The sequence below is a fragment of the Lathyrus oleraceus genome, chromosome 3, assembly GCF_024323335.1.
Source record: "Lathyrus oleraceus cultivar Zhongwan6 chromosome 3, CAAS_Psat_ZW6_1.0, whole genome shotgun sequence".
In the NCBI taxonomy this organism is placed as follows: Eukaryota; Viridiplantae; Streptophyta; class Magnoliopsida; order Fabales; family Fabaceae; genus Lathyrus; species Lathyrus oleraceus.
Genome location: NC_066581.1, coordinates 325,700,484 through 325,772,572, shown reverse-complemented (window position 1 = coordinate 325,772,572; position 72,089 = coordinate 325,700,484). Strand labels below are relative to the sequence as shown.

At 37.2% G+C, this 72,089-nt stretch overlaps 3 protein-coding genes across 4 annotated transcripts; 1 reads left to right on the top strand and 2 right to left on the bottom strand.

Moving 5' to 3' along the window:
* Positions 1-21,340: 21,340 nt before the first annotated feature.
* Positions 21,341-28,345, bottom strand: LOC127127448 (uncharacterized). Of its 2 annotated transcripts, none has more exons than XM_051056635.1 (24): positions 28,178-28,345; positions 27,926-28,062; positions 27,200-27,284; positions 27,001-27,054; positions 26,759-26,850; positions 26,532-26,635; positions 26,258-26,333; positions 25,587-26,040; positions 25,155-25,493; positions 24,853-25,059; positions 24,598-24,696; positions 24,439-24,511; positions 24,229-24,356; positions 23,824-24,112; positions 23,321-23,556; positions 23,094-23,218; positions 22,858-22,975; positions 22,711-22,766; positions 22,509-22,602; positions 22,230-22,419; positions 22,072-22,143; positions 21,879-21,988; positions 21,737-21,799; positions 21,341-21,636 (listed from the first exon to the last, which is right to left on the bottom strand). In XM_051056635.1, exons 1-24 carry the CDS (start codon positions 28,223-28,225, stop codon positions 21,529-21,531), a joined length of 3,357 nt encoding a protein of 1,118 aa, XP_050912592.1. In that variant the 5' UTR covers positions 28,226-28,345; the 3' UTR covers positions 21,341-21,528. The 2 variants fall into 2 exon arrangements, with proteins under 2 accessions (XP_050912592.1, XP_050912593.1); XM_051056636.1 differs by having other exon boundaries at positions 27,926-28,059; positions 28,178-28,343.
* A 6,962-nt stretch (positions 28,346-35,307) lies between these two features.
* LOC127127446 (acyl-coenzyme A oxidase 4, peroxisomal) lies at positions 35,308-40,160 on the top strand. The gene is made up of 13 exons (XM_051056633.1): positions 35,308-35,505; positions 35,608-35,709; positions 36,452-36,558; positions 36,870-36,947; positions 37,038-37,161; positions 37,263-37,336; positions 37,632-37,691; positions 37,855-37,964; positions 38,315-38,474; positions 38,702-38,778; positions 38,950-39,121; positions 39,267-39,359; positions 39,765-40,160. The coding sequence occupies exons 1-13, from the start codon at positions 35,487-35,489 to the stop codon at positions 39,888-39,890; spliced, it is 1,302 nt and encodes a 433-aa protein (XP_050912590.1). The 5' UTR covers positions 35,308-35,486; the 3' UTR covers positions 39,891-40,160.
* Positions 40,161-40,388: 228 nt separating this feature from the next.
* LOC127127447 (protein RESPONSE TO ABA AND SALT 1) lies at positions 40,389-42,058 on the bottom strand. Its single transcript, XM_051056634.1, has one exon. The coding sequence runs from the start codon at positions 41,369-41,371 to the stop codon at positions 40,676-40,678; it is 696 nt and encodes a 231-aa protein (XP_050912591.1). The 5' UTR covers positions 41,372-42,058; the 3' UTR covers positions 40,389-40,675.
* Between the last annotated feature and the right edge of the window lie 30,031 nt (positions 42,059-72,089).

Below are 72,089 nucleotides of genomic sequence, written 5' to 3'. Positions count from 1 at the left end.
TGGTGGAAGGTAGGGATAAGCAATCTATTCCCCACTATTCAGTGTGTCCTCTCTTTGCTCCCATTATATGGTTGAAGCATTGAGATAAAAACCCAAGATCTAATCGAGTCAATAAAGGGGAAAGAGTTCCATCTTTCTGAACTCCCCCACTTTCTATTATTTGATGCTCTCCCTGATTAGGGATAGAAGCAATGAGGCACACCCCTCATCTCCTTTTCATCTGCTTCACCTTAGCCTCTCAATGGCAAGGTTAAGAGCAACATTTACCTATTACAGTGGACTTTTATAGTCAAACCCTCTTGTGTGAGCCCCCTTGTTTGGCTATAGAGTGTGCTGTTTGATATTCATTGATTGATTGATTGCTTCATATGCACACGTTTGCTTGTATGCTTCATGCATTTATCATCATCAATTGCCATTAATGCACAATCATCTCATTTGTCTTTGTGATATTGTCATTGTTGTTTGCCCATTGAGGACAATTGTAAGACCATCCATTGGCCATTTGCTCCTATGATATGGAAGGATAGAGTGTAAGACCTCATTGGTCACCCATAGCTTTTGTTTTGTTTGTTTGATTGTGAGGAAGCAATTGTAAGTCCCTGCAAGTTGGCATTTGCTCTCCTGTGATCATGTTGCATTGTTTGATTGTATGTGAGGATACAACTGTAAGTCCCTGCAAGTTGGCATTTGTTTCCTAGGATCATACTGTGTATGTGAGAGTAAGCCCAGACAGATTGGCATCTAACATCCATGTTTTGCTTTCGTTTGTTTATGTGAGGATGCAATTGTAAGTCCCTGCAAGTTGGCATTTGCTTTCCTATGATCATATGTTGGATATTGGTATAAGTCCAGACAGATTGGCATCCGGTATCCAAGTTTCATTTTGTTTTAGGAGATTAGTATAAGTCCATTGAGTGGCCTCTGATATCCAGTTTTGTTTTAGGAGATTGGTGTAAATCCATCTAGTGGTATCCGGTATCCGCTTTTGTTTGTGAGATTGGAGTAAGACCATTGAATGGCATCCGGTATCATTTGTTTGCTTACATTATTATTATTCATTGCCTATTCCAAAGGACACACTTGAATCATCTTCTATATGATTTCAAGAGGTGAACCTTCTAAGAAGTTTTACGATCTATCTTCATCCATTCATCCCCATTATGTCCTAAACCTTTTCATACTTTGATTTCAAACTTAACATAGATATTGTGCAAACATCTTCATGTTTTCCAAACTAAAAACCTGGACCCAAGTCCTTGACTTTTTCAAACTCCATTTTCATAATACTTCTTTCAAATCAATCTTAATCATACTTTGACTTCACTTTCATAATCACAATCAATTAACTTCACTCATTCACTTGTTTTGGCTTTGTCCATTGTTAATCTTTTCATGCATTAGCCATAGGTTTCAATTATCTTTGTGGTTGATGTAAATCTTGCCTATCCTTAGTGAGTCGACAGTAAGACTTCCGTACTGAAAACAGGGTTAACCCCTCTAGTGCGTCGAAGCTATCCTCACATGGTGGATGTTGGTCTTGGTCGAGTTTTCTCCCATTGATAATGAAAAGCCTCAGTGCTATTGTTTAAAATTGAATCCACCAACCTTTTGGAAATCTTTTAGCCGAACTACGGCGTTTTGATCCTTACCTTTGATGGAAGGTACGTAGGCAGCGGGTTCATCCGTTCAAACCCAATAATAAAATTGTATATTCTTTTCTCACCATCCCAATCATGTTTGCACAATGCTTATGTCATAACAAATAACAATTTAGTACAACAAGTGTGAAAAGGGCTCCCTAGGAGTACCTAGGACGTAGTGGGTGTCTAACACCTTCCCATTGCGTAATTTACCCCTTACCCAGACTCTCTGATCTTTTATTAGTTTTCTACGTGTAAAACTTCTTAGGCTTTTGTTCGCTTTTTAGCCAGTCCTTTGGATAAATAAAAGTGCGGTGGCGACTCGAAAATCATTGTATGCTTTGCTTATGGTTTAATCAATAAATCATATAGCGACGAATACACCGCTACAGAAAAGTGATCAAAAATACACTTATGTGGTAAAGGATCAAGTTAGCAAAAGCTACTCTCATCCGAACTTAAATTGTCTATATTGTTGCAAAAAGGGACATACTATTGCTAGATGTCGATTTAGGAGATTTTTAGTTCCTAAAGGCATTTTTCAATGGTTGCACAAATGCAACCAAAGTTTCACTCACACACTAGGACCCAATGAAAATTGGGTACCTCCTTCCCTTGTTTAAATTTGTAGGTGGGATGTCTTGAGGATACGGAGAGAACATGGGTTCTCGATTGTGGATGCTCAAGACATATGACGGGTGACACTTCCTTGTTCTTTGACTTTGTGGATAAGAAGAAAGGGTTTGTAACCTACGGTGATAATAACCAGGGAGATATACTCGGAAATGGTAGTGTAGGTAATCCCTCCTCTACTACTATCTCAGACGTCCTTTTAGTTAAAGGCCTTAAGCACAATCTCATTAGTATTACCCGATTATGTGACAAAGGATATAAAGTATCATTATCAAAAGATTGTTCCATGATTGAACATAATGATAATAAGAATGATGTGCTTAAGGGCGGGGAAAATAATGTATACATGTTTAACTTAAATGAAGTATCTTTGACTAGCGCTAAATACCTCGTCTCCATGAGTGAAGACTCGTGGCTTTGGCATAAGCGATTAGCGTACGTAAACTTTGACTTGCTAAATAAAGTTGTCGCAAAAGATCTAGTAGTTGGTCTTCCCAAAATCAAAATTTCAAAAGATCACTTATGTGATGCATGCCAAATGGGAAAGCAAACCAGGATCTCATTTAAATCTAAAAATATTGTTTCCACAACGAGACCCCTTGAACTTCTCCATATGGACCTCTTTGGGCCATCTAGAATTAAAAGTCTAGGTGGAAACTACTATGGTTTTGTTATAGTAGATGACTACTCTAGATTTTGCTGGACTATCTTCTTAGCAAGTAAAAGTGACACTTTTTCTGCTTTTGAAAAGTTTGCCAACATGTCTCAAAACAAATTCAACACTAGCATAGTTACTATTCGAAGTGATCACGGAGGTGAATTTGAAAACCACCTCTTTGAGGAATTTTGTGAAACAAACGGCATTAATCATAATTTTTCTTCTCCAAGAACTCCATAACAAAATGGAGTAGTGGAACGTAAAAACAGAATTTTAGAAGAGCTTGGAAGGACTATGATCAATGAAAACGATCTTCCTAAATACTTTTGGGCCGATGCCACAAATACGGTTTGTTATGTATTGAATAGGATACTCATTCTACCTATTCTAAATAAAAACCCTTACGAATTTCTAAAGGGAAGGAAGCCTAATGTTTCACATCTTCATATCTTCGGATGTAAATGCTTTGTATTAAACAATGGTAAAGAAAATCTTGGTAAATTTGACTCAAAATCCGATGAAGGTATCTTTCTCGGGTGCTCTCATTCTAGTAAAGCATATAGAGTATACAACAAAAGGTTACTTATTCTTGAAGAATCCGTGCATATTTCCTTTGATGAATCTTATCCGAAAACTGTCGGAGAAGGTATTATTATTGATGGCGCAGGTGTTCCTTCGGAAGACATAATAAAAGATCAAGAATAAAAGTGTGTTGAACCCCATCCGAAAAAAGCTAAGGAGGAGCCGGATCAAATTTCCAAAAAGAAAGAGGAGAATCATTCCATTAATAACAATGATCTTCCTTTGGAATGGAAATCTTCTAAGGATCATCCCATCGACAATATTCTAGGAGATATCTCAAAGGGAGTTACCACACGGTCAAAGATAAGTAACTTTTATTATCATTTCGCTTTCGTCTCTCAAAATGAGCCTAAAAACTCCAAAGACGCATTACTCGATGAACATTGGTTTTTAGCGATGCAAGAGGAACTTAATCAATTCAAAAGAAATAAGGTGTGGGATCTTGTTCCCCCTATGCGGGAGCATCGAGTAACCAGCACTAAATGGGTGTTTAGGAATAAGTTAGACGAAAACAAAGTTATAACTCACAACAAGGCTCACATTGTTGCTCAAGGGTATAACCAAGAGGAAGGCATCGACTATGAGGAAACTTATGCTCCGGTTTCCCGACTCGAGGCTATACGCCTTTTGCTTGCCTATGCTTGTTCTCAAAATCTCAACTTATTTCAAATGTACGTTAAGAGCGCTTTCCTAAACAGTCACATTAATGAAGAGGTCTATGTATCTCAACCTCTCAGTTTTGAAAACAATGAGCATCCTAACTATGTTTATAAGCTTAAACGTGTTTTGTACGGTCTCAAACAAGCCCCTAGGGCATGGTATGAGTGTCTTAGCAAATTTCTACTAGAACAAGGATTCTCAAGAGGGGAGGTTGATACAATCATTTTTATTAAGCGTCAAGGAAAATACTCTATCTTAGTTCAAGTCTATGTAGATGACATTATTTTTGGATCTACTAACATAAATCTGGTCAAGGAATTTTCTAAGTTGATGCAGGGAGAATTTGAAATGAGCATGATGGGGGAGCTAAATTACTTCCTCGGGCTTCAAATCAAGCAACTTGAAGAAGGAACTTTTGTGAGCCAAACGAAGTATTGTAATGAGCTACTCAAGCGCTTCGATATGGCAAACTCCAAAGTAATCGACACTTCAATGCCTACTACTGTAAATATGGATCGGGATGAAAATGGTAAGGTCGTAGATATAAAAAGGTATAGAGGTATGATCGGATCTCTCCTCTATCTTACTGCATCTCGACCAGACATTATGTTTAGTGTATGTATGTGTGCTAGGTATCAATCATGTCCCAAAGAATCACATCTAAAGGTAACCAATCGCATACTTAGATACCTTTGTGATACTTCAAAGTATGGGATTTGATTTTCTAAGGGAAGTGATTGCTCTTTGGTTGGCTACTCTGATTCCGACTATGCCGATTGCAAATCGGATAGGAAAAGCACTAGTGGCACCTGTCATTTTTATTCAAATTCCTTAGTCAGTTGGCACAACAAAAAGCAAGTTTCAGTTGCTTTGTCAATAGCCGAGGCAGAATACGTTGTTGCGGGTAATTGTTGCACTCAAATTTTATATCTCAAACAACAATTACTTGACTTCAATGTTCAACTTGAACGTATTCCCATTTTTTGTGACAACACGAGCGCCATCAATTTAACCAAAAATCCTATACTACATTCGCGCACTAAACATATTGAAATTCGACATCACTTCCTTAGGGATCATGTTGAGAAAGGTGACGTTGTCTTCGAGCATGTTGATAGCAAAAATCAACTTGCCACATTTTCACAAAACCACTTACGACAAAGCCTTTCTTCCACGTCCGTAGGGAACTTGGTGTTCTCGATATCCCTGATCGCGTTTAAATAAATATATTATGCATGTCTATTCCTTTATTTATAAGTGTGGCTATGTGAGGGCACTCGTCGTCCATCACCATTGGAGGTAATATCACTCCTATCTATTTGACCTATGTTGATCAATTATGTATGTATATACTTGATATATGTAATTCTTGATGTTCATTTGATGGCTTGATCTAAGTTTGATCAATTTCTATGTTTGAATTATACTTGAACTTGCTTAGGTATCATATTTAACATGCATGTTACTGTATTTAGTTATTTGTCTTAAAGTTAATGCTAAATAAATGTGGCAATGTTATTTACTTATTTTCTTTTACTCCGTGTAATATTTATGCCTATACTTCTTCCATTGACTTCATGTTATGGGTATGGTTGTTGATGTCTATATGTTGCAAAGTCGTTGACTAAGTGCTTATGAATATCTTTATATTATGTTAATCGTTTCACTATTTCTTTTTGATGTTGTCAAAGGGGGAGAAGCAATGGAAACACAATAGTTGATTTAGTAGATTTATAATAGCAGAATATAATAGCAGAATGTTTGAAGTCATGCATAAAATCAGGGGAAGGATGTCTATTAAAGTATGCATTTGTGCCACGGTTTTCCATCATCAAAAAGGGGGAGTATGTAAGGGCAATGATTCCTTGTCCTTATTTTAATGATGTCAAACCTTTTTAGTTACTCATAATGTGTGCTTTGGACGGTGTCATCATATCATAGAATGCATTCATCCTCAAACATGCTCAAAGTATAAGTGAAATGAGTCTGTGTATATAAGAGCATTTCATAGATGTGAATCATGCACTTGATCATCATTGGTACCTTAGGTTCATAAGAAAATGGTTTGAATTGACCAAAATATCAACAAAAAAACTCATTTTTGAAAGTTTAAGAATTTTGAGTTGACTCATGACTTGGAGCATAATTGTCTGGTGTGAACAGGTCGAGTCATGAGTCGACTCATGACTTGGAGTAGTAGAACTGTGAGTCGACTCATGACTTGGAGCGTAACTCTCGAATCTGAACAGGTTGAGTCATGAGTCAACTCAACTCTGAAAAAACCTTGTTTGAGTTGACTCATCCCCATTTTGAGTCGACTCATAAGTTGTTTGAGTCGACTCATTGGCTGTTTCATTTGAACCATGTTGCTACGGGTCTGAAACGGTCAAGTCATCAGTCAACTCAACTCTGAAAAAACCTTGTTTGAGTCGACTCAACTGTGTGAACAGGTCGGCTGGTCGCTGTTGGCACTCAATTTTCTGCTGTGCATTTTTGCAAAATTATTTTGTTATGTCTGTTACTTTGTTTGTGCATCATATAAATATTATAGAGTCTCTTCTTCAACATTTAACAATAAAAGTGAAATATATACACCAAAGTGCTCATCATCTTCATTCTTCATTGCATTTCTCAATAATCACACATAATAATCTTTGTTGAGCATTGTGCATTGCTATTGTGATAACGTTCAGATAAGATTGGATTATCTTAGTTTGGGTTGAGACTTTGTGTGGGTTTTTCTTGAATAAAACCATTGAGGTTTTGTCCTCCAAGAATTGGGGGGTTTTGCATTAACCTTTGCTTCGCATATTCAGTCGAGTGAAAAGTTTGAAGAACAGAAGGTTCGGTCAAACAAGTAGCGGTAACCGGAGGATTCTGGATAAAGCTTAGGGTTCAAGTGACTTACATTCGAAATCAGCCGAGCTGAAGTTTTGGAGAACGTGGCGTTCTTGCAATAAGGTATAAGTAATTGAAGGTTTGTTCGAAGCGCTTGAAGGACTTGGTTCAACTCGAATCAAGGGGGGAGAATAGAATAGGATCTGCAACAACTCTAGGGATTGATTGGTGGTGATCATTTGTTCTCTTGTATTGACTTTGCAACATATTAATAAAAACATCTCAATTCTAGATTTAGAATTGAGGGCAGACGTACCCTAAGCAAGGACGATAGGGGAACTGCCTCAATAAATCCGGTCTTGTTCTCTCTATCTCTTAACTCTTTAAATTCTGCATTAATTATGGTTTGTGTGAAATTAATAATAAAATCAATATCGCTTGATTGTTGTGCATAGTAACTGTTCGATAAATTGTTGCAATCACTTTGATTGCAACTGAGTAAAATTTTGCACATTCAATTTAAGTGAAATTGAAACTTGGTGTGGAGTGCACACCATGTGTTCGAGAAAAATAATCTCACACAAACTTAGTAATATTGTACTTGATCTCTTATTGTGTTTAAGCATTATTAGAGGTAACGATATCAAGGATTATAGTGGTTAATCGATTGGTTTAGATAGTGGTTGATAATCTCTATCTTAAGTAATTTCATTCGGCTTCACGCATATCCGATCTTTCCATTAACCCCACTTCTAGATTGGTACTATCGTCTAACAAGGAAGCCAAAGAAGAACAATAAAAAATTGAGGAGGAAGAAGAAGGAAAGAATGCCAAAGAGGACTTTCTTCTTTGATTCTGATGAAGGAAGTGACGAACGAGTAGCTTACTAGGAAGATTCCATTAGAGCTAGGGGATCTTATTCTGACCTTAATAAGATAATGTAGTCCAAGAACTTTTGTAATCTTTCCAACAATCAATGAACAAATTTCCCCTTTCTTTTTAATTTATATTGGCTCAGAATGATTTAATCCCTTTTTAAATGTGTTTAAACAACTAGAGATTCCCAAAAAAAAATAGTCCATCCACAAGATAACTAAGCAAAGACTATATCAACCATTTATCATAAAATTTATATATATTCCCAAATAAATATACCTTAATGTAAAAACATAAGCAAAACAGATAGAAAAATATAAGATTTTATAAAAGGAATTAATTCAAGAAGACAATAAAAATGGTTCAGATCCTAAGGCTATGGTCTCTTCAAAAGATCCACGACCATCCTTAGATCTTCACTCATGATGTATTTCTTGGCATCCATAGACTTCGTCCACTTATCCATTTCAACTTGTTTGATAGCCATGGCTTGTTGAGCAATGGTGACAGAAGCCAGCCTATCCTCCAAAAGATCTTCCTAGAACAAGATGAAGCAATAAACTCTAAAGTGACTTCCTTCAAATTCTGAGTCACTAATGCAATAGATGTCTTGAGAGAACCCACCTAGAAGCATATGCTATTGGATCAGATTCAAAAGGTCTCTCATCGATTAGAAACTGTATTTTATCTAAGAGAATGTTTTTAATTTCACCCATGTTTGTTTGGACAGTTTGAGAGATGAATGAGGTGTTTGAATTGGAGGGTCCAGGTTCAGATGGAAGGGTTGAAAGATAAGATGGATTCAGTGAGATTTTAGGGTGAAGAAGGTCAAACAGAATTTGTTCAGACTCAACTGTAGATTCATTAGCAATTTGAACTAGAGATTGATCTTGAACAACTTGTTTAATTTTAATCTGAAGTTCAAATAAAACTTGATCTAGTGGTTGATTCTAAAAAGGGCTAGGTTCTCTAAGAGGGGCTGTTATGGGTGAAAATTGATATGGTTCTTAGGTTTCAGATGGAAGGTTGTTTTCTGGTTGGACAGGGACTACATGTTCTGCTTCAGAAGTAGAACATGTTTGGTTATAGGGTTGGACTAAAGGAGATAAGTCTTGAATGGGAATAACAAGGGTATGATTTATGATATCAGGTGAAGGTTTTGATATTTTAGGTTAAGTTGAGCTTTAAACCCTTCAACATCATACTCTGACTCAAAGCTAGATGATATATCTTTCCCACTAGAAACATTTATAGGAGGTTCGAGCATTGTGTTTAAGGGTGTTGGTTGTTCAGAAGAAGGAAATATAATTAATTGATTCTGAACATCAGTGGGTTCATTGATAGGTAGAGATGTATGTTTTGGAGATAAATTTGGTGAGGGAACATGTGAGGGGGTTGGATAAATATGGTTATGGGTGGTGCAATCAAAATTATCCTCAGATATTAAACTCATATTTATACTTGTTTCACCAGAATTCAGAGCATCTGAAGTAGCAGTTTCTGGGATAACTTCTTCAGAAATGAAAGAGGCTTCCATAGCCTTTAAACCAACCATAACTTTGGTAAGTTCCAAAACACCAATAACAACTTCTTGATCCTTAGAATAGATTCTTCTTGATGCTTTTAAGTTCGATCCAAGATGACATATGTTAAACGTTGAGTAACCTTGAGAGTTGGGTCAATTGCTTCCTTTAGAGCAGAGTCATCTGTATCTTTATTCTTCCTGATCAATGACACACTTTCTTACTCTTCTTCTTCCTAAATCTCAGCCAACCTCCACAATCTTTTCTTCCTTAAAGGTGCTTCTGAAATAACAAAAATAGAAGCAACCTTATTAGGAGACTTTCCATTCCTAGTCCTTGTGGGCATTATTTCAGTGGTAACAACCACTTTTTCAACTTCCTTCTCAATAAATCTCTCCTTAGAAGATTTATTTCCTCCTTCAGAACAACTGAAGCTTCTTGGTTCCTCTTCTTAGATGAATAAACATTAGTAGTATTTTTTTAAATATGTTTGAGTCTGATGTTTTTACCTTCCTTGAAGGACTGTAAGATGAAATTCTTGATTACTTCAGGTTATCCATCTTTGTGATGACAGGATAATCCTCAAGATAATTAGAATTGGTGCATCTAACAAAAAGAGGGATATTTGAAGCAATTATCTCACTCTTCTTCTTCATCTTCATGCTAACCAAAACAAAAGCAGATAGGATATTTCCATAAACCTCCTATAGATCTTCATTATCAGGTAAGTTTTTAAGGGCATCAATTAGACGATCCTGAAAGAATAATTTTGACAAAAATCTAGCATAAGGCACATTCTTCTTGCGAAACTTTGTGCTATCCTTTATAGCTTCACAAAGATGGTTGAAAATGTAAGCTGATATATTTATCTTGTCCTCATATTTCAAGTAGAAAATGAAATGTTTGTGATCCCAAGAAATCTGACCAGTACTTCCTTCCCTTGGAATCAGGCAATTAATTAAAATTTTGAATAGAAGCCTGAATTCTTCCTTTATGTTCTTGACCTTTCCAAAGTCATAAGAACATAGATTATCACTATCTTCAAACAAACACCACTTGATAGCATCTACTTCACGACTATTGTCTTTCGAGCCCACAACTAATCTACCAGAGTTTGGAGTAGTCAAGAGTTTAGCAATAGTTTTCTAAGTAATGACCACACCAGTACCCATTAGAGTAGGTCTAGTTTCAACCTCTTCAAACTTACTTCTTTCCTTGTCTTCCCCTTCAAAAAGTTGTCATTTTCAATCAAAAGTTCGAGTTCTTCAAATACAATAAGTTCATCAAAAACTTCTGCCCTAACCCAAAAATATTTCATAAGATAAGGATATGTTGGACATTCAACATATTAAAGAATGAAGATCGCTCTTGATTTCTAAATAATCTTTAAAGGTTATACCCATTTTGACTTAAGGAGTCAAAGTCAACAATATGATCTACCAGAAGCTTTAGATCATCTTGATTCTGTAAGAACAAAAATTGTTCTACAACAGATTCCTTGATTTTGATGATAACAAAGGATGAAACCAAAAATGGCACCCTAACGAAAAGTTTCTAAGTGTGCAGGATTCTAAAGAAAGAAGGAAGAAATCTGATGATGTCATCAGATACAAAACAAGATCAGATACAAAATATCAAATGATCAGAAGCATCTGAAGTGGAAACAATGTCAAGAAGTTCTAACTCTGAGCAAAACATCAAAGTATCAGAAGCATCTGGACAAGTAGTAAGCTCTAGAAGTTTTGACTCTGAACAAAGTTTTGTCTAACCTCATAAGCTCTTGGCACTATCTGAAGAATCCATCAGAACTCACAAGAGATTAAACATCAGAAGCAAGATTCCAAGATTCTCCAGATACACAAATACTCTGAGCATGGAATTGCTAATCATGAAAGAGTAACGTTTAAGTCAAGAAAAGATTTGCAAATGGATTTCCTAATTGAGAAAGAGACGTTAATCTCCAATCTCAATAAAGAAAATACTACTTGTGGTAAGTAGTCATTTCAAGAAGAAAAAGTCATCCTGCAGAAGCTATTTATGTGATGGCGTAACTTCATCTCAATATCCACCAGTTTCAACTACTACCTCACTGATCTATATAAAGGATTGAGAATCAACTTTCAAAACATACTAGCTAAGAAATTAGCAAGCCAACAAGCCAAAATTATACTGAAACACCAAGTCAAGAAAAACACTCCTTCTCTCTAAGATCTTCACGAAGCTTTTGCTTATAACGTGAAAAACTCTTGTTCTTAATACTGTAATATTTGCTTTCTTAGAAGCACTCTAGATTACATAAATCTTTCATTTATTGTTTGTTGATTTCCTCAAGTGACTTAGTGTAGTCTGTAAACTTGAGAGGACTAAGAGATTTTTCTCTTAGGCGTTGTTTGTAATCTTTCAAGATTAGTGGATTAAGTCCTTGTTGAAGGCGAAATCACCTTGGCCGGGTGGACTGGAGTAGCTTTGTGTTATAAGCGAACCAGTATAAAATCCTTGTGTGATTTTCATTTTGAAAAGCGCTTATTTTTCCAAACAATTCAAACCCCCCCTTTCTTGTTTTTCTCACCTTCAGATTCAAATTCATGGTCTTGGGCTTGATAATCATGCTTTTCCAGTTTTGAAGACCATGTGTGCATTTGAAGAGGACGCCATTGATGAACCTAGTTTTAGAGATTTTAGGGTTACTTTTGAAAAAGGGGGTTTTCAGAGAAGGTTAGAGAAAGGAAAAGTGTAGGTAGTGAAGTAGTGAGGTGTGTGATTCTGATATAAGTGAAGTGTTTCTGAGTGCAAAAGAAATTTTAAACACAAACACACATAAATGCAGTGAGTGACAAAAAGAATAAGCCAAAAAGAAAGGAAATATTTACCCAACATATTCACTCCACGTGTCAGGAGGTGTTCCATATTAATGACACATAGTTGGACAAGTGTCAGAGGTAGTTACTTTGGAGCGACCATTTATAAACCAAATAGAGGAAGTTACTCGTATTCATAGTACCAGAGACTGTGATGCTTCAAAGTTTATTTGTTAATCAGAACCTGTTAAGGAGCTACTGATCAAGGTAGCTTCTAAGCATCATCAGATTCAAACATAGAAAAAGATTATTTGCCAAGCTTTCTTTTGTAGTAACAACTATTAATATTTTTCAAGAGGAATAATATAGATCCAATAATGCTCTTCTGCAAACCACCAAAAGTCTCTTCAGACTTCTCAGTACAACTGGATGAACTTCAGAGACATGACTCAGGACCCAAAGCATCAGTTCACTAGTGGAAAAGATTTGGTCTTCTCAGTACCAGTAATCTTGTCTTACTGGTTTCTTCCAAATTCCACATCTCATTCCTCCTTCAGAGTTAGGATTTAGGATGTAAGCATTCTTCTTGTTGAAGGTTGTAAGCAACCACTATCCTGGAGCAAATGTTGTTTTGTTCTTTCCTTTGACCATATGTGCAACAAAAAAAATCTCATTCTTTGGTACCCATACTTTTATGGGTCCTCTGAGGTTAGTTTTATATGGCTTCTTCTTGCTTTGTGCCTTATCCTTATAGTAAGGTTTAGACTTCTTCCAGACTGTTTATCTAGAATAAGTCTTAACCTTGGCTTCTGAACCTTTAGGAACTTTAGATATAATAACGTTAGGTTCTGAGTCTTTCAAGATCTTTGAATTGAGAGTTTTAGGTTCTAATTTTCTTAAAACTTTTGACCCTTGAGTCTGAGATTTTGAATCCTTCAGAATTTGTAAGTTATTTATCACAGGTTCTGATTGGTTCAGAATTCTACCATTTTCAGCAGCAGACATAAAGTAAGCATTCATCCCCTTTTGAGTGGCGCTTGAAGAAGAAGGATATGATGGTTTCACCAAGATATTAAACCTTGGATTGTAAGGCTTCTGATGATAACCAAGTCCTTCCCCTTTGCTCTTACTCACTCCATAAATTATGGAAACAAGTTTGGTTTTATCATAACCAGATACAATGAAATCTCGAAGAGCTAATTCATTTTTATCCAGAGGTTTTTCATACGTATTTTTCATTGAAGCAATTTGTTATTTTTCAAGATTTTCAATTTTTTCTTTAGAAAGATTTAGTTCATCTTTTAAAAGATCACATTGCTTCTTTAATGTTTTTATATGCCTGGCTTTTTGTTGGCATCTTTCCATAAGATCATAACATATAGTACTTAAATCAGAGTTGGAGAGATTAGAAAATACATTATCTGTGTCTTCTGACTCAGAGTCAGAATCAGCTTCAGATTCTGAGTCTGAGAAGGTTGAGGCCATCAAAGAAATATTGGCTTTTTCATCTTCTCCTTCATTGTCAAGTTCTTCCCGTGTTTCCATGAGACTTTTCATGAACTTTCTTCTGAAGTTGTTCTTCTGGAAATTCTCATTTTTGCTTTTGTCTTTTTGTAGATCCGGACATTCAGCAATGAAATGACCAGGTTTCTTACAGTTGTAACAACCATCGTGATATTTACTCCCAGAACTTGAACCTTTTAAGTTGTCTCTCTTACCATAGAATTTTTTCTTCTTCCTGGCCAAGTATTTAAATACTTTGATGATAAAGGATAATTCATCATCACTAGACTCTTCATCATAAACTTCATCGTGAGTGGCTTCTTTGAGTTTTTGAGAGGATTTCTCAGATCCCCTCACTGATTTTAAAGCCATGGTTTTAACCTTCTTTTCAGGCTCAACTCCATTTAACTCCATTTCATGAATTTGGATATTTCTAATAAGACATTCAAGACTTGAAGAGTTTAAGTCCTTGTCTTCTTGAATAACAGTCACTTTGGGTTTGTATTTGACAAGAATACTCCTAAAAATCTTCTTGATATGATCCACAATCGTATATCTCTTGTTCAAGACCTGAAGTCCAGATACAAGAACTTGAAATCTAGAAAACATAGATTAAATGGTCTCATCATTATTCATTTTGAACAACTCATATTGCTAAATCAGAAGATTATCTTTAGCTTCTTGAACCCATTGATTACCTTCATAGGTAGCACATAGAGATTCAAAGATAGTATTTGTAGTAGACCTATCAATAATCTTTATGTACTCAGAATGAGGTAAAAAATCAACAAGAATGCCTCTCACTCTATGATGTTTTATATAAATCTTAATCATAAGTGACATACATTATGTCAGAAACCATTCCAACACCATTGACATAAAAGTCAATGCCATTTTCCAAGATATCCCATAGCTCATCATCCAAACCAATTATATGAGTGTACATCTTGTTTTTACACCATTCAAATTCAGTGGAGTATCCACTAAATGTTGGTGGTCTAGCAGTATAGTTGTTTTGATCATATGTACTTTGATCATGGTTGTTATCACCACGAGGAGAACACCCAACAGGGCTAGTTACTACAGAACTTTCAACCATGATGGAAAGAGTAATTTTCTCAAGATCGTTTATGTACCACGGTTAAGTGTTTAGTACATATCGTGCTATGATGCCAACCGAAGGTGAGAAAATACACAAGAATGGGGGGCTGAGATGTGTATGGCCAAAAATTGATTTTACTTCTGAATCAGCAAGTTCAGATTCTGAACAAAGTTTAGACTCTGATATCAAAAGTAAACGCAACTGCAGAAATAAAATGTTCAGAAGTAAATGCAAGCAACACACAAATATTATCCCGGTTCCTCTCATCAACTGAGAGTAGTCCAGTTCCCTTGCCTCAACAAGAGCTTTTCACTATAACCAAACAAGTTACAAATTTCTCAAGCACACTTGCAAGAGACTTCAATGTTCAATCAACCTAGAAAGAGACTTCTGCTCAAGTCCTCATACAAGATACTTCCTTGCTCAATAAACCTAGAAAGAGACTTCCTTTCTCAAGTCCTCAGACACGATAATTCATTGCTCAAGCACGCATGCAATAGACTTCCTCTACTTTAAACAGAAGTTTAGTAGAAATGATAACTATTATACTTTGATACACAATCAAAAGTATAATATTTGTGCAACAATCACAAAGGTTTTACAACCTCTTAAGATTTCTAAGACAAACTAAGATAAGAAATCTTAAGATATTTAGGCAATAACAGTTACAAGAAATAACAGCTCAGAGTTATGCTTAAGATCTTTCAAATGCGTTGTGATGTTGTCACCTTCCTTTCAGACTTCAGCTTCCTTTTATAGAGACTGAGAAAGAGTCGTTGGAGAGTTTGAACATAATGAGCAAACTTAATTAAGAAGTATGCCAAGAGAGACGTTGGAGGCTAGCATCTGGTCTGAAGCTTTGTCCACTGAATAATAGCATTACTCACAACATCTTTCGAAGTGTTGGGTATCTACCAAAAGGTAGAACAGACTGAAGATGTCACATCTCTATTCCTTGAGCCTTGCAAAACAAAACCCTAGTTGACTTTGTCCAAAAATCTGGGGCTTTGATAAGACAAGACTGCTTTGGTACAGTGTACGGATCATATGCCCTTCAACCTTTCAGAATCTAAGTTGTCATCAGAGGCTAAGTCTTGAGACCAAAGGCTGAACCTTCAGAGTCTGATGCCTTCAAATGCTTATGACCACTTCAGATTTTGATCAATCAGAATTTAGGCAAACATTGCTTTTTCATATATGCTAACAATCAGGATTAATTATATGCTTGTGATCCTGCACACTTAAACAAATGTTAGCATATTCATTTGTTCTTTAAATACTTTGTTATCATCAAAATCTTAAACGATATGAACAATCTTGTTCCAACAAATTCCACATGCAAATTTATATTAAGCATGGTTAGTGAGACTATAAGTCTCTTAGACGAGGCGTTGAATCTCTCATGTGGTACTTCTATCAAACCCTCGAACAAAACTTCAATCGCGCCTCTTGGACGAGATTCGTATGTTTGATCTCGCCCGAGAGACTTCAATTGAACTTTCTTTTGTTTTTTTATTTTAAATATACTAAATTGTATTATTACTATAATAAATAATAATCTTATACATGAATATGAATATTCTATGATGTCACTTCTATCCAAACACATCATCAAAAATAACATTCAAATGGTGTAGAAAGTTAAAATCCTAAAAATATTAAAACGGAGTGACAAAATTTCTGATTTTTAAAATATATATTAAATATAAACTTTTCTATAATTTATTTACATGCATAATTTAATTTGTAGTAACAATATATCAAATCTTGAATCCATATTTTCTTTTGGTGAGATGAACCGGTCGAATGATGTGTAAAGTAGATAAGTTGTTAATAACAATATCTCAAGCCCAAATATTAGAGTTTTTTAATAGGAGAAGATGAATGCAAATATTTTATATTTTTAAAGAAGGAAATTCTTGACTATCTAAAAATATAGAGTTGATAATGATGTGGTGTATTGATTTTTTTTTAAGAATATCCTATAAGAAACTATTACTCTCTTACTAATTCACGTTAAAGTGACTTTATTTTCTTTTTTCTACTTGTAACAAAAAAATATTTGTAGTCTTAGAATCTATTTTTTGTGAGGGGAACAAGTTCAACTTTATGTATATTAGATTAGTAGGTATGTTTTGACCTTACACTAACACATATCATATTATATAGTAATATAAGTTTAAATTAATTGACTAAAATACAATGAATTCACATTGTCTTGGAAAGAGTCAACCCTATTTTTGAATCTATTATGGATATACTCCATGACTTGACCATGTAACCTCCTAATCGTACTCGTACGAATTTCATGTTCAATAACTTTACTCAAATATTAACGACAATCAAACATCAAAACATTTTTTTTATCAAAGTTCTAAATATTCAACTAGCAATGCGACAATATATGTCAAATTCAATGGATACGCATCGTTTAATGTATAATAACAAAAGTGTTAAATAATATATGAATCATAAAAACCTCTTAGCCAAAATATTATTTAAATTACGTATACCTTTTTTGTTTGACTTGATTAATGGATTTTAAATATTTGTTTAAAATACATTAACTAAATTCATTTAGTTTTGTTACAAGATTCCTGAGTTTTATTAAAATAGGATAGATGGAATAAGTTATAAATGTATTGTTAGGGATTAAAATGTCATTTAGTTATAACAATTCACGTATTTTAGGATTCGATTATTGAACCGATTAATTTCATTTAAGATTTTTTTTGAACAACAAAGTTATATTCACATTGATATGTAATAATTATTACACATAAATTTGATACTTAAGAATTTTAAATTATATATATATATATATATATATATATATATATATATATATATATATATATATATATATATATATATATATATATATATATATATATATATATATATATATATATATATATATATTTAATTTTTATTTGAAAAGATAAATTTTAAATTATTTCATAAAAATATCATTTATGATGATATGAGAAAGACAAATTAAGAATTTTTTTTAAAATAATATCGAAATAATCACTATTTCGAAGTATTTATCAATATAACAATTTTTCAAAATTAATGAATCAATGCGCTATTTGCATTGGTGCATGGAATGATTCAGTTGAACAAAAGCGTCATTATAGTGATGGATGCATGTTTATTTCGTCACTAGGAGTGGCGCATGCATGTCTAATTCGCCACATATAATGACACATGCATAATCCACTCAGTGAATTGTGTCAATGCATGTGGCTACTGCTCCCTTTACATGTCTATAAATACAACTTCACCCTCCTATAATTTTTCACACATCTTCTTACTATCTTCTTCCAATTTTCTTTAAAATGTCTTCATATATGTATCCTTATATTCACAAGAGAAATGTCATTTAATTTTTTTGGCAGTGCAGCCTCCGATGAAGATCCAACTTTGGAATGTAGATATGTTCGAACATCTTAACAAGACCTTGAATCGTTTGTTAGATAGAGAAATTGCAGAGAGTGAAAAGATCAGAAGAATTCAAAGGCTTGATACCACGTTCAACCAAAATGGAGAATTTTTTTTATGGGTGAATGTTAAAATTGACAAAGATGTTCACATAATGATGTATAGTTCTCACAAAATTGCGTTGATGGTTGTAGTGGCATAGTTATGTTGTTTATTTGTTATATTTGTTTGTGATGTTATTTAATTGTTGTAGTTGTTTGTGTTGTTGTTTAATTATTGTTTAATTATTGTTTAATTGTTGTTTAATTGTTGTTTAAATTATTGTTTAATTGTTGTTTTCAAGTTATTGTAACTGAATCTTATGATATTTATGAAATGCATGTTGTTTTTAATATAAAGCAAAAAGGTTACAATTAAAATTATGTTGTTGTGCTTGGTCCAACATTGTGACAGTTTGTACGATTATGACCGAGTTGGCGACATGAACTACATAATCTCACCATTTTCTTCGTTGTATCCATTTCGGTTCGAATACAAGTGTTGTTTGGACGACCCTTTTTATTTCTTTGTATTATTTCATTGTGTCAGAGTATGTCCATTTGATATTCAGGTCAATAATCCTCTTTTACTACCACCGAAAATCTAATTTTATAAGCATTGCATAGGTTTATGACTTTGTAATGACGGATAGTAAGTCGGAAGGATCATGTCGAACCTTTGAACATGTCACTATGACATGGGAGCAGGACATATAAAAGGCTTGGAACTTTCCGCAGTCGCACCAACCTCTATCTAGTTCCACTTGATAGTGTCCCCTCGGCATGCCTTCATTGTGATCCATTGACTCAGCAGCATTGTACCAACCTTTAGTATGATCAAACACTGTGATCACATGTGTGTTAGCTTTGGAAGCTTCCTCTTTAATGAATTTCATTGAAGCATCACTAAACAGCTGCCCAAATTGTAACACTGAACTCCATTTGGAACGTCTGATCTCAAACAACGACCATAGTCTAAAATAGGTTGCTCGCACTAAAGTGGTCATTGGTAGGTTTCGAATGTCTTTTAAGATAAAGTTTATTGATTCCACGAGATTTATTGTCATGTGGCTCCATCATTGATCGTTATTGTATGCCCTAGTCCATTTCTCCAATGGAATATCGTGGATCCATCTTACTGCATATGCATTTGACAATCTGATGTCTTTGCGGTAGGTTTGAAGGAAGGTTCTTTTAATGCATACCTTGCATTGACAACCTTCTTCCACAGCGTTTTGTCTTTGATCTCCCGCATGAAATTTTGAGCGATATGTCTAATGCAATAGAAATGCACCGAAGGAGGATCCTGCCAGCTGTTATCAATATTTTTATAGGCACTCACAATTAATGGGTGTTTGTCTGAGATCAAACATAAGTTAGGCTGAGGAGCAACGTGTAATCAGAGATTTTTTAGGAAAAAACTTCATCCTTCAACAGTCTTCCCTTCAACTAGTGCAAAGGTGATTGAAAAAAAGTTGATGTTGTCATCTTGTGCCATTGACATGAGCAACGTTCCTTTATATTTCTCGTACAACCATGTTCCATCAATTTCTATAATAGGTTTACAGAAAGCAAAACCTTTGATGCATGGTTCATACGCCCAAAAGAGTCGGTGGAATATGCCATTACCACTAACACAAGTTCCGTTTGAGGTATATCCCGTCTGGAGATGCACCAGAGTGACCGTGTGAAACTACAGTTCGGCATGCAACAAGAAATTTCAGAAACTCCGACGTGTTTAGAAGATTAACATCAACAAAGAGTCGATAGTCAATGAGATTATTCTGATTGAAGAGACTTCGCTAAAGAGATGTGTCGTCGTTGGAGGAATTGACGTCAACACATCTTAAACGAACCAATCATACATGGTGCTAGACCCACTCAACATTATATGGCTTGATTTAGGTCAGTTACAACGCCATAGTTTGTGACTGAGTCAAGGTATTTGATTGATCCATGCCAACGAGCTTCGTCATCATATGCCCAACAACAAATCTCTGCCCAACAATTAACCTCACACCATTACCAAACCCAAGAACAATGTCAACCCACCCAAACCCAACGACCAACCTCACACCATTACAAAATGATTCAATGTACCAATCAGGCAACCATACCGTCCACAAACAACCCAACCACAACGACTCAACTACGACAACAATGGCACTGAACTCAATTACGGCAGCGCCGTTGGCGGCAATCCCCCAGCTATTGGGGAGAAATGATGACAAATTTGTCTAATACCGTTGAACCTTCCGCAGGACCTTCACACCAACGACCATTGCATCATGTAAACACTTAAAGATCCCAAACACCTCAGGGAAATCGTGTAAGACCTCAAAGGCAGGCTAACGCATCAGGATGTGGAATAGGGGATGCTTTGTGCAAGTACTACATGGTATGACGCATGCTTTATAGGGATAATTTTATTTTTTTTGAAAAATGATTATATTGATTTTTTTTTAAAAGTGATTATATTGATTTTTTTTTTAAAAGTGTGTTAGTTTAGTATTATATTTGAAAATTTTGGTTATTTTAAAAAAAATCACAAATTGAAATAAGAGAATAATAAATATTTACAAATTTAATAAAAAAAAAAGTAGCATTTTTCATTATTGTAAAATAAATTATAATATAATACAATTTCTTTTAAAAAAATTGATATATAATTAGAAATGGAGAAACTACATAAAAAAACTGAATGTTCAAATGAAGGTTCAATTAATTATTAAGTGTTCAAGCTTATACTTTCAATATTTGTTTTTGGAAGAGGCCAAATTGAAAAGTCTTCAACATTTTGTAATTTAAATATCTATTATCAGAGATTTAAACATAATAAAAATTACACATACTTTTTGTAAATTGAAATTAAAAATGATTTTTTTAAAGAACTTTTTTTTTTTTAAATGATTATGTTGATTAGTCAACTATAGAAGGTATATTACTTATTGAGAAAATTTATAAAGTAAATGTTGAAAGAATCAAATATCTAATGGCTATTATGATGAACAAATCAAAGAAAGTGTAGTAGTAGCTATAAAGTTTCAAGTCAAATGCATGAGAACTCAACATTACCACTCCAATGGTGTATAGTTTAAGTGTTAATTCAAACACTTGTATGCCAAAAGAAAATATAATCTACAAAAAGGGTAAAAAAATCTTATAATATACAAGACAATAAATACAACAATTCATGAGTATATTTTTTTCACTATTTTGTGTTTGTGTCTCTATATTTGCCACCATTTCCTCCTTTCCATGGTCTTGACAAGCTCATTTGCTAATGATGCAAAATTCTCAGCTCCATTTTGCAGTTCCGCGGTGCGTTGGCTTATCCTCTGAATCAAATTCATCAGTAAAAAAATGCAGTTTAGCAGGATTTCAAATGCGCGAGTTCGATGACTTTATGTACTACTATGCAGGACTATAAATTTCTACCTCCAATTTCTCCTGTCTCTCCATAAGCTTGTTTCTTGCTTGTGCAGCAGTCGAAGCAGCATCCTAAAATTCGAAATTAGTTAGATATTTTTGGCTTATTGAAAAGAGGAAAACGATAGACGACTTGACGACGTGACATTACCCCTGTTTTTCTATAAGCAGCCATAATTTCTTCGGCCGTTCTGATTTTTGGCTTTACGTCATCGTTACTCCCACCGTGAAAGAGTTTCTCCCTATCATTTTGTAACTTATCTGCGCGCCAAGGAAGAAAAGAAAAACTTTAATTAATCTTTGTGATTAAAATATGAGATAGGTTCTTAAGTAATTTAATTTACCTTTCTGTTTGTTTTTAACATCAGGAGATGAAGTAGACGCTACGATTTTAGGCTCGTCTATTTGAATGTCATCTGAACCAAAAGAAAGCATGTTTTTGAGGTTTCTGTTTGAGAAAACAAAATGCAGAAAAGAATGAAGAGGCATTTCAGTAGAAAACCTATATCGAGCTCCACTTCTTTTTCATCGGCGACTACCACCGTTGGACGTGAATCTGGAAAGGAATGCTTGAAAAAGATGTCTTCCAAATGACTGAAATTGGAGGTTTGAATTTTATGCAAAACTGGTTGAGTGGTTTTTCCACCTTTCAATCCTTTGACAATTCCGCCTAGAATCCCCGGTTTTGTTGTCTGCGGCAAAATACTTAGGCTTATTAAACTGTTTGCTCATAGCGGGGAACATTAATGTCCAGAACGCAACAAATCGGAGAAACTAAAACCTGTTTTTTCTTCTCATTTGAAGAGAACGTAAATGCGGCATCAGCAGCGGCTGCAAGAACTTTATCGTGAAGACAAGGCAAACGCTCGAGACTCCTAAAACAAAATAAAATTGTTCGTTCAACCTTTTTCTTCGTCGGATGCACATTTTGCACAGTAATTTACAGTGTTAATTAACTCTTCGTTACAGAATAACAAACATACCTGAATTCATTTTCGCTGGCTAGTAATGAGATGAATGCCAATTCAGAACCATTAGCCTGTAATTAATCAAAAAGTTGCATGCTTTTGAGAGAATATCATTGACCATGAAATTTCTCACAAATTTAAAAGTTTTTGAGAGTATTTTACCAGTACAATCTGTCCGTTTTCATCAGAACACATGGTTTTATCCATGTTAACTTTATAATTCCACCTTAAAATCGATAATAAAGAGCTTTCCGACACCAGTTCCAAATCTGGTAAGGATCTTTACACAGCCAATCACAAATTTATCAATTATACATAATAGACAAAACCAATAAATTTAGTACATATTGCAAAGTGAATTTAATTTTCTAGAACTCGTACTTTCTAAGCACTCTCACCTTATTTCAAATGTTCCGGTCTGAAGCAATGATAGAATCCCACAAACTTTGTCATCTTTCTTCAAAATTGTAGTCCAATAGAAAGATTTTGAATGTTCCACTTTTCGAATCGGTTTTTTGTTTCCCTGTAAGAATATATCATATACATCAAATTCATTTGCAATAAGACTTACGATGTGAATACGAATTGTACGTGATAAACTGATAATGGAGTAGAAGACCTCTACCAATGCTTTTGCGGACAACAAATGCAATGAATTTTCACAGCAAAGCAGGACAAGTGGATCCAAAAGGACTTCCCCAGGTGGTGTGATTTCTGAAGAGGAAACTTCAGCCTCCGATGAATTTACCACGGTTGAGCTACTTTCTTGCACCGGCTCTTCAGGGCGAGCGCCAGCAGTACTCTTCAAGGATTCCTCGTGCTGCTTGTCATTTGACACTTCTGAGGTTGAGATGATATCATCTGGAGCACACAAAAATCTATTAGAATCTATGAAGCACTGACATAGAGACGGACATTGAACACAATATTGACACCTCGACACGGGTAATAATTTGAGAAAATGGAAGTAGTTGAATATAACCACATGTGTTGGTGTCGTGTCAGTTTCTGACACCTGACACGCCTTTAATCTGAAGTGTTGATCCTACATAGCTTAGATTTTCCAAAGATATGCCAAATGCAATAAAACTGAATCCATTTAGTGTTTTTGATGAACTTTGTACTTGCCTATAACATACATTGAAATTGCAGTTGACTCCTTCACATGGAACGGCCGGCTCGAGATCGTTTTACCAGTATCACCCTCAACTACATTAATTTTACCATCCCTAGACAAGATAAATAGTATCTCTTCCTGAGATTCTCCTGAAGGCGTTTCTAGTTTCTTGGGACTATTTACGGCACTTTGAAAACATGTTTGTTGTTTCCAAACTATTGAAGTAATCGGTGAGCTTGAGCCAGGTACACCATCAATCAAGAACAAAACCGACAACGATTTCATATCGCAAACTGCAACCTGGAAAGAAGCAATTGAACGAAGAATAATCAGTTGAGAAATTACGACGCATCTACTAACGATCAAATTTGCTAACAAGAAATGAAATGTGAATTAACTAGTCAGATGATACCCACACGACCACTTAAGAATCCAATAGCAAGTTTGGTTCCAGAATTTGCGAAAGATAACGCTTGTACCGGAGAATTGAGAAGAGAAAAAATAGCACTGCAATGAGGTCCTTTTCCTGGTGTAGCGTCATGGACTGCATACAAGTTTCACATCATAAGAATGAAAGAGCGCAAACGGAGAAAGTAGTCGTCTAGAAAGGTGACAGAATAGATCACCTTCAATTTTAGTTTCTGTGACGAAATGGATTTTTTTTCCATCGGAGCAATTTTTAAGGTCGTAAACACGAACCTACAAAGTCATCACAGCCGAGGGTTAAGTATAGAATAATAATACATTGCCTCAGATAAAGTAACCAATTAAGAAAGATTTCTGACAAGACCGCATTCATTGCCCACAGCCAGAAGTAGGGAAACAGAACAAAAGTCCAATTTTGTCACTGGAGTAGTCGACCCCGCCACTTTTACACCATTAACCTACAAAACACACAGGAGATTCGTGAAAATAAAGTAAAAGTTTGATTTTGATACATTATCAATGTATGTATGACTTTAGAAATGGTTATGATTAAAGTTAAACGTTTTTAATAATCTGACGATTATTTTGGGATAACAACATTGTGGAATTCATACCTCTCCTTCTATGTAGCAAATATACGACAAGATTGGATGTGTGGCATCACACAGAAGGACAGATCCATCAGAATAGCCCACGAAGTAAACTCTGTCAACTCCGGCACCTTTAACAGTGGACAAGTGGCTGGGAACACCCCCGGTTAAGGGCCAATTTGCAAAACTAGCTGAGCCAGGTTTTGTGCTAGTTTTCAGAATTGAGGCTACCTAAGATAAACGAAAAAAAGAAGTTGAAAAACCGCAAGATGAACAAAGATCGGAAACCGGGTTTTGCATAAAGTAGTGGCGGACAAAAAAATCACCTCAGCTAGAGTTTTCGATGAGTTTAACTGACTCGGCAACTTGATGAGTTTTGCAACGGTCAAAGATGGATCGGCCATAGGTATTAGCACCGGAAACTCCTGTGCAGATACAGATGATGTCCTATTCTGCTGAGACAATAATGCAGACAAGCTATCATTATCGTAATAGTGTATCTGTCCAGGGTTTGTTAGCACAAAAAGATCGTCTTTGCTATTCAAATCCCTTTCTCCTAGACTTGGCAGTAAAATCAAGTCTGCGAAAGTGCCGTTAAGTGTAAGGTCTGCACGACCGATGCATCTTAATGACTCCATCCCAGATGACCATTCGAGAGTTAAAACCTGTAACGGCGAGACACGTTAAAGTTTATAGGACCAATAAAGATAAACTGAGTAAAAATCAATTTAAAATGAAATGATAAACAAATAACTCACAGTCAAAACTTCTTCCGAACCAATTTCGTCACCGCCATAGACAAACAACTGACCAGTACAATCGTTGTGAGATTTGTGATTATTGGACCATTGTAAGACAATGACCGGGATTCTTCTTTCTGCGTTTGAAAGTTGTAGCCTAACAACGTTTTTAGAGGAAGTGGTTTGTTGACCTTTTGAAGGTGCTGCAGATGACAAGTTCCAGAACAGGATATCTCCGTCTAAGTATCCAACAGCGAGAATGGAGCCATCAGAAGATGCCCAGCAAAGAGCACTTATCTCTTTGTCTCCGAGATTTTGCTCTAAAATATCAGCTGGAAGATTGGTGTCCATTTCAGAAGTGTTACCGCCGTCATCTTTCAATTCTAGATCCTTTCCGCCACCAAGGAACACAATTTTAGCTTCGGAAACATCCCAAAGAATTAGCAGTCCATCTTGAAATGCAATCAACAATCTGCAAAAACATAAATATGTAGAATTCGTTCTTCATCAAATAGAGACTGATGCGTAATTCACACACGCTAACTGATTTTCGCTCTGATTTTTCGAAATTGGGCTCATCAATTGTCATTGCTTTGGTAAATACCAATAAGTAGCTATCAAGTCAAGATACCAAATTCAAGGGCAGATAAGTGGACTTAGAAAAGCTCGGTGACGGAATTATATCTTGCCTGTTCCCAGAAGAATAAGGCTGCGATAGAATTCCGACAATTGGTTGATCGCTGGACTCTGGAAACCCGGCAGCTTCTATCAAAAGGAACAAACAATGGTAATGAGTAACTCTTAAAGCAAAGAAAAACATTTCAGTGAAATTCAGTTCCTATTGAAGTGTATGTTTGAACATTTATGACTAACGCAAAAGATTGACAGCTTGCATTTATTATTTATAGAAAGCAAGATACGTAATAATTATCAATCATCGTCAAAACATAAACCCAACATTACCCCTTAGAAACTTAGCCGATAAATGATTAGATGACTTCAAAAGTTGTCCTTCCTCGGCGTCAAACTTTATCACAGAAAACAAGCCGTGCTCATCTCCGACATAACTGCAGATTATAATAGAGTAATAATATTAATAATCACGTAGTCGTAACCATTTGCAAATGATTAGTAGCAACAAGACGTCAAACACACAGATGTACAAAATTAAAAGTATTTCCCTAACATACATGAAATGTGAGCCGCTGATTACAGAGAAAGCGGTAATATTTGATTCCCATTGTAATGAACAAATAAGACTCCGAGTCTCGAGATTCCAAACCTGCAAAAAAAAAATGAATGGTTTCCATTTAGCGATATAAATCACAACCTATAATGAGCAAAGCGAATCAAAATCAATCACTTCTCGGCGCCTCTATTAGAAAGCGATATTGACATAAACAGAAAATAAAATCTAGAAAAATAAAGTTACCTGGATATCATTATCATTTAAGACCCCAACTAAATGCCCCTGATTTTGTAGGAACTGCAAGTGCCAAAGAATCCAAACATCAAAATCACATTCATATAGAAGCTTAGCTAGCTAACATTGTGATTTTGATCATTCACATGATAGAAAATCCAACAACATCTAACTCTAAACGAATTCGAGAACTGCAAATGCTGCGTACCTCCAAGTATTTATAAGGCAATTGCTTAGAAGAAATCAAAAGTCCTTCAATATTATCACCGCCAATCACCTTAAGTCTTCCATCCCTGCCATTAAACTAAACAATATGAGCAACTGAAGAACCGACAACCTATTATTACATGCATTTTCCGTTGATATATAACTCGACTTGATACACCAAATACACCAAATAAGAAGAATCAGACATTATAGTAATAAAATGATCCTGTCATTATTACCACATTGTCTTCCTAATCATGCCAAGGACTATGTTGATTATACACTCCCTTAGCAAAATGACTGCACCGTATAACTTTCAAATGTTTGTTTATTACCATAAGAATCCGAACGAATATCATTACCGCAGAAAAGAAAAAACTTAAACACTACCCAGCAACTAAAAAAAACCTAATTTACTCACCGGCATAAACAAAGCCTCTTTTTCAGAAAATTCAAAAGGAACTAAATTATCCTTTACCCATTATAGATAATTAGAATAGCCCAAGGTAACATTTTTACTAAATTGCCGAGTCCAGAGTCCATTAAAAACCAACACTGACCAGTAACAATTTGAAAAAAGTAATCACAAGTGGTGGTGGTGGTGGTGACAGAGATTACAACTAACCAACATTTTATACATGCAATGGGAGCATTTCAGACTGCAATCACTAAACAATACTAATAACAGAATCAATAAACGAATCATAGAGAGAGAGAATGAACTGACAAAGTCCCAATAGCCAAGAGTCGTTGAATGGAATCAAAAGCAAGAAGTGAAGCAGAAGACGGAATGCCATAGTGAATCACAATTCTCGGATCCAATTCAGTTGATTGCAGACTACCGCCATGCTGCTGAAACTTCTGCTGAAAAAAAAACAAGAACCGAAAACCATAAAGAATAAAAATTTGAAAATCGAAATCGAAAACATGGGGAAGAAAAGAAACCCAGAAAGAAAGAAATGATTTTTTTGATATATACGTTGAAATGGTGGTGGACAGCTTTGTGCAACAACTTCTTGGCAAACATGGTTTTGATGATGATGATGATGATGTTGTTGGCGTAGGTTGTGTTTTTTTTAAGAATAAAAATGGTTTTGATTTGTTGGACTGATTATACGATGCTTGTAATGAAAATTTTGAATTATAAAGAGATTAAAACAAAAACTTTGTATTTGCTAGCTCATCCACGAGTCAATGTACGTTTATTTGACCTTTTCTTATTTTATTAAATCTAATTTAATTATTATTTATTATTATATAATATATAATACGAGATTTTTAACAAGGGGATGTAGCTCAGATGGTAGAGCGCTCGCTTAGCATGCGAGAGGTATGGGGATCGATACCCCGCATTTCCACTTTTGTGATTTTGCCTTTAAATCCAAAAGCAACTCTCGCTCTCTCGCTCTTATTGTTAAAGCGTAGTGTAATAAAGCTCTAGTAACTATATCCTTCACGTATGTTATAGATGTGGCATTTGTTGTAGATGAAATTATTAATTTAATTTAAATTATAATATTAATAAATTTTAAGTTATTTATAAATATAAAAAAATTATAGTTTAATGTTTATAATCGGTTATTATTGCTTGTGCAGCTTTGAAGACATGGAGAAGAAATACCCATATATAGCTAGTCTTGCCCCAGTCTGTAAGATCTTTGAAGAAATTTGCCTCGAAATGAAATCTAGGACATTTGTACCATAGTGACTTGAGATGGTCTCCCTGTACTTTGAACCTTGGAGCATTGCCCCTGATTTACCGATTCTTTGAGAGATTGTCAAATCTCGACGTGATTGCTCCATATTGACTGAATCTTGAAGCGGCTTGTCCTTTTTCTCAATGGAGTTTTCAGACGTTTTCGTCCTTTGGTGTGATCATTTAAAGTGACTTGTCCCTGCTCAACTGAGTCCTCAGGCGTTTTTCCCCTTAGGGTGATCAAACATCTCAATTGATGCTCATTGTGGAAACTTTCTAGATGTCAAGTGCTTATTCGTGAGTAAAATTATTCATTTTTGAAGATGATAATTCTAATGTTATGCTTATGTCAGTTTTGAAATCCAAGTTTTTTTCATTGAAAATGATGTTGTGATATTCAGTGATCACTAGTCAAAATGTCATATTGATAGCAACACAAATGATAAGCAAATCTTTAGGAGTCAGTTTTAACGCGATCTCGTCGTAGTATGCTTTCGAAATAAATACTACTTCAATTAGGTCTTTTGAGGGTTATAATGTGTTCTGGTTCACGGTTTAAGAATAAAATGATTTATGGTTCAAAATTTTATTTTAACCCACTCATTCTCCTTGATGTTCTCCAGTAATACAATTAGTTAATTCGACATAAATATTCATTTTTCAAAAGGATTTTGAAGGTTAAGGAACCAATGAGGTTTTCGAAGTGACAACCACCCCCCCCCCCCCCCCCCCCCCTCCCCTTTTTCTTACTTGTAGTCACACGAATTTGTTCTTGTTGGGGATCTTTCTTGTGATTCTTCTTTTTTGTCTTCCCTAATTTTTGCGTAGACTGATTTTTCAAGTTTGCAGTCTATCGGGATGCTCTAATTTCTGTTTGAGTCACTCGTTTTCGAGAGCGAGTTTTTTTTTTTAATTTCTCGCTTTTATTGGGAATAAATCGCGTGACATTTGTTCGTTTGATTTGTTGAAGAGTTGTGATTGCCTCGTTCCTTTTGTTGGTGAGGGAAAATCGTTGTGGATTTGTGATTTTCAACCTCGTGTGAGGGATAAGATGTGGTTGATCCTCAGATAGGATACGCCTCTTTTTTCCCTTTGAAACTTGAACACATGGTCAAATTAACTAAAGACTACCCTGCCCTGGTTAAGATTAAGGGTTTTTCGTATAGAAAGAAACTCTCACTCATAGGCTCAAAGGGGTTGACTAGGGATTATCTTCCTTATACCTCCGATGTTTGGGGATTGAAACAATGTCTTACATCACCAGCAAAGTTTTATTCAAATATGAAAACTAAGAGTTGTTGATTGTTTTTAGGGAACAATTATAATTATAATGTTGTTTGTTGAAGTGTTGTATGTGGGGAATACAACTTGAAAGTTGTTTGATTGAAATTGCACTAAAGTCTATGAATAATAGCGAATATTTTGAATAAATGGGGCATATGCCCCATACTCGAAGATACTCAGAACAAGGATATGGATAATCCCTCACATTCTTCTCCATTGCTTAAGGCTCGTGGCCGCAATTCGCATCATAACTAACAAGTGTCTGCAGATCTAGAAGAGTCTTTTTGTGTGCTTGAAGCAAGGTGCTTGAATGATGAAGCCCAACATGATCATGTTTTGATGTCGAGGATCTTCAGAGTCTTGCATTGCAACTTGAGCTTGAGTTTGAATGATCAAGTGTAGTGCAAGTACAAATGTTTAATCCAATCAAGTGATTAAGGGACTTATGATCACTTGACTGAGTAGGGGGAGCAAAGAATAGTCATGACAGGTCTAAGATAAAATCCAATATCAAGTGTAATCAATTGATCAAGCATGAATTTGATCAACCAATTAAGGGGTGATGATCATGCTAAGGTCATTCCAAGCACATGTACTTTATTTAAAGACTAAAAGCATTAAGAAATTGGAACTAACATGAATACCTTAATTTCTAATGAATTAAAGGAAAATCAAAAGAACTGATCTAAAATTAATTATAACTAAAACCTAATTAAAACATAATCATATATTAAGCTAGTTGTGTAGTTAAAATTGAAAGTTAGTTGTGTAGTTAAATTGGACCTTATCTTAAGCTATTTATGTAGTTAAAATTGAAAGCTAGCTGTGTAATTAAAATATAATCATGTATTAAGCTGTTAGAATTGAAAGCTAGTTGTGTAGTTAAAATTAGTTGTGATGTTATTGATAGTGAACCTAGTTAGTGAATTGTTAGAATGTGTTAAAATGCGTTATTGAATCAGATTGAAGTTTAGGAATGTGAATGAGTTAGTATTGCTAGGTTATTTGTGCAGTGAACATGTTAGAGTTAGTTAGTCTGTTTGTTTGGATTTTGAAGTCAATTTTGAAACTCAATTGGAAGTTCTTATGAAACAAGATTAGTTAAATGAAGTTGGGATTTGTTATGAAACTAGTTAGTGAATTTGTTTTCTTTATGGTGTTAACATTGGCTCATGTGGATTTATGAAACTAGTTAAGTTAGTTTACTCATGTTGAATTAGGCTAGAGCTAGATTATGAAATGTTATATAAATTGTGATGTTAGCATGACCATGCATGGCTTTTGCATAGTTTATGGAGTTTCAATTGCAGTTTGGGCTGGTTTGGTATTGAACTAGTATTATGTGGGCTTCGCAGGTGTAACCGGTTAACCATTTTGGGTTAACTGGTTACCAACATGAATTTTGGCTTTTTGGATTATTTTGAATGAACATGTGTCATGTATATGTGTATGTGTGAATTGTTTGTGTCTTGGTTTTTGTATGATTTTATTGATTGTGTATTAACCATGTTTGAGTTGGATGAAATGTGTGGTGTTTACATGTTGAAATCTTGGTTTGCTTGATACAAGGCTGACATGGGCTTGAAATGAAGAATTTGGTCAAGGCATGAATCAAGGTAACTTGGTGTGGAATCATGGCATACAAATTTTGGCAACATCAAGAATTATGAAGTACTGGAAGGCTTGTAAGTGAAGGAAAAGTAGGATTATGCTTAGGGTAGATTAGTTGACCTTGGTAAACTATTTGACCAAAAAGTCAACAGTTGACCAAAAGTCAACTCTAGGTCAAAATGGTGTAATTTTGTATAGACTTTTGTAATTTGGATTTGTAATGTGATTTGAATGTTTTTGAAATGAAAATGGCCTTTTGAAATGAATATGTATCTTGTTCTTCAAGTTAGAACCTTTTCCCTCCAAAAAATGAATTTGAATGATCTTGAATCTTGCATTTGACTATGAACTTGAATCTTTGAAACTTGTAAGAATGTTGAACTGTAATACCTCGTCTTAAATCCAAACCAAATAACCAATGGACTAGTGTATTGAACAAGCTCATAAAGAGATTAGTCAATCAAAGTCAATTTCTCATGGTTGACCAAGTAACACTTACAATCCATAATCAATTCCAATGCCATAATGCAATTCATAGTAACCAAAAACCATAGTCAAAGTATTTGGATTCCACAAAGATTCTATCCCAAGAGATGTACATCCCACATCAAGTGTATCACCAAGATTCCATAGGTTTGATCCCTAGAGAAACCCTAGCTCAATGTTAGGCATAAATAACAAGGATCTTTAAATCAATGATGCTTGTTTGAAAATGTAATTGCGAATAAATGACATAAATGAATATGACATGAGTATACAAATGAATTAAGGATCAAGAGACAAATGAAAAGTGAAAAGGGTAAGGAAAATTTAGGGGTATGACAGATGCATGGAATCGTATAATAAATTCTTTCATAAAAAAGCTATATGCCGATTTCGTTATGCATTTCAGGAAAGTGTGTAAAAAGTATCCAGATTTGTTGAAATATGTTGAAAGCACAAATCTTGACCAGGTGAAGGAGAAAATTATTTGTGCACAGACTGATAATATTAGACACCTTGGAAATACAACAACTAACAGAGTTAAGTCTGCCCATGCTACTTTGAAAAATTAGTTGGGAAATAGTAATAGCGATTTGTGTAGAGATTGGGACTCTATGAACCACATGATTCACAAAACCAGCATAATGAGATACATACATCATTTGGTCGGAGCATCACAGTTTTGGAACACAAATTTAAAGACAACACTTTTTATTCTCAGTTGGTCGACAACATATCTCAAGCGGGTTTGAATTATATTTTTCATGAGGCTAAACAAACTGATAATGTAGGCTTTAGTAGTGCAAAAAATGGATGCACAATTGTGAAAATATACGGTCTCCCATGTGCTTGTGTTATTGAAAATAAGGTGAAACTTGGTATCCCAATAACAATGGATGAGGTTTACACTCATTGGAAGAGACTTAGGTTTGATGATGATGGTGTCATGAATGACGGTAAATCAAATATCTTTATCTTAACCAAATGGGAAGTGATACAAAAGAGATTTTTAAAAGTTGATGACAACATGAAACTCCACATCAAAGAACAATTGATGAAGATTGTCTATCTGGAAATCACCGACATGAAACCACCATCTCAACCGGTAAAAACAAAATATGCTCCGAAGAAAATGAAGTCTACACCGAATGACAATTCGACTACACGATTCCTTTCATTTTTTGAACATGTTGACAAAGTTTTCCTAACTCACCAACTCCAAAATCTTAAAAAATTGTTGTCAAAGAAGCTCGCATTAGGAAACCATCTCTTACGGTGCCTCCACCAAAAATGTCATTCATCGACAAGATGCCCGTTTTTATGCACAAATACATCGTATGGATCGTCAATGTTGTGGGGGACGGTAATTGCGGTTATCGAACAATTTCGGCTTTACTCGATAAAGGAGAAGATAATCATACACTTGTCTGCCATTAACTTATCCAAGAGTTGAGGACACATAAAGAATCATACACACGATTGTACAGAAAGAAAGAAAAATTTGACGAGTTTTTGAGTCTCTTGTTCCTTGCCTTAGCGGTTCGACATCAGAGGTAAAATGGATGCGCTTCCCTGATATGGGTCACCTAATAGCATGTGCGTATGATAGAGTGTGCATTGACCTGACACGATACGTTTTTTGGGAAATCTTTTTCCCACAACGCACCTCCTCACCTCAAAATCCAAATGATCGTATTATGTGTATTTGGTGACTTTCAAAATCAAGTCATTTTATTCAAGTTTACTTGAAACCGGGATGCCTTATACCTCTTACATCACCAAAGTGAATGACTCATTCAAAAATAAAAGTCGGGACTTGACCGAATCATTTTATGGAAAGGAAGCAAGAGTTCGAGAAATTGAGCAACATTGAAAGAGATTAAAATGCACAAAAATCGAAGGGGGTACCACCCATGAATTTAGTCGGCGACATATATTTCGATTCATTTTAATTTCTTGTTTAGTCAGACAAATAAGTGTATGTAATTGTGTCTATATATAAACGAAGTGTAATATATTCAACATTTGTTCATATTGTGCCTTAATGCATTCTTGATCATCCCCATAACAACATTTGTTCTTTTGTAAAAAAAAGTTATGTTTTAGAGGTTCTGGTTTGGAACTGGTTCAAGAGAAGTTTCGGAGATAAATCTTCAGAACAAGATATTAGGGTGCGGAACTAGAGATATATCTCCGGAATCAGCATGCCAGTTATTGGGTGGTCCATATTGTTCTATGACTTCTATAAATTAAGATGCTCTTATATTATATTTCACACAAACTAAAAATCTCTTAAATATCACAAATAAACATTGATTGGTATGTCACAAATATCTCCTTCTCCAGCTCTACATCCAGGTGAACGTTTAAGCTCAACAAATTCACCTCCCTCGAAGATATTAAATACGAAATCCACCATCTCATACCTTACGGAGACAATCGAAGGATTGTGAAGCTCGAGTATTGTTCACCGTCGATTGACAACGGATGGAAGATTGAGTTCAACAAATTTGAGCTCAAAACGCAATCAGATGTAAGAGTTATGTGGAATACGTTTTTCCGTTTCGAAACAAAAGTTCCGATCAAGTTGGAAACGACGATTTCAAGACCAGTCGAAGATATTGCAAAGATATTTAAGGTCCACCTGGATATTGAAGTAATCTTGCATTTTATGTTGAAATGATCTATGTAATCTTAATTTTATTTTGGAAAATTACATGTTATTGGTTCTGTTATCGATATATCCGCGTTACGAAAATGTAACTACGAAAATATTCCGGAGATTTATCTCTAAAACAAAAAAACCAAATAATAAAGGATCACTCATAATCACCTATATTAAATGTGTGTTGAATGTGTTCGAAGATGCATCTCAAAAAATTATAAACATTTTAAAATTTCGGCATGGTGTCTAATAAACCTATACAATGCATTAAAAAAATCTTTTATAATTTTTTTTTATGATAGCCCATATTTTGAAGTGATGGGATTGAAAATCTTGTTACTTATTCATTATTAGTAGTTCACGACTAAGGTTCGGTTTTGAAGATATGTACTACGCGTAGGATTGCGAAGGCAACGACAAAGATCAAAACATTTATATATAACAGAGTCCTGTTACACGTAGCCATCTTTGTTTGGTTTTTTTCCATCGTCAACTTTTCACTCTTCTCAACCAAATCGTTTCAATTTCCACCGTTCCTCTTCCACCACCATGACTCGTAACAATCCAGGTTCCTCCCTCTCTATGCGATCCCATTCTTCTGATTTATCGTTTCTTTCTCTTCGTTTTTATTGCTAACTAGCTATATTTTGATTGTGTATAAATCTCACAGATGATAAGAATGGAGACATGCCTTCCTATTTTCATTTGCCACCTCTTGATGTCTCTCTCGCATTTCCACAAGCAACTCCTGCCTCTACCTTTCCTCCATGTGGTAACAACCTAATAACAATCATACACAGATCAATTTTTAATCATGTCAAAAAATTAATTCAGCATAATTGTTTTAATAGTCCCATATTTTGCCTCTCTCATGGATTGAGTACCCTTTTCAAAATCCAATTTTTTTGTTCCTTTTGAACCCAAAAGTGGTGATGAGAAATTAAACAATCAAATAAAGTTTAAATAGAAGAATCAAAACTTGAGGCTTCATATTTTTTGCACTTAATAGTTTATTTATCCTCTAAATTAAAACCTTTCTTAGAGCTACCTGAACATGTATGTGATGTCAATCCTCTTCCTACAAGAGCCGGTTTTGTAAAGATGAGTTAGACCCAAACCACACTTTCTTAACATGGTATTTAGAGTCTCGTCTCGATTAAGATTCGTTGGATCACGTTTCTGCTATCTGGCAGTCCTGAGAGTGAGTGTGTGTGTTAAGAGTCTCACATTAGATAATATATGACCTGAACATATGCTTATATGTGGGGACAATCTTAATCCTATAAGTCGGTTTTGTAGAGATGAGTCAGACGCAAACCACAATTCTTAACAAGAGCAGTCTCATTTTGGACAGATGTTTGTGTTGATCTCATACAGTTAGTCGGTTAATGTTATTATGTCTTTTAACTTCATATGATTTTTGGGTGTAAAATATATTTTGTGAAACAAGATATGTTTGGGTTTGTGAGGACTGACTTGCATTTTGCATTGGTGTTGGTTGTTGGAAAGTGCAGTTTCGGATTATTTTCAATTGGATGACTTGTTGACATCGGAGGAGCAGGCCGTTAGGATGAAAGTGAGAAAGTGCATGGAAAAAGAAATTGCTCCCATAATGACCCAGGCAAGTTCTTTTTTCCGTTTTGAAGTAATCAAAGTAAATATTTACGTTCGTCCTCCACGAGTAAATGTTCAATTTGGTTAAGATGCTACTTGAGTTGATTTGGTTTCAGAAAATATCTGTTTGGACATGTTGATTTGTTCCTTGATGTTGTCAATTTGCTTAGTTTATCTTTGAGAGACCTGATCATAAATTAAGCCCTGCGCGTGTGTGTTTGTGACTCTCTCTATGTGCTGACAAATGAACTTCTAATCTATTTAGTACTCTGTAATCATGTTACCTCTCCTACACTTAATCTCACGCTTTTTAAACAGTATTGGGAGAAGGCCGAGTTCCCGTTTCATGCTATTCCAAAACTTGGTGAACTGTGTATTGCTGGTGGCACAATCAAGGTTCTGTATTTACATATTTCCCTAATATTTCATCTTAATTAGGTCTTAAGACAGTTCAAGAGTTCTTAGCTAGTTGTGATTGATTCTCAGGGTTATGGTTGTCCTGGTCTTTCCGTAACTGGAAGTGCTATTGCTACAGCAGAAGTTGCTAGAGTTGATGCAAGCTGTTCAACTTTCATTTTGGTCCATTCATCCTTGGCAATGCTCACTATTGGTAATATATGTGTTTGTTAATAATAAATCTTTGAATGGTAATTGTTTTGCTAAATCCACTGTTCCTGATATTTTATATCTTTGATTGTCCACCAAGTAAAGCTTTATGTGGGTCTGAAGCTCAAAAGCAAAAGTATCTACCTTCATTGGCACAGCTAAAAACTATAGCATGTTGGGTAATTTGCTTTCCTTGGATTTGAAGGATTTGTGTGAAATTGGATTGCCTGTAGTCAGCAACCCCATGCAGTTAGCACATTGGTGACAGTTGGGTCAGATCGAATGGTCCAGATTTCAATACAGATTTTAATTTTTTTTCCCAATTTAATACACCGAACCTGAAATCTAGACCATTCGATCTTGATCCAACTACCAGTGATGAACTGACTGCGTGGGATTACCGACTGTAGACTATCCAAAGACCTAATTTTTCTGAAATCACCACTTAAAGAGGTTTTATTTTTATTTTATTAGGCTTTGACTGAACCTGACTATGGAAGTGATGCTAGTGCTTTGAAGACCATAGCGACTAAGGTCCTGTGCCTTATGTGGCTTTTATTTGCTAATTTCTTTGATAGGAAGTTTCATTTTGCTTCTTTTTTACTTATTTGTTTTTTTTTTATTAAGACTTACTTTCACTGTGCTCAATTGTTCCAATGTTCAATAATGTAGTCTTGCTTTGCATTGAAAATATCAGGTTGAAGGTGGTTGGATCCTTGAAGGCCAAAAACGGTGGATAGGAAACAGTACATTTGCTGATTTGTTGATTGTCTTCGCAAGGAATACCTCAACAAATCAAATAAATGGGTATGTAATATGTGTAGAGTGTGGTTAGTCCTGTTTGGCTTGAGAACATTATCTTTGTTTTTATTTTCTATTTTTACCAATAATGAATGAAATGCAACAATGTTCTTCATCATTTCCCGTTACAATGGTCCAAACTAGGAAATGAAGTGAAAGTAATGTGACATTTTAGTAATTATTAGTGAAAGTGCCAAATGAATATATAGAATTTTTTCTCAAACTAATAAAAAGACCCTTAGAATACTAGATTGTTTTTCTTTAAGCTTTGTATTCTGTTGATGCTTTATATCCTGCTTCTGAAGTACTCTATTTATTTACATTTTTCTTATTTTATTTCTACGCATATTATTCAGATATATTGTACACAAGGACGCACCTGGTTTAACTGTCACAAAGATAGAGAATAAAATTGGACTTAGAATTGTACAAAATGGAGACATTGTTATGAGGAAAGTTTTTGTCCCTGATGAGGACAGAATAGCAGGAGTAAATTCTTTTCAGGATACAAACAAGGTAGCATTTATGAGGTGTTCTTCTGCTGTTGTTCCAATAGTCATTGTAATGTTTCATCATTTCAACTTCTAATGAATGTTGCAAGTTTGGTCCCTATAATTTGTAAGCAAGAACAGCTTAATTTTCTCTTTTCCTTTTCTCGGAGATTATATGCATTCTTTAGTTGTAATTTTGTATTTTGTCTGTAAATTACATGCTGCTTATTTGCTTTAGCTATCTCTAAACAGGTACTCGCAGTTTCGCGTGTGATGGTTGCCTGGCAACCTATTGGTATATCAATGGGAATCTATGATATGTGTCACAGGTATGTTAGTTAAACAGCATGCTTAAAGGAATGGAGCAATAAGAAATGATAGGATTGAATTCTCACTCCGAACGGAACGAAACACTAACGATACTAGCATGCTTATGCTTATATAATATACTTAATCATAGCTTTCATTGCATATTATTGTGAATTATATGTGATTTAAAGGTACCTAAGCGAGAGGAAACAATTTGGAGCACCATTAGCAGCTTTCCAAATCAACCAACAGAAGCTTGTTCAAATGCTCAGTAATGTTCAAGCAATGATTCTTGTTGGTTGGCGTCTATGCAAGCTGTATGAAAGTGGTAAAATGACCCCTGGTCATGCTAGCTTGGGGAAGGTAATTAGTAATAAACTAATAACTTATTAGCAGCTATAATATCATAAGATAGCAAAATTCTAGGTAGTTTACTTAGCTGTTATTATTATTTTCACTTAATTTAACTGTGGTAGGTAACTTATAACAACCTGCCAATATTTTTCAGTCATGGATCACCTTGAGAGCAAGAGAAACAGCTGCTTTGGGGAGAGAATTGCTTGGTGGGAATGGAGTTTTGGCTGATTTTCTAGTGGCTAAGGTTCTCATGCCTAATTCCTTATACAATGCTTATTTTGTTTAACCAACAATTTGATTTAGATTCAATTGTGGTAATTTAGAATTGTTCTTACTTAGTAAAATATTATATTTTCAAAGGCAAAAGACTCTAAGAGGCAAAAAAAAAGAATTTTATTAATGTGAGTGGGTGCTGATGGTATATAGACCCTGACCAAATTTATGATATCAATAAATGAAGTTTTTGGATAAAGATGGAAATGTAGGCACAGCTGTATCATAATGACTTTTTCTTCATCTGAATCATTTCCCCATTCAAACCACCCAAGTTCCTCTTCACACCATTACTATGACTTTACTTGATTTGTTATTCCAAATTGGACATTTTGTTTTCTGACATAGTTTGTGGATTTCTTCTCTAATTTTGCAGGCATTCTGTGACTTAGAACCTATCTACACATACGAAGGCACATATGATATCAACACTTTAGTTACAGGCAGGGAAGTTACTGGTTTTGCCAGCTTTAAGCCAGCTACTCAAAGAAGTAGAATGTGAAAGTGTAAAAGTGTTTCTCTACAGTCACCATTAGATTCTAATGGCTTATATTTCTGTAATTATACAGAAACAGAAGCATTCAAAAATGTTTCTACAAAGCATACAAAGCAAAAAAATGACAATGTTGGATATTCTTGAAGTCTAGTACATCACTTTTTTCTTTTTTCATTTGTTGTTGAATGCTATGAAGAACAAGCTTCTGGATCACATGTTTCCACTTTGTATAACTTCTGCATTTTCAATTCAATGTTTGAGACTTCTGCATTGGCATTCTGCATCTATTATTACCCTTCTGTGTGAAGAATGAACCTTGTGTTGAGTAAACCATAAAATAACTCTGTTATGATGCAAATATCTAAGTGCATGGGAAATTGAAAATGTGATTCTTTTAAGTTTCCACATCTTATGCATTCCAAATTCTTCACTCACAAACATGTCTTAATATCACAAAAGGGAAGGAAAAAAAACTACTAAGGTAAATATAATATATAAGATAAGTACAAGATAACTATAAACATATAATTAATTCAGAGTGGAGTGATATTGTAGCTTCCAGATAAAGCATGCATTGCATGGCTTGATCTTGTTCTACATTTTTCAATGCTCATCAAGGAAACATAACAACCTGAATACACACTCAATTCACATCATCACTGCCAAGGCTTATGTATTACACAAACTCAAACTGTTTAAAGTATATATAAATAATAGAAAGATAAAAGCATGAAGGAAAAGCAAAAACACTTTACATAAAAAAGCCATTAGAATTCTCATGATGATTCAGTTCATCCTTGATTTCCACGCTCAGCATCCTTGTCCAAACCCAAAGACCTGACCCTAAGCTGAAGCTCAGCCACAGCAACAAAAAAGTTAAGAACTTGAGCTGGTTTCAGTATCTGCACAACTCTCAAAGTTGTCTCAGTCCTCAAAGCATCAGCATTTGTAACCAAATTCTCCAATGTTTCTTTGAATGTGTTTGGAACTGTACTTTCCTCTGCCATGAATGACCTACTCAAACACACCCTTCCATGGCTTCTAATCATGTCAACAAGCGGCGGCGCCGCAGTATTCTCATGAACCTTAGCCATCTCATCATTGAGTTCTCTCTCCTTCATCTTAGTCTCTTGTTTGAGTTCATTCAAACTCTCCTTCTGTTCCTCTGACAAATCCTCAAGAGTTTTGTTCACAAGATGAAATGTAAGCCCTGGTTTGAACCCTGCAACCCAAAGATATGATTTTTCCAATGAACTGAACCATGGTGGTGAGAAAAGAAGAAGAATGTTTTGATGAGCTATCTTTGATTTCTCTTCATAGTATTGTCCATAGTGGCTGAGTACTCTGTTTAACAAATTCATCCTATCTGAACGATCCATCTGTTGATGAAGTTCTTGAGCTGAAACAAGCTCATCAAGGTAGTTTCTTTGACGAATCAGCCATCCTTGGAGAAATTCCTCAAATGCAGAAACATTTGCATCAGTCATCTATGAATTACTGTGAAAAACAGAGAAAAACAGAGGAAAACAGAGAGAAAACCAGGGAGAGAAGAAGAAGAAGATGATGGTGGATTTAACAAAACGTGATTGAATGGATTTATTGTGAAAATGGGAAAAAAGGGTGTGAGAAAATGTGGGTTTTCTTAGAAGGGAAGCATTGGTAATGGTGGTTGTGTGATTGGAAAAGAAGGGTAATGGCGAAAACAGAGTCATTTGGATGAAAACAGAGTAAGCGGTGTTGAGTTAAGAAAAAACAGAGGATAATTTATAAAGAGTAAAAAATAATGAGGCTTATTTGGAAGTGGTTTTCGGTGAAATTTGTCTACATATGATGTTTTTGATTTTATAAAAAAAAATGATGAAATAAAGAAAAGAGTGAACAATAACTTTGATTCTTGAATGTGCTAGAAACATTACTATTGTACTATTTGAATGTTATTAAAACTACAAATGTATAGTAAGGTTTTCTTGTTTGTAGTTTAATTTCTAAATTAACTAATAATAATATATATATATATTAAATTAAAGAGAACCTTGTTTGTAGTTGTATTTCTAAATTAATACAATAAACTTAATGAAAAAATAACTAATTAAAGAGAACCTTGATGAGATAATTACAATATCAACATTTTCAAAATCTATAACGAAAACGTCTCACTCATGCATTTTGGCTTTTTACTCATAAAATGAGGGGTAGAGGGGATGAACGGTTGGTTGAGTATTTTGATGGTTGATTTATTCATGTGAAGGGTAGTAGTCAATTATGATAGAGTTTTATTGTATTGGTATTTGAGTTAATTTTTTAGAGTTAGTATTTATTTTATACTTGGCTTTGAATGAATGAGTTGACACATGCAAATAAATGGCATGGTGCCGTCTTTGTTTACACTATTGGTTTCATGCCAAGTAAGATAGAGAAGTTTAGATATTGAGCCAAGTAAGATAGAGAGAAAAAAAGTATTCTCTTCTTTGAGAAAAAAGATTTTCTACATGACTTGTGTGAGAGGTGAATGTAAAGCATCTTATCCAACCATGCTATTTAAGGCAGCATTGTTACTTTATTGTATGTATCAAATAAACACAAGTTGGCACCTTTTAAGAAATAGAAATGATTCTATGATTCTCTATTCACAAATTTGTCCTTTCCTTTGCCTAAATCAAGATATCCATGCATGAAGGGTAGAAAGTAATTTTAAAGAATTAATGACATGGCTTAAACAATCTAATCCAACTATTATAGATCGTTTTCAAAAAAGTTTGCATCTCAAAAATTAGAACAACACATCTTATAGCGAGATAAAAATCATAATTTAAGGTGTTCATCTCGAGGATAGAAGTTATCTCATATCTTAATTAGACATCTAGTTCTTAGGTGATTATACATTTCTAAACTATGCGGAACATATTCAAATTAGATAAGTGTTATTATTTATTTGAGATTCAGTTACATTAACAACGTCATATTTATTCAAATGTCATTAGAGTAGAAATAGTAAGTGTATGGAGTATATACGAGTCCAACCACTCAAGAATTTGGGACTCATCTCATATATGACCATTCAGTAAATCTTCATACTTGTTATTATCTATATTTAATTCATTTTTCTTTGACATCAAAATATCTTTGCAGGTACACCCTCGTCACTTATAGAAGGAGCATATAAGAAGATGGTGAGGAGATCAAAACACCATATCAACAAATCACAATAAGTGATGTGAAACCTACATCACTTACTTGAATGATCCTATTTGTTAGTTCACATAAGAAAATTGACGCCCACCGTGAGATTTTAGTATAAGATTCTTCAGACCTCAAAGTTCAATAACCATAATGGTAACTAGAATTCGAGCTTCACCTGAAGTGTCACAAGCAAAACTAACCCACGAGAATCACAACTACCATAATTTTTTTTAGCAGAATGACGGAACCAATCACATGAATTCACTATCTTGAAGGCTTGTTGATGGAGACAAGAGTCTCGCTCATCAACATTCTCGATCGTTGAGAGGAATGCGACATAACGATATAGAATACTTGATATGTCGAAATCCAAACATTATTAACACAATACATAAATATAAAAGAACATCATGAAAGTGATGAAAGCTCAAATTAAATGACTTAAAAAAAGGTAGTAACCAAGAGGTAATTAAAGCGCGGGAACAACTAACTCATAAAGGATGATGATGTGGAACTTTGTTTTGCAGGTCATTAATCAAGGAAGCTCTGTTCACTACAATAAATAATATATTTCATTACAAAGCTTTCACCTTATCTAATATATATGCGAGGTATAATTCTAGGACGTACCATGTTTTATTTATTTATTTATAAAAAATACTATATATTCCCTCAGTTTTTTAATATAACCGATGTGAATAAAATTCAGGACATGCTTCGAATCCCAATAAATGCAGTTTATATTTTTATTTCTTTAAAAGTGGTGTCTTTCTATTTACTTTATTTTTTATTTGTAAATTAAATGATATATTTCTTCAGTTACTTTAATAATCGATGGGTTAGATAATCAAATTTTATTATAAAAATACTCGTTCATTAAGTTTTATCTTTTACCTAACTCATCTATAACTGTTCCAAACTCGTAAACAATTACTTTGGGATGAATTGCAAGACAGAAAAAAATCTTTAAGATTTTGTGTTGTATGTTGTTCTTCTAACACCAACCTTCAATAAAATATTTTTCTATTCTTACAATCTCCCACATTATGGTGTTTTTGTTGTTGTTGTTGTTTCCACCTCTTGCAAGACCATTGTTATATTTTGGAATAACCTTCCTATACTGCCCGTCAAAGAAAATACTCCATAATTTATTATTTTTCTCGGTTGACAATATTGAGAGATTTATTCATAAACATACTGTAAATTGCAAGCAATGTTGTTGTTTCACAATAGAAGATCTTGAAAATTTTGTTTTTGAATATTGCAGCACACAAAGAAAGTCATGAGTGATAACAAATTGAAAATGAAAATAATACATGTTACTTTCAATTTTTACCATTTACCATTTTTTGTAAGTAATATATTACATCGAACTCTACTCCAACCCTATTAATGTTATTTAAAAAAATATTGCTACTACCACAACTAATACACCATAAATATGAGTAGGTAGCCTAAAATAATCCTTTGACAACGATAACCACAAATCTGGAGGCATCGATTATTCATAAATGCTTCATGCATACAAAAGAATATTTTTAATAGGAAGATATAACTTTTCAAGATAACGATAAGATAATGCATAAAAGTTAAAAGGCGGTAACTCCAAGCCTACAAACTGAGCAAGTGATGAAACATATGCCTTTAGTTTATGTATCAAAAGAGCTCATTGAGGCATGGACATTTAACTTGAAGTGATAGGACATGCAATTGATGAAAGGACCATGTGTGTCAAATGCTTGTAAATACACTTAACAGTTGAACGAAACATACACAACAACTGTGGTGCAATTACATATCAAGGAAGGTACCGAAGGAACCTTCTACAAGCATGAGTCCACAACTTCTCAACAGTCGTCGGTCGAAATGCATCATAAAGAAAGTAAATAGAAGCATACTACATCAGATACATACTAAAAAATATGTGATGCTAAGTACCAACAAAACCAAAAAAGAAAATGTATAGAATTAGAAACATAATAATGACACTACATAGGAAGTACATGAAGATACTACACATTTAAACGTGCATTCACCTACAAAATGCTAAGTAAGAAAAGATAATAAAGGAATAGAGTGGTTTGTGTCATACTTACCGATCCTCTTAAGAAAATAGTGGGGCATGACATTCATGCATGCTCCGCAATATATGAGAACCTTATTGACTCTGACACCATCAATTTGAGCTGTTATATACAAAAGCTTTAGATCCTGCTGCATTGACATGTCAGGCCTTTCAAAGACAACCTTATCTTCGTTAACTGATCCATCCTGCATTACGTAGTATCACAAATTCTTATGGGTTTCCATTTCTTCAGCAAACCCATCTTCCTCCTCGGTCACCTCAATAACCGTGTCGTATTCCACTGACAACACATATTGTTGGTGTAAGCCCTAGAGGCCAATACTTTTGGTACTTGTATCGAATTATTTATTAATAATAAAAGGCTTTTTCTTTATTATGTTTGTTTAATAAAGTCCCTAGAATAGCCAGTCCGTTTAATGTATCAAGTATGACTTAATCATGAGATTACATTAAACATAAGGACACTATTCTTAAAGTATCTGTAGTCAAGCTTTATTGTGAAGTGGGATAACATTAAAGCATGAAGACTATTATGTTTGTAGACTGATGATCACATCTCATGGATCATGGATAAAGAGTTATCAAGTCTTAAACATAGGTATGAATATTAAGAGTAATATTTATACTGGATTGACCCGCTATGAGAATACTATATAGAATGTTATGCAAAGTGTCATAAGTTATTCTTATGGTGATAATGGTGTATACCACTCTTCGACCTGAAACCACTATGGACCCTAGATGTAGAGTCGAGTGCTTTATTGCTGATCCAACGTTGTCCGTAACTGGATAACCATAAAGACAGTTGATGGGTACTCCACAAAGCATGTTAAGGGACATGAGTGACCTAGATGGAATTTGCCCATCCTGCGTAACAGGATAAATGTCTATGGGCCCAATATTGAACTGGACAAGGATGACACAATCTATGCCTTGTGTTCAATATAGACATAAGGGTAAAAGGGTAATTATACACATAATTATTATCACAAAAGGATTTGTCAGATCACATGACATTTTCGTGTCTTGGGTAGCAGTGATGTGTTGCTAGATACCGCTCACTGTTTATTATGTTAAATGCGTGATTTAATATAATTGTCAACGTCGCGAAAACCTACAGGGTCACACACAAAGGACGGATTGATGAGAGATGGAGTAACTAAGGAACACCGTAAGGTACGACGCACTTAAGTAGAATACGAAATATGGTAAGGTACCACACGCTTAAGTGATTTTGGGCATATTATAAGATATGGGCCAAAATACACTTAAGTGGACTTTTTAGCTTAAAGGCCACACAAGTGGTTCTATAAATAGAACCCTTGTGCATAAGCATTCACAAGAGACTTCTTGAATTTCGTTTCTCTCTCTCTCTCTCACTCAAAGCCTTCATTCATAGCAGCTAGCACTGAGATTGAAGGAATCCGTTCGTGTGGACTGAGTAGAGGCGTTGTAATCATTCAACGTTCGTGATCGCCACAAGAGGTAACGATTCTATCACTGATCATGCCCATTCGTAAGGATCATTAAAGGAGAAAATTTTAAATTCCGCTGCGTTTTGGATCGCCATTCTCCTTCAGTGGTATCAGAGCCACTTACGAAACAATGAATCTGATAACTGTTTATTTTCTGTATTAATACGATTAAAGACAGAATGAATCAAAGATTAAATTGAGATCGATCAAGTTATATATATGATATAAGTAATTCTGATGCAAAATACATTATATATGATATAGTGTTCCTGTTTCATTCATTCAAACACTTAATGGTTGTTTTCCTTTGAGCGATCAATGGTCGTTTGCTTCTTGATCCGACATTAGTATGGTGAAGCAATGACGTGTTGATCAATCATACTGAATCAATAATCGAGATGTGTTTGACGGTCTGAAATTGGTGCATCAGGGTTAGTGACGGCACAAGGGTTGTGTTGTCAGAGAGTTATGCGATTGGGATTGTGACTGCACAAGGGTTGTGCTTTCTAACAAATTTTCGTACAGTGTTAACCGGTTAACGCATATGGTTAACCGGTTAACGCAAGACGGAATACTGTTTTCTAAAAGATTTTCAAACAGTGTTAACCGGTTAACGTATATGGTTAACCGGTTAACGCAAGACGGAATACTGCTTTCTAACAGATTTTCAAACAGTGTTAACCGGTTAACGTATTTGGTTAACCGGTTAACGCAAGCGTAATGTGATCGATCGTCGAGATTTAATTTGGTTTTAATTAATTAAAAGAATTAAAATTGATAATAATAATAATGTGTTTATTATTGTCTTGTGGTGATCGGTTATGGCCTTAGTTTTCCTCTATTTTGTTTTGGGTTTTAAAATACGACCTGCGTGTCATGCCTCTCCTTTTAATCTCTCAATGTAACTTCTTTTCTCATCTCACTCCCTCGTATGTAAAACGAGTTTCTTTATATAATGTAATGTTATGAAGAAAGCAAAGAAGTCAGTGCAAAAGGAGGACAACCTTGAAGATCTTGCTTGGAGAAACTTAGATCGTTATTAGGTTAGCTTAGGTTCTCTCATTGGCTTGGGAGAACAATTGCGCTAGGGGCCATAACTGTTTCGTTATATATGTATGTTGATGCATGTGAATGTATGTTGATGCATGTGAGAGACGATTTATACGATAAATAAGCCGGTGAGATCAGAATAATTGCAAATTCCCTCAAATTAAATATTAAGTTTATGCTTTCCAAGTTTTAACACTCATCAAGACTAGTATCGAATAATGTAGGTTTCGCCTACGCGAGGTGCATGTTCTATATTAGTAAGGTGCGATGGGATAATTGTAATATCCAATTCTTAAAACAATGGGTCAAACTTAACTAAACAAATTATAATAAGATTATATATGTTTAGAAGCAAGAGTTGGAAATGATTCATGTGATGGATTGGAATAAGGAGTTATTCATCCAACTAAAATATTCGAGAGTTGTATTAGATACAATTGGAAGGAGTTCCTACCTAAATAACCTAGTTTTGTGTAATCCGCCTACGCGGACTTAGAACGAAGTGAAATATGGATCTCGACCCACTAGAAAATCTTCCAACGGGATTTTCCGAATCAAATGATGAGGGTCATTTGTTTTGAGTAAAATAGTGGGAGCATATTTAATTAAAGGCCTAATTAAATATGTCAATGATACTTATATTTTCATTAATTCTTATGTAGATTACCATGACAACAAACACCTCTAACAACATCTTGCGATCAATCCTTGACAAAGAAAAATTGTCTGGGACAAATTTTCTGGATTGACACCGAAACCTGAGGATTATCCTCAAACATGATAAAAAACTGTATGTCTTGGAGAAACCTGTTCCTGAAGAGGAACCTCCTAGTTCTGCACCTAAGGCAGGAAGAGATGCTTATAAGAAGCATGTCGATGATGCCAATGAAACTGCTTGTCTCATGCTAGCTACCATGAACTCAGAATTGCAAAAGCAACATGAGAACATGGCAACGTTCGATATGATCGAACACCTGAAGATGCTCTATCAAGAGCAAGTAAGGCATGAGAGGTTTGAAGTTTCAAAAGCCCTTTTTCAAGGCAAGTTAGCTGAGGGAGCCCCTGTAGGTCCCCATGTGCTCAAGATGATTGGGTATGTGGAAAACCTTGAGAGATTGGGTTTTCCCCTCGGAAAGGAACTTGCGACTGATTTGATCTTGCAATCGTTGCCAGATAGATTCAGTCAATTTGTCCTAAATTTCAATATGAATGATATGGACAAATCTCTTCCTGAACTGCTCGCCATGTTAAGAACTGCTGAGCAGAATCTGAAATCAAAAGGGAAGTCCATTCTGATGATCAGAAATGGAAAGAGACAGAACAAAAGGCCCATTAAGCAGGGTGATAAAGGGAAAGGCAAGGAAGTTGCCAAACCCAAACCCACCATTGCTGCTTTAAAGCCTAGTGGAGGCATAGCAAAAGAAGGCACCTGCTTCCATTGCGGTAAGATCGAACACTGGAAGAGAAACTGCCCAAAGTACCTGGAAGATAAGAAGAATGGAGTAGAGACTTCAACTTCAGGTATTTTTGTTATTGAAATTAATTTATCTACTTCTGTATCATGGGTATTAGATACTGGATGCGGTTCTCACATTTGTACTAATGTGCAGGGACTAAAAAGGAGTAGAGATTTGGCAAAAGGTGAAGTCGACCTACGAGTTGGCAATGGAGCAAAGGTTGCTGCTTTAGCCGTATGAACTTATGTATTGACTTTACCTAGTGGTTTGATAATTCAGTTAGAGAACTGTTATTATGTACCTGCAATTAGCAGGAATATTATTTTCGTTTCTTGTTTGGACAAGTTTGGTTTTTCATTTATAATAAAGAACAATTGTTGCTTAATTTATTTGAATGATATATTCTATGCTACTGCACAAATGAACAATGGACTATATGTCCTTGATCTTGAAATGCCTATTTATAACATTAATACTAAAAGGATGAAACCAAATGATTTAAATCCAACTTACCTTTGGCATTGTCGATTAGGCCACATAAATGAGAAACGCGTTTCCAAACTCCATAAAGATGGACTCTTGGACTCTTTTGATTATGAATCATATGAGACATGCAGATCTTGTTTAATTAGAAAGATGACAAAGTCTCCATTCACAGGAAAAGGTGAAAGAGCTAATGATCTTTTGGCCCTCATACATACTGATGTATGTGGACCACTGAACATACCAGCCAGAGGAGGTTTTCAGTACTTCATCACATTTACTGATGATTTCAGTAGATATAGTTATGTGTATTTAATGAAACACAAATCAGAGTCCTTTGAAAAGTTCAAGGAATTCAAGAATGAAGTACAAAACCAACTAGGTAAGAATATTAAAACTCTTTGATCAGATCGAGGTGGTTGTTTGGTATAAGGATAGAGTGTCAGGTTTTTATTATCGTCTCCACAGGGATTGTGAGATATCACCGCCGTTCGACAGTTGTTAAATTCTTAACTTAAAGTAACAAGGGGTTTTAGATTTTTGGTTATGGTATCTTGCATAAAAAGTAAGAAATTACGGTAAAAGATTTGGTTTTACGATTTGAGAAATATTGTCAAAGTTAGGGTTCGACGATCACTTTGCATGCATATGTTCGATCAACAAAAACTCATAAACTCCTTTAGATGATAAACTATTTCACAAAGTCCTCCCAATGTGTTTATCTCTAACACACATTGTGGGTTTTCCCATTTTGATCCATTGTTGATCTCTCACACAATCTATCAAAATGATAACTTTTTGATTCAACTTTATGGTGAACAAACTCATTCATTATTATCTCTAGCTAACAAACAAGAATGGATGAAAACCTAGGTCAAGAGTTGGAAAACATCTCTCGACCATAAACCAACACAAAGAGTTATCAATAAAACAAGGTTTTCACCATACATTCATCATTAAAGAGTTTACAAATGAAGATCATCCCATATACATACAAAGCTTATGATCATCTACATCTAACCTTGACAAAATGAAGGACTTAGCTACTCATTTTCATGGTAGCTTGGTCAACAAGTTTCGGTTGAAGGTTGATCAACATCCAAGTTGAAGAATCGAGATTGGATGGGAATCCACCTTCTTTTTGTAAAATATTGCTAAGAGATGAAGAAAAATGAAGAAAATGTGTTTCTAGGTTACAAAGTATGATCCCAAGAAAAAGCAGAAAAATATCTAAGTGTAAAAGTTCAGTCCTTTCCAAAAAGTAGCTCCTGCTACTTATAATACTGGTTCTTGAGCTGTCATGCTCGCTAGGCAAGCAGAATGGTTCGCCTAGCGAGCCCCAAAGTAGGCCACCAGAAGTGCCTGCGCCCAGAGAAGTCATCCAAGTCCTGTTTGCATGTGTTCGCTAGGCGAAGAATCCTTCGCTAGGCGAAGCCCACGCTTCCTCCTTCGCTCCAGCGAGTTTTGATGTTTTGCTACTGGAATTGTTCGCTGGAAGCTCGCTAGTGGCTCGCCTAGCGAGTAAGTGCTAGCTATGGTTTTGTCCAAGTTTGGGAGTGTTCGCTACTTCCTTCGCCACAACGAGTTTGATCATTTTGCTACTGTAAAATTCTGGGAATGTTCGCTTGCAGCTCGCTGGGTGCTCGCCTAGCGAGCACTTCGCTACATCACTCGCCTAGCGAGCATGCTGATGATTGCTTCCTTTCTTGGTTCCTTTGCCAACTTTCTTGTGTCTTTGTTTTCTACTCTTTCATGCCTAATTCCTGCACAATAACACACAAATTAAGGGTACCAAGATCATTTCACATTGTATTGCAAATCATCAAAAGCAAGGGCGGTTTCGAACACTTTTTCTACAAAAAGGAGTGAAAGATGCCCACATTTGATAGCTCATATAAACACACTTTGGCATCTAACAACTCTCCCCAACTAGATTCTTGCTTGCCCTCAAGCAAAGTATGCCTCTTGAAGGACAAGAGGATTTGCTTAAAGAAAAAGATTTCTCCGAAATTGGATAAAACGGCTCAAACACAAGAGAATCAACTAGACACAAGTTCCCAATGGTTAGAATAACATAATACACAAGAACTAAAACTTTATAGCAATGCAAAACATGTAACAATCCACAACAATGTTATCCTGAATGAATCACCCTATCTCTCCTCTTCGAATAAGGATTGAAGAAATTACGCGTTTGCAACCGCGGGGACAATCTCTCTCTCCAACAAACAATGCAAAAGACAATTCAATTCATACAATGTCTAACAATTATAAATGAAAATGCGGAAGCACGAAGATCACTAAGGTCTTTTCCGGTTGTAGCTTGGTTAGGTTTACAAACAAGGGTCATATCTAAGGCCATTGAAAACGAACTTGCCGATGCAAAAGAGACATTCACTGTACAAGCTATTCACACATCTCAACTTCGTTTCACTTGTTTCTCATTTGAAACCTTCACAACTCTTATTTCACAACTCAATTTTTTTGTTTTTCACTATTTTTCTTCCAAGCAAGCATTCATTTTCATTTTCTCTATTTTTTTTCTTTTCTTTTCACATCGTATTCACAAAACAAATGTTTCTCTTTTCTAATTTTTTTATTTTTTTCAATGCTTGCTCAGTTATTTAAGAGTTGTGGCACCTACCGATTCTCATTTTCGTTCTCCCCAACTTATCTCTTACTCACCCTAAGTGAATGCTCTTGACTTTTTACGGCAAAAGAACAATTACCAAAAATTTCAGGGTTTCAAGAAAAAAGATTTTTGACATATCGCCTTATTTCAAGCTGAGATTCAACTGTTTAAGCTCAAAGGGGTTCACGAATACTATCTCTGCTCACGGGTAAGTTGTATTTGGAACTGGTTATGCTCGATAGAAAACAAGCGCCTTGATCATTTCTAATTGCTTCCACAAATTCACAATAATAAAAGACAAGGCATGAATCAAATGAATCAACAAAGTTTATTAGAATCCAACATTTTAGTGTACAATGGAGGTTTCCTCACAATTTGTGGTTCTAAGTCCTAAGTGAATCATTCATTCAATTATGTTGCAAAAAGAACAATATTCAATTACGAAAAAAGTAAAGTTCTTAATGCATTCTAAAATTCTAACCGGAGGTAACATGTACCTTAGCATTATTCGCTTGTTTATTTTTATCATTGCCATCCAAGCTCGGATGCACCTTCATTGGATACTTCTTTGAGGAGCAACCAATCTAGAAGGTTTGACACTTAACAACCAAAAAATTATTAAACAAAAGAAATTAAACCAAACACAATAATTTAAAACATAAAAAAAAACTATTACTTCAAAATTTTAAAATGTGCGTGGGGGACAAAACACCCCAAAAGTACATAACCAAATATCTAAAAATACAAAGAAAATAAAACATAACAAAAATAAAAACTTAGTCCTTATAGGACTCAGAACTCTCATCACTACCGGCCTCAGAACTGGAATCATCCTCATTATCACCATCATCATCATCAGCACCACCAGAAGTATCAGCACCAGAAGCGCCAGCACCCGCCCCCTCTCCGAAAACAGGCCTGTCCACAGGCCAGCTAGCGTGCTGCAGGAACTGCTCACGCGTCATCATCAGATGCTCTCTGGAAGGGTCACGTACCTACAACTGTAACAACTGCATATAATCGTGAATATCAGTCATGGCGTGTTGAGTTGCCGCCATCCAATCCCAATTATAATTGCAGACAGCCTGCTGGAAAGGATCAAATCCCTGAGCAAAAGCACCAGGACCATCAGAAGCCCCGATATCATCAGCAGCTGCACTACTCCTGAAGTTCTTTGGCTTGCAATACTTGGCCACATATCTATCGTCGATAGCCGATGGAACTCTCACTTGGCTGCGGGAGGGTAGCTTCACCCTCGACTGTTGGCACAAAGCCATGATGAGACAAGGAAAAGCAATGGGGCAGTTAACTCTTGCCCCCGACTTCAGCCCGCTCTCAACCACAGACTTCATCTATAAAGCAATTATTCTCGCCACATCGATCTGAATATTAGTGAGAATGCAATGGACCAAGTGTGCCACTGGGATCGGCACGGTTGATGTGTGGGACTTAGGTTTAATATTGGTCAGAACCAGCATTAGGATTAGCTGAGCCAAGGGAATCATGTCTTCCCTATGGTACCTCATAGGAACCCCAGATGGGTTCATCTCAACTGATTTTCCCTCAAATAACAGGGCTACAGAAATAGAGTCGGTGTCCCTGTGGAGTCTCAAATCACGGTGGTATGTGTCCCTCTCATTAGCTCCCAGATGGAGTGGTTCACCCAGCACACGGTTGATTGCATCCTGATCGAAAGCAACCTGACGGCCTGACACTCTTGTGGTCCAAGTGAAAGGCTCGTCGTCATTAGGCAGTGCGTTCGCGTAGAAGTCACGCACTATCTCGACGTCATAGCTCTCGAGTGGAGCGATCAACCGGTCCCATTTCTTGCTATGAATCAACCCAACAAATGTCTGGTAGTCGCCTTCGGGGTTGATCATAAACCTCTTCTCTGGCAAATTTTCTTTTTTCCAATGCCACATAGCGAGCGGCTTGCTTTTCCCCGACGAATTTGTCGGTGTCGAACTGTATTGGCACATTACGAGAAGTGCTCCCGACCTTTCTCTTTTTCGAAGCGCTCGACCTGGATGCCATCTGTAAAGTCATAGAAAAGAAACAGCACAACCACAAAACAGATTAGAGAGCAAAACAGAAAAACCAACTACTGTCATGGTCGCTGCTGCTTCGCTTAGCGAGGACCCAACGAATCTTCGCTATGGGTTCGCTTAGCGAAGTGGCAGTGAATGCTCGCCACTGATTCGCCTAGAGAATATGCTAGCGAATGATACGGGATTCTGAGTTCTCATTCGATAACCATCCAAATTCAGAAAACCCTAAGTTTAATGGTACCCATTTCAGAAACTAAGTGATTTATCATGCAAGGCATCGTTCTAAACATTCATGCAAACCTAAACATACATGAAAAACCTAATGATATCCACTCTCCCAAATTCACCCATAATGTCTCATACTTCAGAAATTTCAACTTGACAGCATAAAGTAAATGAGATAGGACAAACCTGATTGGAGAGATCGATTGAATTTGAAATGCAACGGTGGTTAGGGTTTACAATGCAAGTTAGGGTTTGTGTGAGATGGAATTGATAGAGGTGATTATGTGCAAGTGAGAGTAAGTCTGATCCTTATATTCAGACTAAACAAAATAATAAGTTTTGGGCCCAAATGAGTGGCCCTGTGAAACAGAATTAAAGTTCTATCATGCTACGCTCGCTACTGCCTTCGCCTAGCGAGCAGTTAGCGAATCAGCTCGCTATTGCTTCGCCTAGCGAGCAGCTAGCGAGCATGACAGTATTTTGTTTTTTCAAAACACATGCAAAGCACATTTCATCAAGGTTCTTCAAGTTGAACACCAATACCACACAACAGAAAACTGTAAATACTTACAATGTTGGGGTGCCTCCCAACAAGCGCTTGTTTAACGTCGGATAAGCTCGACGGCTCGACGGTCTTCACGATCCGGCTTTGTTGAGCAACTTCCTCAAGGGCTTTGTTGTCTTCAAGAGGTTCTTGATGAACCTTCGATAAAATCTGATACCACCCTTTTTCGGAACTATTTGCACAATACTCACCCATTCACCATCGGAGATAGAACAATTCATCCCGGCCTCTTCTAGTTTGACAACTTCCTTCTTTTTCAGCACTCGTATCAATTGATTCTCCTCTTTTGTGGACAAAGTATTGCTAATGAATACCGGTTTAGTACAGTTATCGCCAAGGAACACATACTTCAAATGTGGCTCTAGTTTTGCCTCCTCCACTTTCTTTGTCATATCCAAGCCTTCGCTTGTCTCTTCATGATAAACAAGTTCTCCATAAGACTCTAATTCATGCAACAATGCTTCCATCTCTTTTCCTTTATTTTTGGTCGAAACTTTGTAGACTCCGATAAGAGATCTTTCTGAAGGATTAGAAACATAAACCTGGTTTGCGACCTCCACTAGTTTCTCCTTGGTGGCATCGATTCGGAAAGAATCATGCTTCACATTAGGATCCTTTTTGGCTTCAAAAAGATTGAAGGCTACCTCTTCATTTTGGACCCTTACTTTCATTAAACCACCGTTGTCAACGTCAATCATCATGCGTGCGGTTTTCATGAATGGTCGGCCAAGAATAAGCGGAGCATCGTCATCCTCTTCCATATAAATCACAATGAAATCAACCGGGAAGAAGAATTTGTCAACTTTGACCAAAACATCTTGGGCTACGCCATGAGGATGGGTAGTCGACTTATCGGCCAATTGCAAAGTCATCTGGATGGCCTTCATTTCAATGTTTCCAAGCCTCTTCGCAATAGACAATGGTATTAGATTAATGCTTGACCCCAAATCAATTAGTCCTTTTCCGACATAGACATCACCAATTTTAACCGGTAAGGTAACTCGCCCCAGGTCAACCTCTTTTTTCGGAAGCGTCCGTTGAATGATTGCACTACAACTCGCATCTAGGACAATTGTCTCCGGTTCCGTGTACCTCCGCGTTTTAGTAAGTATGCCTTTCATGAATTTCGCATACTTAGGCATTTGCTCCAATGCTTCGGCAAACGGAATGTTCACTTGAAGTTGTTTGAATATATCCATGAACCGGGCGTAATGCCGTTCATTCTCCCTCTTAGATGGAGCATGTGGATACGGAAGGTTTTGGATTGAAGTAGCGCTCACTACCTCCTTTCCTTTAGCAACTCTAGAATTCCTCTCTCTTTTCTTTTTCACTCCCTCCACCTTCACTTCATCACTCTTATTTTTTTCAACTTCCACACTTTCTTTATTTTCTACTTCACCATTTTTTTCATTCTTTTCAACTTCTTCCTCACTCCACTCCCCAACTTCACCATCAATGCTCTCCTCTATTTTTTTCTCCTCATCTTTTTTCTCATCCTCTCTTTTTTCACTCTCATCTATTTTTTTACTCTCACTAATCAACTCCTTTTCACTTCTCGTCGTTATCGCTTTACAATGCTCTTTTGGATTCGTTTGCGTGTTCGCCGAAAAAGATGGTTCGGGTTGTTGTTCCGCTAGTTGTTTAGCAAGTTGACCGACTTGAGTTTCGAGATTTTTGATTGCCTCATCGTTGCTCTTTTGATTAGCCATCGACATTTGCATAAATTGTGTCAATGTCTCTTCTAACTTTGAAGTCACGATCGGCGGTTGTTGAGTTTGGTAAGAATTTTGGGGAGGGTTTTGACGGCTAGAAGTACCACCCCCATAACCTTGGTTATGGTAATAGTTAGCCCTTGGTTGGAACCCTTGATTCCCTTGAAAGTGTTGTTGTTGATTTTGAGGATGTGGTTGATACGGTTGTTGTTGTTGTTGCCTTGGTTGGTAGTCTCGTTGGTTCGCCATGTAATTCACTTCTTCGAACCCTAGAGGTGGACAAAATCCGGTGTCATGATCACCCTTGCAAAGCTCACAACAAGCTATTTGTTTCGCTTTTGAAGGCTCTCTCAACTCTTTTATTTATTGAGTTAAGAGTTCAACTTGTTGTGAAATGAGTTTGTTTTGGGCAAGAATAGCATCGTTCGTTCCAAGTTCAAGCACTCCCGGTTTCTTCAAAGTGTTGCCTCTACTTTGACTTTGGAGGTCATTTAGAGTCATACGGTTAATGATATCAGTAGATTCTTCGACGCTTTTAGACAACAAAGAACCACCTGAGGTAGCATCCAACAACTGCTCGCCATGTTAAGAACTGCACAGCAGAATCTGAAGTCAAAAGGGAAGTCCATTCTGATGATCGGAAATGGAAAGAGACAGAACAAAAGGCCCACTAAGCAGGGTGATAAAGGGAAAGGCAAGGAAGTTGCCAAACTCAAACCCACCGTTGTTGCTTTAGAGCCTAGTGGAGGCATAGCAAAAGAAGGCACCTGCTTCCATTGCGGTAAGACCGGACACTGGAAGAGAAACTGCCCAAAGTACCTGGAAGATAAGAAGAATGGAGTAGAGACTTCAACTTCAGGTATTTTTGTTATTGAAATTAATTTATCTACTTCTGCATCATGGGTATTAGATACTGGATGCGGTTCTCACATTTGTACTAATGTGCAGGGACTAAAAAGGAGTAGAGATTTGGCAAAAGGTGAAGTCGACCTACGATAATTCAGTTAGAGAATTGTTATTATGTACCTGCAATTAGCAGGAATATTATTTCTGTTTCTTGTTTGGACAAGTTTGGTTTTTCATTTATAATAAAGAACAATTGTTGCTCAATTTATTTGAATGATATATTCTATGCTACTGCACAAATGAACAATGGACTATATGTCCTTGATCTTGAAATGCCTATTTATAACATTAATACTAAAAGGATGAAACCAAATGATTTAAATCCAACTTACCTTTGGCATTGTCGATTAGGCCACATAAATGAGAAACGCGTTTCCAAACTCCATAAAGATGGACTCTTGGACTCTTTTGATTATGAATCATATGAGACATTCAGATCTTGTTTAATTGGAAAGATGACAAAGTCTCCATTCACAGGAAAAGGTGAAAGAGCTAATGATATTTTGGCCCTCATACATACTGATGTATGTGGACCACTGAACATACCAGCCAGAGGAGGTTTTCAGTACTTCATCACATTTACTGATGATTTCAGTAGATATGGTTATGTGTATTTAATGAAACACAAATCAGAGTCCTTTGAAAAGTTCAAGGAATTCAAGAATGAAGTACAAAACCAACTAGGTAAGAATATTAAAACTCTTCGATCAGATCGAGGTGGTTGTTTGGTAAGGATAGAGTGTCGGGTTTTTGTTATCGTCTCCACAGGGATTGTGAGATATTACCGCCGTTCGACATTTGTTAAATTCTTAACTTAAAGTAACAAGGGGTTTTAGATTTTGGGTTACGATATCTTGCATAAAAAGTAAGAAATTGCGGTAAAAGATTTGGTTTTACGATTTGAGAAATATTGTCAAAGTTAGGGTTCGACGATCACTTTGCATGCATATGTTCGATCAGCAAAAACTCATAAACTCCTTTAGATGATAAACTATTTCAAAAAGTCCTCCCAATGTGTTTATCTCTAACACACATTGTGGGTTTTCCCATTTTGATCCATTGTTGATCTCTCACACAATCTATCAAAATGACAACTTTTTGGTTCAACTTTATGGTGAACAAACTCATTCATTACTATCTCTAGCTAACAAACAAGAATGGATGAAAACCTAGGTCAAGAGTTAGAAAACATCTCTCAATCATAAACCAACACAAAGAGTTATCAATAAAACAAGGTTTTCACCATACATTCATCATTAAAGAGTTTACAAATGAAGATCATCCCATATACATGTAACACCCCAAAATTTGCCCTCCTCATTCATGCATTCATTTAGCATTTCATACCACATTGCATCATGTCAATCAGAATTAGCTCCAAGAAGCTTGAGCATCATCCAAGACACTTTGTGGGCTCTATTCAGACGATCAGTCGACACAAGGAAAAGACTTGAGGTACTACCAACAGGGCCAGATGGGGCCTATTCACCGTGCAAATCACCAGGCTGGAGGAAGCAAGAATCTGCTGTTGAGCTGTCATGCTCGCTAGGCGAGCAGATGCTTTGCCTAGCGAAGAGCACTGTCATGCTCGCTAGGCGAGCAGATCCTTCGCTAGGCGAAGGGCGCGTATTGCAGAGAATATCAGAAAGATTTTGGGCTTGAGCTGTCCTCATTCAAAGCCCACAAGCTGCGAAATTTGGCCTATAAATACCAGAGTGGTCAATGAAATAAACCCTGAACACTACTGAACACTACTGAGCACTGGCTGAACAGAAAAGACCAGAGACTGGAGAAAGAGACCTAGGAACTACTCTGCAGAAACCTTCAAGCAGCTCTGAGAAGTCCACTCCGCCTCGCACAAACCCTAGTATTACTTTGCAGATCCAGCCATACTAATCAATCCTAATCAGTCTCTCTCATCAGGTATGCCTTTGTTCCTATTACTTTACGCCTTGAATTTGAATATTATGAATGTATGAGGTAATATCAGGTTTTGCCCACGGGTTCAAATAGGCATGAATGTGTAACAATACCTTGAATGTTTTAATCATTTTCGTTTATGAGATGGATACCACAGGGTTTCGGATCATAGAGATCGAACTGTTATCAAGGAGGAATCCAAAACTCGCAGGCGCTCGCTAGTCGCTTCGCTAGGCGAGCACGCAGCGAAGCTTCGCTAAGCTTTCGCTAGGCGATGCAGTCGCGAACGTGACAGTATTGGCTTTTCGTTCTGTTTGTTCTAACCTGTTTTGTGTTGCCATGGCATTGTTTTCCCCTAGATTTCATCTTGTTTGTCTAACCTTTTTGTCGAGTTTTTTTGTGAGGACTCACGCACTCTTGTAGGGATACCATTCGGAGGTTTATTCTGATTACTCGTATTAACTGATTTTCTTTGATGGTCTAGCTGGAGAGATCTCAGGGTTGCTAATCCTTTAATTGCTGTAACTTTGGATCTTTATCCGTGTGGTAATTTTTTCCCTTTCTCGTACTTTATCGCTTTCTTAGCTGGAAGACCTCGATAGGAGGCAATGTTTGAGCCCCTTGGTGGCATTTTACTTTAAGATACATGTTTTGTGTGGTGTGATCGTTTCCCCATAGGATGCGAGGCTTCGGATAGTCTCCCGTCTGCATGCCAATTAAGGTAGCACGGTTCCTTCGCCTAGGACTTCCTTTTTGCATGCGCGTTCCTACAACGCAAACAAACCCTAAAACCCAAAGCAACACGTTTACTCCTTCTACTACAGGCGAGTAAGTCTCCAAAGGTCGAGCATCCGGTAGACTGTGTAGTAACGTTGTTCGTCCAAAACCCAATCCATAACCCCGTAGTAGCCGAACTACGTTTTGCTCTGATTCTCAGGCCAGATGAGATACGTAGGCATAAGACGCGATGTCTTAGCGAGCACACATCCCCCCAACCCATAGGTCAGCCGAGCTACGAAGACTCTGATTCTCATATTCAGATGAGATACGTATGCAGTGGATGCGACATCCGCGCGAGTCATTTCTCTTAACCTTTTTTAGTAAATAGTACATTAGTTAAACCCACGCCCTTTAGATAAGAGTCACAAAAGTGGATCCCGTAGAGTACTACGGATGCGTAGGGGTGCTAATACCTTCCCTTCGCATAACCGACTCCCGAACCCAAGATTTGGTTGCGAGACCCTATCTTGCCCTTTCCTTTTTTCAGGATTACTTCGAGCGTTTCCTTTCCCTCCTTTGGGATGAATAACGCACGGTGGCGACTCTTCTGTCATTTTCTTTCGCCGGTTGTTTTTTCGCGCACTGTATTTTTCAGGTTGCGACAGCTGGCGACTCTGCTGGGGACATACTAAGAAGTTGACCTCTTGCTGGTCCATCTTCCCTAAGCGAGCCCCTCCTAGCTTTTGTAGGTTGTCTGTTTATTGGGTGTTCATGCTTTTGTACCTTTATTTACTTACTTTCTTGCATTCATCTGTTGTATCTATTGAAGTTGTTGTTTGTTTGTTGGGATGGGATGTTCTATGAGAGATAAGCCCATTACCCAGGCTTGAGTGTACACACAGGTTTTAGAGTGGATGATCATGAGGCTTGCGTGGCATGTTGTTACGTTAAGTCGTTCGTGAAGAACCACACCCAGACGAGGTTTCTTTTGGATATATTATGTCCTACGGATGTTCCGTAACGACATGATGTTCCTCTAGAAATTGTCGACTCTGGTGACCATTTCCCGAGAACTCAGTCGAGGCCTCTCCTCCGAGACGTGATTATGTTAGCTCTGGTGGGCGCATTCTCGCTGCTCAATCCGAGGACCCCGAGACTGAGAACTTGCTTTAGGATGTCCTGTTGAGGGGAGTCAGTGGAGGTCTTTTATCCCGTAATAATGCCAAACCTTCAGTGGTAAACGTATTATTCGCGACTGAAGGGCTGAAGTTGACGAACTTCTGTTCTTAGAACCTACCAGTGAGGGGCGGGCTAAATTCAGGAAACCTTAACCTCCAACCAACCCGGTTTTCTGGAACAGAGCTTTGATCTTGTATTATATTCCTCAGTGAATTTCTCTCCAAGCAGTGCAACCTGACAAATGTTCAAGCGGATCCATCAATTCTGATTGACATGCCTTTGCATTGCATAACACCATCTGCATATTTGCATCCAACATCTCATGCTTATTCATTTGCAGGGTATTCCCTTTCAAAACGGGGGTGCCTTAAAACTGAACAAGCAGTGCATCGCATACCATGCATATTAACCCTTGTCTGTTTTGCAGGTGTCACCGCAGTGTCTAATGTTTGTTCCCTGTATCAGGCAGTTATTGGTCCCAAGCGAGTCCACAGGTACCCGACAAAGGAAAATCGTCCACAGCTAGCGATAGACTAAGTACAGAAAGAGCTGGCTGATATGCGTGAAAGGATGGATCAGTTCATGACATTGATGACTGGTATGGCAGAAGGCCAGGAAAAGTTGAGGGAATTAGTTGAGCAACCGAGACCCGATCCGGAGGTGGAGATACCAAATGTTGAGGGAAACCCTGGTAACCCTGGGAACGCTGATAACCCTATGAACACTGGTAACGCGGGTAACACAAATGCTGATGGAAACCCGGGTAATGTTGGCAACATGGGAAATGTTGGGAATGGTATTGGCGGAAGGTACAATGTGAATCAAGGAATTCGGATTAACGGGCACCCCGTTACTGAAGATTGTCAGTATGATCAATTTTCTTTGCACGACGAGGCCCTCGAGACCACTCGCCGTATGGATGAGCTTGCTGAGAAGCTCAAACCTTTGGAGTCTCAAAATTCCTTAGGCTTTGATGTCACAAATCTTGGTCTGGTTCAGGGAGTAAGGATTCCTCACAAGTTCAAACCCCATACTTTTGAGAAATACAACGGGGCTTCTTGCCCACGCACTCATCTCCAATCTTATCTGGGAAGGTTGGGAGCTCACACGGAAGATGAAAAGCTGTGGATGTACTATTTTGAAGACAGTCTAACTGGAGCCTCTCGTGAATGGTATGCTCATTTGTCCCGTACCACCATCAAGAGCTGGAAAGACTTGGCAGAGGCTTTTGTCAAGCAATATCAATACAACTTGGACATGGCTCCAAATCGGACCTTGTTGCAAGGTATGTCTCAGACTGCCAAGGAAACCTTTAGAGAGTATGCTCAGCGTTGGAGACAGATTGCTGCGTCCGTCCAACCCCCTATGTCTGAAAGGGAGATGGCGGACATGTTCATGAACACTCTTCAAGGCAATTATATTGAGAGATTGGCTGCTTGCCCGTCAATCAGCTTTGCAAAGATAGTAGTTGCTGGAGAAAGAATCGAGAGTCTGTTGAAGATGGGCCGAATTCAAGACAATAGTGCTTCCAAGAGACCGTTTGCTGGTAATGGTCAGCGAAGAAAAGAAGGCGAGGCAAGCGTTGTGTATGCCGGCAGAGGCAGGGGTAGAGGACGCCCTAATTATTATCAAGATCAAGTGGCCGCAGTCACTATTCCGACACCTGTTCCTCAACCGCAATATCATCCACAACAACAACCCAGGTACAACAATCAACAACAAGGAGGTAATCCGGGTCAGCAGAGACACTATCAACAACGTCCAAGGCAGACGGACCGGGTCATTGAGCCAATCCCAATGCCTTATTCAGTATTACTTCCCAAGCTGATTGACACGAATCTGGTTACATTGAGAACTCTGGCCCCACCAATCGATCCCAATAATTTGCCTAGAGGTTATGATGTCAACGCCCGATGTGCTTTTCACTCCAACGCACCTGGCCATACTACAGATAATTGCAAGGCTCTCCAATTAAAGGTACAAGATTTGAGAGATGCCCAGGCTATCAATTTTGCTCCGGTGCCTAATGTTATCCAGAACCCGATGCCAGCCCACGACGGGCAGAGGATTAATGCTGTTGATAGTGGGGAAACGTTGAATTTGGTATCTGATGTAACTAAGGTGAAGACTTCGCTATCGGTGGTTAAAGACCGACTTCTAAAAGGACAGATTTTCCCGGGTTGTGGGGAAGAATGCGGAAATTGTCAAGCTGCCGAAAACGGATGTGACAGTTTGAAAAGGGGTATTCAGCAACTGATAGATGAAGGTTGTCTTCAGTTCGATCAGGCCCGTCCAATGAAGAATGATGTATCAACGGTGACGTTTTATTTCACTCCTGAAGAAATATATGTTCCCGAGAGACTCGCTCCGACAACAATATATTTCCCAGAAAATACAGAACCAGCAGCGGTGAACATCGAAAGTCCGGCACCGGTTACAATTCACTCTGACAACCCTCAACCGACTTTGGTTGGTCCGATCACCATCACAATACCAGGACCCGTTCCGTATGAGAAAGACAGTGCTATCCCGTGGCACTATGGGGCTGATATCTACTGCCAGGGGCAGAAAGTTAACGAAGAAGGCATTGACATTGGTAGTTCCGCTGTAGACGATGTTGGAGGGGTTGGTGGCTTCACTCGCAGTGGACGCCTATTTGCACCATCAACATTGCGCACGAATGCTGAAGCTGAGGCAGCTACCAAGGCTAAAGGAAAACAGGTATCCACCGAAGAGGTTACTACCGAGGAAGCTCCTCCTAAGACCGCATTTGAGAAGGAAGTGGATGAGTTTATGAGGATTATCAAGAAAAGTGACTACAAGGTAGTCGACCAGCTAAATCAGACACCTTCAAAGATCTCCATTCTCTCACTATTGCTGTGCTCTGAGGCACACAGAGCAGCCTTGTTGAAAGTACTGAATATGGCTTATGTTCCCCCAGAGATAACTGTTAACCAGCTAGAGTCGGTAGTTTCCAATGTAAACGCTAGCCGGGGGCTAGGTTTCACCGATAATGACCTGACATCTGAGGGCAGGAATCACAACAAAGCCTTGCATATCACAATGGAGTGCAAAGGGGTGGTGCTTTCCCATGTTTTGGTTGATACAGGCTCTTCTCTGAATGTTCTTCCAAAGAAAGCCTTAACGAAGTTGGATTGCGATGACACCATCCTGAGGCCAAGTAACTTAGTTGTGAGGGCTTTCGATGGCTCTAAGAGAGTTGTCTTTGGCGAAGTTGAGTTGCCAGTTAAGATTGGACCGCAGGTATTCAAGAGTACCTTTTATGTGATGGATATCCAGCCTGCCTATAGCTGTCTGCTAGGTCGGCCTTGGATTCACGTTGCCGGTGCTGTTACTTCTACCCTCCACCAAAAGCTCAAATATGAACTAGAAGGTCAGGTCGTCACTGTCTGTCGTGAAGAGGATATTTTTGTTAGCCACCTGTCTACATTCAAGTATGTAGAGATGGACGGCGAGATGCACGAGATGCTGTGTCAGGGCTTCGAAGCCATAAACACCAATGAGATCGCGCCCGGAGCTGTCTTTTCACCTGAGTTTGAGAAGGTCGGGACTTCTATATCTTCATACAAGCAAGCTGTCGAAGTGGTTAAAGCTGGTAATGCCCAAGGCTGGGGCAAATTTGTGGAGCCAGTCATCAAAGAAGACAAGTTTGGATTGGGGTATGCTCCGGGATCTCAGAAGAATGAAACCGGTGCTCTCTCCAGCGGGGGTTTGGTTTCTCCCCACATCGTCAATGCTGCAGATGAAGACAAGGCTGACAGCGACTGTGACTTAGATAGCTGGATTCGCCCGTGTGTCCCGGGAGAAAAGCTCGACAATTGGTCGTCTGAAAAAACCGTCCGGGTTACTCTATTGAAAGAGTGATTTTTATTGTTTTCCTTTATTACATGCATAATAAAGTCTTACACTTTGCCTAAGGTGTAACGGCTCATTTGTAGGGCCATCCATTTAGATACATTTCGCAATTATTTTTATCATCAATAAAGGACAGCTTTTTGCAAACAATTTTGTGTTCTCCTTCTTTAAGTTTTTTTCTACTTTTACAAAAAAAAATGGCAATGTTTCTTTTTTCGTTTTTTCTTTCTTTCAAAAAAAAAAATCTCTCATTCTAAGGTAAAGCATGATCCTCCATCATGCAGAGCTGATCACCCGGATCTCACTGCTAACGACACTGCTATGGCCCAGTATGACTTCGACAATCCTATCTATTAAGCCGAAGAAGGGGTTGAGGAAGATTGTGAATTGCCTGAGGAGTTAGCCAGGTTGTTGAAACAGGAGGACCGAGCTATTACACCTTATCAGGAGGTGATTGAGACCGTCAACATCGGTACCGCAGACGACAAGAAAGAGATCAAGATCGGGGCAAGACTACAGGCCGAGAGGAAAGACCGTTGATCATGTACTTGACTGTGTTAGAAAGGTCAATGGGTTGTGTGCTCGATCAGCATGACGAGTCAGGTCGAAAAGAGCATGCAATATACTACCTTAGCAAAAGTTTACCGACTGTGAACAAAGATACTCATTGCTCGAGAAAACTTGCCGCACTTTGGCATGGGCTGCTCGCCGACTAAGACAGTATATGTCGACTCACACGACTCTATTGATATCAAAAATGGATCCAGTCAAGTATATTTTTGAAAAGCCAGCACTTACCGGAAAGGTTACTAGGTGACAAATGATACTGACAGAGTATGACATCCAATACACTTCACAAAAAGCCATCAAGGGAAGTGTCTTGTCAGACTATCTTGCAGAGCAACCGATTGATGATTACCAACCTATGAGGTTTGACTTTCCTGATGAGGACATCATGTTTCTCAAATCGAAAGATTGAGAGGAACCACTCCCGGAGGAGGGGCCTGACCCTGAATCCAAATGGGTTATGATGTTTGATGGGGCGGTCCACGTCAATGGTCGCGGAGTCGGTCACACCGGAAGGGGGTTCATATGCCATTTGGTGCCAGAATAACTTTTCCCTGCACCAACAATGAAGCCGAATACGAAGCTTGTATCCTAAGACTTGAGGAAGCCGTCAATATACAGATTAAAACCCTGGATGTATGCGAAGATTCAGCTTTGGTCATCAATCAAACCAACGGGAAATGGTGCTATGCTGGAACTACGTACCCAGAATTGACGTATCTTGGTCAGAGACGAATGAAGAAAGCATTTGGTCAGAAAGTGCGCCCTCGGGGGTATAAAGTCGGTGAATTGGTACTCAAAAGAATTCTTCCTCCCAACACAGATCACAGGGGCAAATGGACACCGAAAAGTGAGGGTCCGTACGTGGTTAAAAGAGTTTTCTCTGGCGGAGCTCCGATGCTAACAACCATGGATGGCGAAGACTGCCCGTCCCCTGTCAACTCAGACGCAGTTAAAAAAAATACTTCGCATAAAATAGATCCGCTGGACAGTAAAAAGAATAGTCCAGGCAAAAAAAGGGCATCCCGACGAACCAAAAGAAAAAAAGAATAAAGAGGTTCGGGCAAAAATTAGGGATATAAAAAAGAGTACATCCCGGTGAGTCGAAAACCCAAAAGGGCGGCTCAGGAAAAAATGGGTATTCCGGTGGATTGAAAACCCGAAAAGGGGGCGATCCAGGCAAAAGTTAGGGAATAAGCGAATGACTGCAACCTGAGTTCACCTGTGTTCTATCACCGTTTCATTCAATCCGGCAATCTTCGAAGGTTAAAGATCGACTAATCAGCCACTTCCAAAAGCAAGATGAGCGGAGCGTCTTGAGGACATACGAGCCATAGCAGAGTCGAAACTCGGTGGGAACCCGTATCCCCATTGCCATTAGGATAGTTCTCTTTTATAGCGATCACCTCTTTTCAGAGATCAGCTTCCTGATACCCTCGCCTATTTCTGGAACAAATTTTCTCCCCAATAAGAGTCGAATAATTCAGTTAAAAAGCCTCTTTATTTGTCATTTATCAGTTTGTTTGCAAAAATGTCCGAATTTTTGATAAAACATATTGCATATGAACATAATGGTGGCTTCTGCAGATGATTTGCACAGGAAAACATTTAAAATTGCTTTGAATGTGCTTAATCCCGGACGGTGAATTTAAACCGAGTAATTCCCCCGAGGCATACGTGTATTTTTGGTTGCAGGTCACAGGAACCGGATGCCAAGTCATGAATCCTCATCCCCAAGCGGTTGACAAAGTCTCTCCTCAGCAGAGCATGTTCCCCAACAAAGTTGACAGTATCCAGACTGTCTAGCCCCAGTAGAGTTGACAGTATCCAGACTATATATCCCCATTGGAATTGACAGTGTCAGACTGTACCTTCCTAGCAACAGCGGAGTGGTTGCATAACCAACAGATGAGAGGGTGGTGTTCCCAGTGTTCATCTCATTCCCTAGCAGATTATTTTTAACAGATTTGTTAATCCCCAGCTTGAGAGCGATTAGCAAGTTCATATCCCCAGCAAAGGTCGTTTCCTACGACATTTCCCCAGGAAGTGTTTTCCCCACAGACTTTCCTCACAGAGCCTCGCCGAACAAAGTTTCCATAGTTGATACTCCCCCTGCAAGGTCAACTTTTCAAGCAGCCAATTTATTTTTGGCTCATTGGTCCCGGCAGACGGATCATTCCCCACAGAGCATTCAAGGATTGATACAACGATCTGTTCCCTACCGGAGTTTGCTTCCCCAAGCAGATTTCTTTTTACACCATGCATAACATTTGCATTTGCATGCATACCATATCAAGCATACACATAAGCTGATAAACAGGTTCTTCCAAGCAGACTGAAGAATTACTTTACAACCAAGGTCATGAGATCCAGCCAGAGGATCAAGCGTGAGTGATCCAGCCTGAGGGTCGTTTTGAAGATTCAGCCTGAGAATCGTTTTCCAGTGATCCAGCCTGAGGGTCATTTCGAAGATTCAGCCTGAGAATCGTTTTCCAGTGATCCAGCCTGAGGGTCATTTCGAAGATTCAGCCTGAGAATCGTGTTCCAGTGATCCAGCCTGAGGGTCATTTCGAAGATTCAGCCTGAGAATCGTTTTCCTGTGATCCAGCATGAGAGTCAGTTTTGAAGATTCAACCTGAGAATCGTTCCCCAAAGAGCCAGCACGAGGTTCAATTTGAAGATTCCCCAGTGTAGTCGCCTACAAGCTTTATTTCCCCAGCCAGCCCAAGTCTAATTGAGGAGTCGTTACAACATGTTCTAGCCCGAAGAATATGTACGAAGCCCAAAAGTGGAATATTCTCGAAGCTGCAGGTCGGGTGTAGATCTCAAAAGAGGGTCAACCAGCGCATGCCTCAGATGCGGGATCCTAATGATGGGAATTTATCATCAAAACAATCCAGATCTAGCCAGAAGATCGACGTCAGATCTAGCTCAAAGACCGGAAATAGATTCAGCCAGATAATCGAAACAATTCAGATCTAGCCAGAAGATCGAAGTAGATTCAGCCAGAGAATCAAAAAAAGTAGATTCAGCCAGAGAATCGAAACAAAGAAGATCTAGCCAGAAGTTGAAAATCGTATCCAGCCCGAGGATCAAAATTAATATCCAACCAAAGGACTAAATTGAGTATAGCTTCAGCCAGAGGATCGAAACTCCAGATTAAGTCAGAAGACTGATTCAGATTCAGCCAGAGGATCAGAAGAAAAATAAACAGCACGGTGTATTTCCGCATTTTTGTGGTGTTCTCGGAGCACAAATTTTCAGTCTGTCTTTGGTATTCAATCACAGCTCATCCCGTTTGTCTGATAAACTGTTCGCTTTCATCCTACTCGGGTTAGCTGATGATTGAATAGGGGCAGCTGTAACACCCCAAAATTTGCCCTCCTCATTCATGCATTCATTTAGCATTTCATACCACATTGCATCATGTCAATCAGAATTAGCTCCAAGAAGCTTAAGCATCATCCAAGACACTTTGTGGGCTCTATTCAGACGATCGGTCGACACAAGGAAAAGACTTGAGGTACTACCAACAGGGCCAGATGGGGCCTATTCACCGTGCAAATCGCCAGGCTGGAGGAAGCAAGAATCTGCTGCTGAGCTGTCATGCTCGCTAGGCGAGCAGATGCTTCACCTAGCGAAGAGCACTGTCATGCTCGCTAGGCGAGCAGATCCTTCGCTAGGCGAAGGGCGCGTATTGCAGAGAATATCAGAAAGATTTTGGGCTTGAGCTGTCCTCATTCAAAGCCCACAAGCTGCGAAATTTGGCCTATAAATACCAGAGTGGTCAATGAAATAAACCCTGAACACTACTGAACACTACTGAGCACTGGCTGAACAGAAAAGACCAGAGACTGGAGAAAGAGACCTAGGAACTACTCTGCAGAAACCTTCAAGCAGCTCTGAGAAGTTCACTCCGCCTCGCACAAACCCTAGTATTACTTTGCAGATCCAGCCGTACCAATCAATCCTAATCAGTCTCTCTCATCAGGTATGCCTTTGTTCCTATTACTTTACGCCTTGAATTTGAATATTATGAATGTATGAGGTAATATCAGGTTTTGCCCACGGGTTCGAATAGGCATGAATGTGTAACAATACCTTGAATGTTTTAATCATTTTCGTTTATGAGATGGATACCACAGGGTTTCGGATCATAGAGATCGAACTGTTATCAAGGAGGAATCCAAAACCCGCAGGCGCTCGCTAGCCGCTTCGCTAGGCGAGCACGCAGCGAAGCTTCGCTAAGCTTTCGCTAGGCGATGCAGTCGCGAACGTGACAGTATTGGCTTTTCGTTCTGTTTGTTCTAACCTGTTTTGTGTTGCCATGGCATTGTTTTCCCCTAGATTTCAACTTGTTTGTCTAACCTTTTTGTCGAGTTTTTTTGTGAGGACTCATGTAACACCCCGATTAAAATAAGAGAATTATTTAATTGAGTTAATATTATTTCATTAATTTAATTAAATAAAGTTGAATTATTGGATTATTTTTATTATTATTATAGATGTTATTTATTTAATAATAATTAAATAAATAAAATAAATGGAATATGAAGAGTGGAAGGGTAAAAGTGGAAATTGGATAAAAGAGGCCAAAGTGAGGACTCAGGTTGTTTCACGTGTTTTTGCCTCAGAGTCAGAGAAAGGGGGAGAAACGGAAGAGAAAGAGAAGGAAGAGGAAAAGGCCAAAGATTTGCTCAGAGCTTCCTTCAATCCAAAGAGGTAAGGGGTCTGAACCTTATTAAACAATAATATGCTGAAAATGGTGAAATATTGGATGAACGAAATTGGGATTTTAATCGAAGGAATTCGTAGAAATTATATGCAATGATGTTAGGATTTGTGAAATCGAATAGGGAACTGTTTGTATTAGATGATATGAGTGATTTTGTGTGAAATTTGGACTGTGGAAGGATGAATTTGGATAGATCTCGTAGCAGAGAAAGCCATTGCAGATCTGGAAATCTGGTTTCTGGTCATACGCGTATGGCACTAGGCAATACGCGTATGAGATTGCTGGTACGCGTATGGCACTAGGCAATACGCGTATGGATGAGGAAGATGATGTTTTGAACGTGTTTTGGTCTCTGTTGGTACGCGTATGGGAATGTGATACGCGTAGCATACGCGTATGGACATGGGCAATACGCGTATGGATTTGGTCAGGCGTGGGTAATACGCGTATGAGCCTAGGCAATACGCGTATGGGCAGACTGTGGTCTTTCCGGGGCTGTTGTTGTGCAGTTTTGGTTGTTTAGGCTGAGCGAGGTAACTTAGCTGATGCATGGTATATGAGGGATCATTTCCCGTTGCTTTGAGTGGTATAGATATTAGTAGAGTGTGATAATACTGTGTTTGATTATGTGGCATGATGTGATATGCTTTTGGTGATAGGATGTGTTAATGATGATGATAACATGACTATATGATGCTGTTGTTGCTATGTTGATTATGATGCATGCTTGGTGTGCATGCATTCATGAAAGGCCGATGCCTAGTGATGAACGGACTGAGTTCCAATGATGTTGTTGACTCCGGGCTTGTTGAGAGGCTTGGTTCCTTGCGGGGAACTCGGATTCTATGGTGATGAATCTGGGAGTGGTGATCCTGTAGTTGGTCACAAAATGGGTATACCGAGTCGTGTTGAGTCATGCATGGGTGTGTGCATTGCATTTGATATGTTGTTTTGTTGATGTTCATGAATATGTTGATTATGAGGATTATGATGAGCTGTGTTGGCATATGTGAAATATATTTATGTTTATATTTCTGTCGTTATATTATTATTTAATAATGTAATTCTCACCCTTTCTGCATGTGTTTATGTTCATCTATGATGAGCAATGTGCAGATAAAGAGGAGTAGCTATTGTTGAGGTTTGAAGAATAAGTGTAGAGTTATTCTACAGAGTCGAGTCAAATGCTCTGGTCATGTGACACCGGGGTTATGGGATTCGATAGATAATTGATTATTATTTACGCTGTTTATGATGACTAACATGTGGAGATGTTTTGTTGAGATAATGTTGAACCATTATTATGAATTGTTATATGATGAATGATAATATTAATGTTGTTGTCCGCTGCGAAGTTTTAATAAAATAAATAATATGTTTTATGTTGTG

Coding starts and splice junctions, on each gene's coding strand:
- LOC127127448 (XM_051056635.1), bottom strand. CDS start 28,225: ATGTTTGCCAAGAAGTTGTTGCACAAAGCTGTCCACCACCATTTCAAC. Junction 28,063..28,177: donor CTGTCCACCACCATTTCAAC/GTATATATCAAA, acceptor TTTTTTTTTCAG/CAGAAGTTTCAGCAGCATGG. Junction 22,144..22,229: donor AGAAGTGGAGCTCGATATAG/GTTTTCTACTGA, acceptor CTTTTGGTTCAG/ATGACATTCAAATAGACGAG.
- LOC127127446 (XM_051056633.1), top strand. Junction 36,948..37,037: donor TTGCTGGTGGCACAATCAAG/GTTCTGTATTTA, acceptor ATTGATTCTCAG/GGTTATGGTTGTCCTGGTCT. Junction 39,122..39,266: donor GTCATGCTAGCTTGGGGAAG/GTAATTAGTAAT, acceptor AATATTTTTCAG/TCATGGATCACCTTGAGAGC.
- LOC127127447 (XM_051056634.1), bottom strand. CDS start 41,371: ATGACTGATGCAAATGTTTCTGCATTTGAGGAATTTCTCCAAGGATGG.